The sequence below is a fragment of the Euprymna scolopes genome, chromosome 18, assembly GCF_053919585.1.
Source record: "Euprymna scolopes isolate OS-2025 chromosome 18, ASM5391958v1, whole genome shotgun sequence".
Taxonomy (NCBI): Eukaryota; Metazoa; Mollusca; class Cephalopoda; order Sepiida; family Sepiolidae; genus Euprymna; species Euprymna scolopes.
Genome location: NC_136499.1, coordinates 71872994 through 71945082, shown reverse-complemented (window position 1 = coordinate 71945082; position 72089 = coordinate 71872994). Strand labels below are relative to the sequence as shown.

General features: G+C 37.0%; 3 protein-coding genes across 4 annotated transcripts in view; all 3 read left to right on the top strand.

The window, feature by feature from the left end:
• Nucleotides 1-23449: 23449 nt before the first annotated feature.
• Nucleotides 23450-35402, top strand: LOC145297658 (uncharacterized). Its single transcript, XM_080143826.1, has 4 exons — nt 23450-23729; nt 25165-25308; nt 31720-31992; nt 33225-35402. The coding sequence occupies exons 2-4, from the start codon at nt 25197-25199 to the stop codon at nt 33923-33925; spliced, it is 1086 nt and encodes a 361-aa protein (XP_079999952.1). The 5' UTR covers nt 23450-23729; nt 25165-25196; the 3' UTR covers nt 33926-35402.
• An 11239-nt stretch (nt 35403-46641) lies between these two features.
• LOC145297877 (uncharacterized) lies at nt 46642-50665 on the top strand. Its single transcript, XM_080144203.1, has 3 exons — nt 46642-47171; nt 49352-49621; nt 50316-50665. Exons 1-3 carry the CDS (start codon nt 47060-47062, stop codon nt 50663-50665), a joined length of 732 nt encoding a protein of 243 aa, XP_080000329.1. The 5' UTR covers nt 46642-47059.
• An 11122-nt stretch (nt 50666-61787) lies between these two features.
• LOC145297657 (uncharacterized) overlaps nt 61788-72089 on the top strand; it is a 13125-nt gene continuing 2823 nt past the window's right edge. Inside the window, exons 1-3 of one of the 2 annotated variants that reach the window (XM_080143824.1) lie at nt 61788-62630; nt 64717-64860; nt 71229-71501. In XM_080143824.1, the coding sequence (XP_079999950.1) occupies nt 64749-64860; nt 71229-71501 (385 nt within the window). In that variant the 5' untranslated portion in view covers nt 61788-62630; nt 64717-64748. Of the gene's footprint in view, nt 62631-64556; nt 64861-71228; nt 71502-72089 lie in introns of those variants that run through there. The other variant, XM_080143825.1, reaches the window with a different exon arrangement.

The following is a 72089-nucleotide window of genomic DNA, read 5'->3' as shown; positions in this document are numbered from 1 at the left end:
GTCGCCTTAAAGAAAACAACATTTCAGCTTCATTTTAAAACTTTTATTGAAAAAAATCAATTCAGGTAACTTGATTATGGAGTAACACTGACATCTATTCAATGTAGTCTCTTTCAGCCTCAATTACCACTTCAATACAGGTTCGAAACTGGGAGCGGAAGCTCTCAGAATACTTGACGGATAGCGCCGATCAGGCTGGCTTTGGTGTTGTGGAAGGTCATGTTGGTGATGTTCTCGACATATGATCAAACAAAGTAGTCCAGCAGGTTCAAGTTGGTGGAGAAAGGGAGCCAGTAAGAGAAGGGTACAAATTCGTAGCACTCTATTCTAAAGCCAAGCCTGAGTCTCTTTAGACTTATGGGTTGGCACTGAGTCCTGCTGTCACACTCAGAGTCTAACAGCGGCCATCTGATTACACCACACCACACTCTTCAGCACATCCATGTACATTTTGGTGTTTACTTTCAAGCCAACTTCGAAGATGTGAGGGAGCATGATGTGGCCCTCACTTGAAACCACATTAAAGACCATAACCGTGACTGGAAACTTTGTTGAGCTGTACCCTGAAACGTCAAACAGTCCAGATTTGCATATTGAGGGTGCTGGCAATAGTTCTGTTATCATAACTTGGATCGGTAGAAAGCATGAGTTGTACAGCAGTGTATCTCTGATCTCGCTCGTTGAATATTGTGTCACTTTCAGACATGATAGAAGGCTCCTATCGCTCTTGGGATTTGTACACAACTGGCCAAGTAGTAGATGTTCTGCAACAAAAAAAGAAAAACCGTTTTTATCAAACAGAAATTGAACCATGTCATCTGTTCAACAATTTTTTTTAGCGGCCTTCGGGAAAGTGTAGTATCTGTTCCGGCAGATACTGCAAGCTATGACTAGCTATGACTAGCAAAGACCAGATGTGGGGGCAACCCCACATGTCTGACCTTTAACCAGCTCCCATTTCCACCTCTCGGGAGCTGGTCCCTTTTCCCCTTTCCCCTCCCTTCACTCCTCACATTAAAAATCGGCCTTGTGCCTAATTTGCTCGGTGGGGGAGCAAATAAATACCATCTGTTCCGGCAGATACTGCAGCTATGACTAGCTATGACTAGCTATGACTAGCAAAGACCAGATGTGGGGGCAACCCCACATGCCTGACCATTAACCAGCTCCCATTTCCCACCTCTCGGGAGCTGGTCCCCTTTTTTCCTTCCCCCTCCCTTCACTCCTCACATTAAAAATCGGCCTTGTGCCTAATTTGCTCGGTGGGGGAGCAAATAAATACCATCTGTTCAACAATTTTTTTTAGCGGCCTTCGGGACAAGATCAATGTGTAGTATCTGTTCCGGCAGATACTGCACTTAAGATAATTTGTACCAGTCAATGGAGGGGAAACCCTCTATACTGGGACAATTATTATTTTTGGTAACCAGAGTGCCCCCTTTTTGCCTACTTTTAGGGGAGCTGGTTTTTACCTCACATTAAAAACGGCCTTGTGCCTAATTTGCTCAGTGGGGGAGCAAATAAATACCATCTGTTCCGGCAGATGCTGCAAGCTATGACTAGCTATGACTAGCAAAGACCAGATGTGGGGGCAACCCCACATGCCTGACCATTAACCAGCTCCCATTTCCCACCTCTCGGGAGCTGGTCTCCTTTTTCCCTTCCCCCTCCCTTCACTCCTCACATTAAAAATTGGCCTTGTGCCTAATTTGCTCGGTGGGGGAGCAAATAAATACCATCTGTTCAACAATTTTATTGTTTAACTCTGTACTGACCAGGCTCAACATTGCTTAACTTCAGTGCTCTAATGAGAACCAGCATGATAATATAGTGGCAATAGTCAGGTTTGTTGGGGATCTTTATTTACATAGACGGGACACAAAAACTGAATTATGAATTTAGGGAATAAACAAACAATTATTAAACAAATTAAAATCAAACGCTGAATAATTAAAAAAAACAACAAAAAAAACATTATGTAATCACCTTTACTCTGTTTAATTTGTATCTGGTATATTGGTCATTTGCATCTTCCAAGATATGGTTATTATGACATATGATTAAAACAGACTAATTATTAGTCAGGATTAATCAAAAACACAATGGAAGCAACACAAAAAAAAATGGCTTTGACATAGAAAGTTAAAGGTTAGCATTTTTTATTTATTTTTTTTTTTTTTGCAATCAATCTTTTGTTGGTAATGTTCTGAGTTTGGATTTTTTTTTTTTTTTTTAGATTTAAGAATAAGTTTGTTTTTTTTTATAAATCTTTTGATACAGAAGTTGGTAATGTTTGGATTTTTTTCAGATTAAGAATACCATAACCGTAGCTAGAAACTTCGTTTTCATTACCTTGGACATGTCTCTGCTATTTGTGGCACTCCAGTGATGCATTTTGAAGATGCTGGCAATGGTCCTGTTCTCATAACTTGCATCGGTAGAGAGCATGAGTTGTATAGCGGTGCATCTTCAATCTCGCTTGTTGAATATTGTGTCACTTTCAGACATGATAGAAGGCTCCTATCGCTCTTGGGATTTGTACACAATTAGCCAACTAGTAGATGTTCTGCAACAAAAAAAGAAAATCGGTTTTCATCAAATGGAAGTGAAATCATACCGTCTTTTCTATGGTGACAAGCTTATCGTTCAACTCTATAATAGGAAAGAGAAAAATATTCGTTTATGAATTAAGGATGATATCTTGTTTGTAAGAAAAAGAAAATGCGTACCGTACACTAGTATTGAAGTCAAGGTCATGTATGTATGTGCATATGTGTGTGTTATAGTAAGTACATGTATATGCTGCTATAGCAGCCATGTTGAATCCATAGAGCTCCAGGGCCGGATAGCCCATTCGGTTTTGTTTGCACCTCAAGAGAGAAGATTGGAGTTGGAAGAGGTGCTGTAGGAGTCAGTTTGCTTTGGGCTCCAGGCCGAAAAAAAAAAAAAGAGGCAATAAGATATCTGTTAATCACTTCTTAATTCGCTTGACAGATGGCCTTATATTGAGAAAACCAGAAAGAAAGTTAAATGCTTGTGTGTTCCCTTCCTCTCACCTCCCGCAAGTGTTAGGAAGTAAAAAAAATAAGGAAAAATATAACAGAATATATATATATATATATAGCAGAACAATGGAACATACCTCAGGTCCATTGATGATGGTTGAGATAGAGCACACGCTTCTGTTCAGGACCCTATTTGCTATTTGCCAAAACTGGTGGGAACCAAGCCGCTGCTCAGCTATTTTGGACTTAACGGACTGAGCATACAACTCTCTTACATTTTTTATTACTGTTTGACAGCAACACATTCTTGAGAGAGGCTGGCTGTTAGGTTTTTGTTGGAATATTTTGGAAGGTATAAAGCGGTCTATATCTACAATTAACGATTCCATCAGGTCTGATACTATAGAGGACACATTATTTTGAAACATGGAATGCAGAGGTAGATCTAATATAAATGTATGAAAACTATCCCAGACATTAATATTAATGTTTGCATCAATAAAAAAGAATATCGCAAATCCAACTACTTATCTGTTAAATACGTCCGTCTTTCCATGCAAAGTATTAAGGATTGTCTTAGCATGAAATTACAATCCTGCGTTTGCATATTCTTTTAAAAGCTAACTGTCGTTTCGTGCTATGATTCTCTAGTTGAAATTGTAGAGGACTAAAACTTAGAGGACACCAGGGAGGAGTAATCTGCCCCTGCTCTAAGGTTGGTTTTTCCCTTTGGTCACGGGCAGACGTGTTGCCTTTTTCCTCTCAAGAAGAGGAGAACCTTCATTCCACCATGAGGTGAGCTCTGAGAACTTTTTCCACCAGGCAGTGAGTCTTATCGAACTGTCGCTATTGTATTGTGTTTTGTTGTTGTTTAAATGTTTGTCAGTGTATAATAAATGTTTAAATGTAATTGGGCAATTGTGTTTATTCATATATTTTTTGTTTAGTTAAAACTAACAAATTGGTGACTCCGAGAAAATATATATGTACACACACATACATAATAATAAGTTCTGTTAAAAAAAAATAAAAGTAAAATAATATTTTTATGAACAATAAGAAAAAGTTAGGATGTAAATTTTATTTCTAGAATTCTAATTATTATTCCCTAAATAAAAATTCGTAGGGTAGCGTAATTAAGATAGCAACACGATTTTTCTTCTATTCTTTACATATTTTTTTCGCTAGAATAAGGATAGAACCAGGGTTTTTTTTTAATTGTGCACAACAAATGCAACAAGTTTTTTTTTTCGAAACTAAATTATCCCTTATAGGAAAATTTCGTTCCTGAAACAGCTGTCGGTATTCCTTTCAAATTCGGCGCCTGATACAGGATTGGCTGATATGGTCGAGTACGTTGCGCTCTGTCTCTGTGCCCCCTTACCCTCCGTGTTGTATTATTACTATTCCTTTCTTTCCATGCCCTGCTGCTAGACTGTTGTAGTTTCCAGTGTGGTAAAATAAATAAATAAATATATTTTTTTTTAAATGGCGACAACTTGTAACGTTAATGCCTCATTAGTTCGCGACAACCCTGCTTTGTTTTTTGCTCAAATCAATTTATTTTTCAAACAAAAATCAATTGACAACCAGTCAGAGAAATTCTGTTACGTCGCATCCATTTTACCTCAGGATACAATTACTGAGGTAAGAGAGTTAATAATCTCTCCACCTACAGAAAAGCCGTACGATGTACTTAAGGAGAGAGTCACGACTGCTGTGACTGTTTCCACACATAAGCGTATTTCACAGTTGTTGGAATAAGAGACCCTGGGAGATAGCAAGCCGTCCCAATTTCTAAAACGGTTACAAAAATTAGCTAAAGGTGCGATGGATAAAAGCATCGTTAAGCATATTTTCCTCCAACGGATCCCGACGGAGTATAAGGTAGCTATCGCTGCTCAGGACGAGTCCACGCCGGTGGAACAACTCGCCGTCATAGCAGATCACATTGCAGACATATTATGCACACAATCGTCTCCAGTATCTAGCGTGAAGACCTCTGGAAGAGACGAGCTTCTGGAAAAATTAATGGAGGGCCAAAAACGGTTGGATGCCCGTATGTACAGAATGGCGGAAGACATCGCCAGACTATCATTAAAACAGAAGCAGGGACATGGCAGCAGAGGAGGTCGCAGCCAGTCCGGGGAACGCAAGCAAGAAGCTATTTGCTGGAAGCACAAGAGATTTGGTGAAAATGCCAACTCTTGTATTCCACCTTGCAACTATAAGGGGCAGGAAAAAGCCTAAACCGACAGACGAGAGCGGCATCAACTGTTGGTGCATCCTGCTCTGGCTGCCTACTTTATGTTGTAGATAAAAATACAGGCATCTCGTTTTTGGTGGACAGTGGGGCACAAGTTTCCCTTATCCCAGCAACATCAGTGGACAAAAGGTCTCCTCCCTGTAAATTTACACTGCGAGCTGTAAACGGTTCGATCATACAGACTTATGGGGAAACGTGCATGGACCTTAACTTAGGTTTACGCAGATCGTTTATCCACGTTTTCATAGTGGCTGACGTAAGTAGTGCTATACTGGGTACTGACTTTCTGCAAGCATTTGGCCTGGTAGTAGATATGTCAGGCCAGTGTCTCTGAGATCCAAGCACACACAACTTGCAGCATGTGGGGTGGTGGGGACTGGCACACCATTAGGTCCACAGGTAGCACATGCAAACCAGGACAAAGCCTTCCTGAGTCTGTTGAAGGAATATCCTTCAATATCGGTCCCCTCCTTTCACAAGGAAGTGTTGCCACACACTGTAACTCATTACATTGAGACAAAAGGCCCACCCGTCCATTGTAAAGCCAGACGTTTAACACCTGAAAAAATAAAGGCTGCGAAAGCAGAATTTCAGCAGATGATTCAGCTTGGCATAGTTCGTCCTCCAAATAGCGAATGGGCCTCGCCTTTTCATCTTGTTAGTAAGGGTCCAAATGCATGGCGGGCATGTGGGGACTACCAAGCTTTAAATGCCGCTATGAAACCGGATAAGTATCCAGTACCACATATCCAAGATATAACAGCAGTGGCCTAGAATAATAGGGTCTTTACTAAATTAGACCTTATTCGGGCATACCACCAGATCCCTGTGGAGCCGAACATATTCCCAAAACGGCAATTACCACACCGTTTGGAATGTTTGAATTATTGCGTGTTCCATTTGGTTTGGCAACGCAGCTCAAACGTTCCGTTTTATAGACCAGGTTCTGTGAGACTTGCCATTTGTGTGTGCATACATAGATGACGTACTCATTGCTAGCAGGAATAGGCAGGAACACATAGATCATGTGCACCAAGTATTCGATCGCCTGAATCAATATGGTGTTGTTTTAAATCCATCAAAATGTACTTTTGGTCAATCCGAGGTTATATTTTTGGGGCACCATATTTCAGAGAAGGGAATTTCCCTATCCCCAGAGACAGTCAAGTCCATCCGAGATTTCTCTATCCCTGCTACAATGAGACAGTTGCGGCAATTTTTAGGATTAGTTAACTTCTATCGTAGATTTCTCCCTCATGTTGCCCAAGTACTTTTGCCATTGACAGGTATGCTGACAAATGTGAAGAACTGCAACATTACACTATCGGAGGAAGCAATAGCAGCATTCAACAAAGTAAAGGTCATGTTAGAAGACACCACAAAGCTGTCCCACATTCAACCCGATAGTGAACTTTGCCTGGCAGTAGATGCATCTGCAACTGGAATTGGAGCGGTCCTGCAGCAAAAATGTAATGGGAACTGGCGACCTATTTCTTTCTTCTCCAGGAAATTGACTAATGCAGAAACACGCTATAGCACATTTTCCAGAGAGTTGTTGGCTTCGTTTTCCGCAATAAGACATTATCGGCAGCTCCTAGAGGGACAGCCATTCTACTTGGTGACTGACCATAAGCCTCTATTAGGTGCTCTGCAGTCCTCCTCAGACAAATACTCTCCCCGAGAGGTTAGTCAGTTGGACTATATCCTACAGTTTACGTCGGATGTCAGACACGTGAAGGGAGCTGACAATATACCAGCAGATACACTATCACGAGGAATAAACTGCTTCACATTGGGACCTTCCGTCGAAGCCAACACCTTAGCTATGGAGCAAGAAAAAGATGAGCACCTGCAGAAGCTTCTGCAGAATAATGGAACATCACTGCAGCTGGTGAAAATGGCACACCCCAACAGCCCTAGAAAAATACTGTGTGATATCAGCACTAACAAACTGCGCCCATATGTTCCAGCATCCTTAAGGAAAGACATATTCAATGCGGTATACGGGTTATCACACCCAGGGGCCAATGCGTCGATACGTTTGATGACAGACAGATGGCCGAGGATGAAAGCAGATGTGCAAGAATGGACAAAAAAGTGCGTGCAGTGTCAAAAGGCCAAGGCCGGTCGACATACACGTGCGCCACTAGGCACATTTCCAGTACCTGATTAGAGGTTCAAGCACATACACCTCGACATCACCGGTCCATTTCCGACATGTGAAGGCCAATGCAATCTTTTGACAGATTTTCAAGGTGGTTTGAAGCCTTACTAATGCCGGATATGACAGCATACACAACAGCCAGAACTTTCCTTGCTGGATGGGTAGCAAGATTCAGTGTCCCGGAAAATGTGACAACTGACAGAGGTAGACAGTTTGAGTCCGAACTGTTTCATAAACTCTCAGGACTTTTGGGCACCAGAAGTATACACACGACAGCATACCATCCACAAGCAAACGGAGCAGTCGAACGTCTACATCGCATCCTAAAGGCCTCTTTACGTGCAGTGCTTACCAGCAATACAAAGTGGTTAGAACACCTTCCTCTAATTTTGCTGGGTTTGCGCACAGCAGTGAAGAAGGATATGAATTGATCAGTAGCGGAAGCGCTGTATGGTACCACACTACGCTTGCCAGCACAATACTTTTGTGACACACCAAATAAAGTTTGGGACCCTGCATCATTTGTTGATAGACTGACAAGAACCATGGCTAAAATGGCATATTCTCCATCAGGAATAAACAAGTGCGCTAACACATATGTGCCAAAGGCACTAGAGACATGCACACATGTGTTTGTTCGCGATACAGCTAGGTCGTATACCCTGCAACCAACCTAATATATGTATGTGTTTATGTTATGCCTGACACATCATGGAACTGTTATGTGGAGATAGGTAATCAACCCGGAACATTTTACATAAGAAACCGAGTCACTGGATTTCACCGGACCCTTGAAAAACAGAGACTTCCCCCTGAACATTAACGCACTTTATTTTTCTCTATGTAAATACGTAAATAAACTTCTCTTTCAGTATTCAAACCACAGTGTATATTTATTTATTCTTTTCACGGAATACTTTATCTTTGATTGTCCGTATAATAAGCCACCTTAGGACATATAAAATTGGTGAACTCAGTAAAAAAAAAAGTGAGCACGTGGTGAGCGTGAAAAAAGAAAAAAATTTCTCAAAGAGTTTATATCCGATTAAGGAAATGCTTCTTAGAAAGCGAAAGACGAGTATTCACGCAAATACAAAGAATTTTTATATTTTTATTGGCGTTTTTTTTAACTTTCCGAAAAGTTGACGGCATATCGTCTCGTTTTGTAAAGCGCTTCAGAGGTGTTTTGTTTTTGGTTAATACGATAAAACGAATTTTACTGTGGAAATTGTTTTTCTGTCATAAAGAAATTCTTAAAAGAAGGTTACGTGAAAAAGATGAAAAGGATCCCTGAAAATTTGTAAACTATTGATATTTTGTATGGTGAATTTTTTTTTTCTCTTCGACCATTTCTCAAATGCTGACAATTTTTTTTTGTGATGAGATTTTAAGGGGAACATCTTATTTTTTGGAACAAAATTTTGTATACGTTGACTTTGTATTTGTGCATTAAAAAAAAATGTCTTCAGAACAAATGGCAGAGTAAACGAAAATGTTAACTGAAAGCTAAAAAAGCTCAAATTGAATTTAAAAAACGTATGTTGATTCAGCAAGAACGTTTTGAATCACTTGTCATTCAGCAAACTACAGAGAATCGTTTATTATGTGAAACTGTGTTGTCACAAAAATCTCAAGATGGCACATCTAGATTTTTTTTCGGCAGAGGGTATAGCCAACTCTCTAGCAGAGTTTGAATACGACCCAGAACGAGGTGATACGTTCCGTGCCTATTATCATAGGTTCGAGACGATTTTTACAAAAAGATGTAAGAAATGGTCGGACGAGGAAAGAATCACATTCCTACTTCCGAAATTGGGTACTGAAGAAAACACAAAATTTACAAATTTGATTTTACGAAAGAAACCGGAAGATATTTCTTTTTTGGAAACTGTTCGAATTTTGTACTCGATATTTGGTGAAAGAGATAGCCTATTTCATACAAGGTATAAGTGCTACAACATGCAAAAAGAAGAAACTAATGATATTGTCACATATGCAGGTAAAGTCAACACTCAGTGTGAACTATTTAGATTAAAAGATTTGTCTGTTGACATGTTTAAGTGTTAAAAATATTTGTTCAGGAACTGAGAGCACCAAAGGACAAGGATTTAAGGTCAAGGATTTTATCGATTATGGAGCAAGATTCAGAAATTAAATTGCAAAAAGTGACAGGAGAATGTCAGAAATTGATGAATGTGAAAAGGGATACCACTAGGATAGAGGGAAAAACTACATCCCACGGTAATGTAAAAACAAAAACATTTCCCAAGAACAAAGGAAAACGTTTTGAATGTTGGAGTTGTGCGGGTTCGCACTTAAGAAAAAATTGCCCCTTTACAGACCAACCTTGTGCCAAATATGGTTTAGTCGGACACCGAGCTTCTCAGTGCTGAACTAAACAAAATAAACAAAGACAAAAATTTAAGTCTAAAGTAAATGTGGTGTTGTCAAAAGAAAAAGTGAGACAAGGAAGTAAAAGAAAATGTGTCAATACCAAAATAAATAGTCACATAGTGAAACTACTTTTGGATATAGGTAGCGATATTTCAATTATCGCCAAAGTGACCTGGAAGAGGATTGGGTGTCCAAAACTAGAAAAAACATTTAAAATTGCCAAAGGAGTATCCGGCAAAAAATTAAAATTCATGGGAGAATTTAATTGCAGTGGATCCCTTGGATCAAAAACTTTTTCTACAAAAGCGTCAGTTGTTCCAGATATAAATTCTTGCCTTTTCCGAATTGATTGGATCGTTTTGTTTGATTTATGGGAGCTACCCATAAATTCATTTTGTAACAGTGTGAGTGCAGCTGAAAAGAAAAATTCCAAAAAAATGAGGATTTTCTTACGGTCTTAAAAAGTGAATTCCTCAGGGGATTTTCTGAGGGGTTAGATATGTGTACTAAGACCGAATGAATTTGAACTAAAGCAAAATATGAAACCTGTTTTTAAGCCAAAAAGAAACATGCCTTTTTCTTCAAAAGAAGATATTGAAATTGAACTGCAGAGACTGCAGGAAAATGGTGTAGTCGAAAAAGTTGACTATTCTGAGTGGGCAAGCCCCATTGTATATGTTAAAAAGAAAAATAAGAAGATTCAGGTATGTGCCGATTTTTCTACAGGCCTCAATGACTGTCTTATGGATAATAGTTATCCACTCTCTTCCCCTGAAGATATTTTTACAAAGCTGAATGGAGGGAAAATTTTCTCCAAAATTGATTTATCTGAGGCTTACCTTCAGGTAAAAATCAGTGAAGAATGTTCGAAATATTTGTGTATTTATACACATTTAGGGCTCTTCAGACTCAAAAGGCTCACTTTTGGTTTGAAAGTAGCTTCAGCGTTATTTCAGCAAATAATGGACACAATACTTACCGATTTAGGTTTTGCAATCGCATATTTGGATGACATTCTTGTAAAGAGTAGAAATGTGCAGGAAGATAAGATTAGAACAGTTTTCCAAAGAATTTAGGAATTTGGTTTCAACTGAGTGCCGAAAAATGTTAATGTTTTAAAACAGATAAAATATCTGGGTCAAACCATTGACATCCAAGGCAGAAGACCAGATCCTCAGAGAACAGAGAGGATGCCAGCACCTATCAATGTTGCCTAGTTACAATCTTTTTGGGGGTTTAGCACAATATTTGGTCAAAGCAGTGCCAAAGCGCATTTGAAGAGATTAAGAAATGCCTGCTATATGATTTGGCACACTTCGATCCACAGAAGGAGTTGATTGTGGCGTCAGATGCAAGTGATTATGGTATAGGAGCAGTACTTCTCCATAGACTGAAAGACGGATCAACGAAATCAATAGTTCATGCTTCCAGATCACTTTTGCCTGCAGAGAGAAACTATTCTCAAATTGAAAAAGAAAGTTTAGCAATAATTCATGCAATTAGAAAATTCCATAAATTTATTCATGGCAGGATTTTTACGTTGCAGACTGACCACAAGCCCTTGTTGACTATTTTTGGATCTAAAAAAGACATACACTGCAAACAGACTTCAATGATGGAGCATAATTCTGTTGAAGTATAGTTTTAAAATGGAGTATATTTCATACAAAAATATCGGACATGCAGATGGACTATCCAGATTGATTCAAAAGTGTTCAGAACATTTAGAGGACACAGTGATAGCTGCATTAGGAGAGGAAAAAGAACTCTCCAGATTGCTGTGTAACACGATTTGAGAGTTACCAGTGACTCTAGATGACATCAATAAGGCAGTAGAAACAGATGAATTAATTGTAAGAACGAAAAACCAGGTGCAGCTAAATGACAAGTCAAAGAAAGACTAAAAAATTTCGCCATTTTCGATTTGTTCACAGACTTTATTGTATGCAGACAGAGTCGTCATACCGACCACACTGCAAAAGAGAATGCTAAAAGAATTCCATAGTGGTCATCCAGGCATGTCTAGAATGAAGGCCTTGATGCACAGATATACATATTGGCCTAATATGGACCGGGACATCGAAAAAAGGGTAAGAGAGTGTCGAGGGTGTCAGCAAGCAGCAAAGGCACCACCTGTGCAGATGCAACCGTGGCACAATGACGGATGCACCATGGGTGCGGTTACACATTGACTATGCAGGTCCATTACTTCTTAGTTGTGGCCGACAGCTTTACAAAATGGCCGGAAGTGTTTAAGTGTAAACATCCGACATCGACTAGTACTATAGATGCATTAAGGCATCTCTTCAGTCGTTTTGGAGTACCTAAAACTATTGTCAATTTACCAACAAAGCGTTTGAAGAATTTTGGAAGGCCCTATCCATTGAACATTTAACAATTGCAATATACCATCCAAGGTCAAACGACCTCGCAGAGAGATTTATTGACATGTTCAAAAGAGCTTTCAGAAAACACCAATTATAAGAAGAGTCTTGAAAAATTTTTGTCTGTATACAGAATCACTCTTAACCCAAACACAAATGCCAGTTTGTCACCAGCTGAACTAATGTTTGCACAGAAAATCAGATCCGTATTTGACAGGATTTTACCAAATGCAATCACGTCAACAGCAATGAGAGAAGATAGCTCGACAAGGTTAACAAACCTGGTGACAAAATATTCTTCTTGAATTATAGGACTGGGAAAAGCTTTTGAGAGGAGGGGATGATTATGAAAAGAATTGGGCACATGTTATATTCGGTAAGAAGTAGTAAATTTGACTATCACAGGCATATGAATCAGCTAAGACCTCGACATACTGATGATTACAAACAGGCAGAAGATAATGAACTTAGAGGTATTGTATGACTCTTTTAATATTCCTCTACCCATAGCACAACCTACTCCAAGAGTAGTATCTTCTACTCCAGATACCAGTTTCATCACCAACTCAACCCCCTCAAATGGTGTTGAGGAGAAAAAGTACAAGGGTGAAAAGAAAAGTTAACCAGCTGAGCTCCAGACCTAAAAACAAACAGTATTAAGCAAAATTCTCTAAGGAGAAATTGGCTTGGGGGGAGGTGTTATGTGGAGATAGGTAATCAACTTGGAACATTCTACATAAGGAACTGAGTCACCAGATTTCGCCAGACCTTGAAAAACAGAGATTTCCCCCTCAATGTTAACATGTAGCAGACGCAAATAGACCTCTTTCTTCTTGCGCATATTCCTCCCTGATTGAGTGATGTGGCCATACACTGGCCAATCAGAGGAGTAGCGTATGAATATTTTTAACCCCCAAGGACCTGACAGCTTCCGGTCCAGAGAAAAAAAACTCTCTCTTACTCCACCAGCTTTCGAAGGGACTAGACTTTTCACTCCTCTGCTCCTACTAGGTATTCGACGACAGCCACCGGCTGTAACTACCTAGTAAGCAGTGAAGTCCCGAACCTTCCTTCCTTCTTTTCCTCCTTCGAGTTTAATGCCTTTTTAAATAAACCTTTTCCTTGGTAAGTTTAAGAAGTGGTTTGTTGTTTGTTCGGAAAATTGTGTTAAATTATTTTATTAGGGAGTGCCTTAAAAGCACCAAATAATAAATCCCTAAAATGGTGACCCGACGCGATAACATAGCTAACTTATTTTGCGTTTGAACAAGGAAAGGCGGGCATTTTAAACCTCAGCACATGGTGTCTAAGACTTCAGCAAAGCCGACCACATCACGCCTCTGAAGGACATAAAAAAAAAATCACAGCAACTGTCAACGGACTTGTAAGAGCACATTTAAAACTTAAAATTAACATAAAAAAGACGTTATTTCCTGCTCGGCTTGTCCATTTAAAAAAAAAAATATATATATGTATACGTATATATTTTATAAATTAAGGAGTCAGCGCCACCCTTTGTAGACCGCGTGGTGTTTTTAAAAAAAAAAAGTCTGCACGCGGACCAAAAAAAAAAAAGAAAAAAGGGAAGAGAAAACAAAAGAAACTAAAAGGTTATTTTTTGTTTTTTTTTTTCGGAAACGACGAAGAAGAAAAAGAACTTTCACAAAGTTTTTTTGACATTTAGCATCCTTCGGCCAAAATGTAACTACTCAAAGAGTTCATTTATCTTCAGGTTTACACACATTTACACAAAAAACAAAAAAAAACACACTCACACACGCATATTGTCCACATTTTTTTCTCCACGGCTCTTCCTTATAGAGTATAGTTTTTTTAGCTTTATTTCATTGTAATTTTTTTTTTCCTTTTTCTCCTCTCCCGTTAGCCTGTTAAGTTTTTTTTTGTATTGTCTCTGTCTAAAAATTTTCTCTATATTTCTCCTTTCTCCACGTGGTCAATATTCGGTGTCCTTTCCATACTTCGGATAGGTTATTTTTTTTTATTTTTTATTTACTCTCAGTAGCGACAATAACAACATTGCCTGCCTTCGCCGGTGACGTGCGAGTTTGGTTTGCTCAACTCGAGTCATATTTTGCAGTGAACAACGTTTTGGAGCAAACGAAGCTGCACATATTATTCAGTGCCTTCCCCGCGTCATTGACTCCTGTGGTCAAAGATTTAATAACGGACACCCCGCTAAACTTCACATACGACAGCATAAAGCGGGAGGTGCTACTCCGGACATCAGTGTCGGCGGAAAAGCGTTTTCAAATGCTGGTCCATGACGAATATTTAGGCGACCGCAGGCCGACGGAACTACTCCGTAGAATGAGGGAACATGCAGACGATGTCGCTCCTGATAGTGCTTTAATTAAGCAGCTCTTTTTCTCAAGGCTGCCGGCACAGGTAAAGGCCATACTAGCGTCGATGTAGTAGCAGCATCGGCGGACAAGGTTATGGATATTGTGAGGGGGCCTACCACCGCGGCGATCCCGCAACAGTCTGCTGAGGTACATGAGGGCCCTGCAAGTTTAAGGCAGGAAGCTACATCGATGGCCATTCTAACGGCTATCGAACGCCTCACTAGAGAGGTTGGCAAATTCAATATGGGCAGGTCACACTTGCCCAGACGCCGCTAGAAAAGCCGCTCACCTTCCCCGCACCACCGAGACCGTTCAAGCACGTCGGGACTAAGTTTTTATCATAGTCGCTATGGCGCTGAGGCGCGGAACTGCAAAATGCCCTGTACCTTTAATAACCAGGGAAACTAAATTGTGGAAAGACGAGCACGACAAACTTTCCACAATGGAGCAATGCATACCGGTCGTCCTTCTTGGCTGTCGGGCATCAATCAATGAGGACCTGGGATATTCGGCAGCCGAACTGGTCTATGGAGCACCTCTATCGTTGCCAGGTCAGATGCTGACCCCGATAGAGGATATAACAACTGACACAGCTCTGTATGTCAACAGACTACGAGCTTATCTCAGTAAGTTACCGCTGATGCACCCTAGGAAACAGACCATTGAATCTTTGGTTCCGAAAGACATATCGACATGGACTCATGTGTTCCTTAGAAAGGACGCAGTAAAAGCCCCCCTAACTCTACCTTACACTGGCCCTTATCGCGTGCTTTCGCACACTGACAAAACGTTGATCTTATACATTAGTGGTAAAAAAGAGACAGTATCGGTAGATAGGGTAAAAAGAACCTTTCTGGACGCATTAACACCTGAGCCACACATTCCTCCAACATACACACAGCATCATCATACACCTGAGGTAAATGTTCCACGTGAGAACAATTATGTGACCACTACACGGGTACATTGGCCGAAGAGACTATGCTAAACTGTGTATTTCTGTTGAGAAAGAACATTTTTTCTCTCCTTTCCAAAAAAAAGAACATTTTTTTTTTCTTCTCTCCTTCACCAAAAAAAAAATTTTTCAAAAAATACTCAAATAAATTTACATTTCTATTGTATTCTTCTTCTTACTATTTGTAACTACCTAGTAAGCAGTGAAGTCCCGAACCTTCCTTCCTTCTTTTCCTCCTTCGAGTTTATTTGTTCGGAAAATTGTGTTAAATTATTTTATTAGGGAGTGCCTTAAAAGCACCAAATAATAATCCCTAAAAACACGCCGTATTTGTCTTTATGTAAATATGTAAATAAACTTCTCTTTCAGTATTCAAACCACAGTGTATATTTATTTATTCTTTTCACGGAATACTTTATCTTTGATTGTCCGAATAATAGGCCACCTTAGGACATATCAGGAACGTAAATAGACTGTAAGAGTAACAAATGGTTCAAATACTAGAGAACCCCCCCCCCATAGACATTTAGTAACATGACATTTATATATGAACACCACCCTACAATGTAACATACATCTTTTTGGGGCTCGTAACCAATTTTATTCTTCCAAGAATAAAGAAAGTATCAGGGTTACCACAATGAAAAAAAAAGAAACAAAGAACAAATAGACACAACGTTTAAAACAAAAATGAAAATGCAACAAAGTAATGAGAAATGAAGGGTCCTGTTGCAGAGCCGGTCGTCCGGAGACAATCGACTCAACAACCAACAAGGTAGACACAGGCAAAAAGTAAACAGCAAAAAGGCAAAAAAGACGAGGGTTCGCCTTTTATTTGCAAAGGAAGCAAAAAATCGTATGATCTGGATGCTGGTCGTCTGGAAGGTTGCACGTCACTGAAGGCTAATGTCTGGAAGTCTCGAACAAGTACTCAAGACATAGGATGGTTCAGGGTTGCTCGCTTGGTCTGGAATGATTGGCTAGACGTCAAGGCAATCCGGAAACGGACGGTGGACACTGAGAAGTCGGGGGTCAGTGTTAAGGAACAGACGACACTGAGAGCGAAGGATCAGTGTTAAGGAACGGTCGACACTGAGAATGGAGGATCAATATTAAGGAACAGACGGTTGGTAGGGAGCCAGGTGTGAGCGAGGTTGCAGACCGGAGAAACAAGGTGCAAGCAAGATAGCAGACCAGAGGTGCTAGGTGCAAGAGAGGTTGCAAGCCAAAAGAACGAGGTTGCAGGCCGGATGAGCGAGGTTGCAGGCCATAGGAGTGAGGTGCAGGCGAGGTTGCCGGAAGGCTGCAGAAGTGAGCTGGAGGCACCAAGGGTTGGAAGGTTGCAGGAGTGAGCTGGAGTCGCTGGAGTGAGCTGGAAGTGCTGGAGACTGGGAGTGAAGTTCGCTGCTGGTGGGTCTCGGAGGCAAGCAGTAGAGAATCGCATTAACAGAAAAACTTATTAGCCCTGATAAGGGCTGGTTGTTTAACCCTGATAAGGGCAGTTTGAACTGCTGCTGAGACGGCTGCTGTCATTGCTGCTGCTAGAATCCTTCGGTGCTGGTGGATTCAGTTGACATGACTGGTAGCGTCAGTCGTCGCTTCGGGAGCCTCCTCCTACTCCCCGGCTGAATTTGTATTTATTTGCTTCCTCACTGAGCAAATTAGGCACAAGGCCGTTTTTTAATGTGGAGATATTGGGGAAATGGGGACCAGTTCCCCGGGGAGTAGGGGAGCTGGATAGTGACAATTGGTATGAAGGGTTTCCCCTACATTGACCAATAACTGATTGCTACAAGAGCAATGGTTTTCCCCCACATATGGTCTATGCTTGAACTTCGTTGCCCAGACCCTATGGGGCCTGGGCAGGCGAGGTGCACTTGCCATTTATTTAGTGCTTGGCCCCGGCCCTGGCATTATCTACTGCCAGAGCCTCATTTGGGGTCCAAGTCACTTTGGCACCAAGGTCGGTAGGGGGAAATGGGGGTCGAGGGTCATTTCTAACTAAAGCTAGGTCTTTAAAGACTTTATTTGGTTTCCTACACTAAGACACTATCACCATAATACCTCATTCTTACCATGGAGTTTATAAACTTAAAATCTCCCCAGCGTATGAGTCGGCTTTTTTTTACAAAAATCTGGAAAAAATCAAATATTTACATGTAACAAAGCAAAAATATTATATATACACAAAATAAAGTTATTTTTTTTTTTTAAATAAATGAGGGATGAGATGATGGGGAGGGGGGCAACCTAAAATACATCCCAAAAAGAAAGAAAAAGAAAACAACTAAACAAAATGCCTACCAACCTAATTCTAAATATGGAGTTCCCACTGTCTTCCAATCCAAAAGGTCGAAAGCAAGCAGGTCGTTCTCTAGTGGGGAGTGGGGGACTTAGGGCCGACATTTCAAAAACAAAATAGAGGGAGATGGGTAAAATAGGGAATGGATGGCATCTTCCATGATAAATGTACGTATAGGAGCAACAGACCGGGGACAAAATAAAAGGTGGACTGGGCATCTTTGGAAACACTCCTAGTACCAATGAAAAATAAAGTCTGGGACAGGATCTACTTTCATACTTGCCCTAGTCTAGCACCCATCTCCTATCAAAGTCTAAACTATGTAATCTTTTCCAATCACATCTGATCTTTACTTTAAGCTGATGCTTAAAGAAAGCGACCAGATCTCGATCCGAAACAGATCCAACCCCATAGATAATGTCAAGACGTGTAACCCACGTCACTAATCTAGCTACTGCTAGGATCGCGAGAAACACCAACCATTTCTCCCCAGTAAATGGCGGATCCATGTTGTCGACAAAGTATGCTAAATCAAATGGCACCAACCACTCGGGGTCGATGCGAGCCATTACCTCTCTGCCATACTCCCAGAATCTCTTAACTCCGTTGCAAAGAAAAAAGGTGTGATCCCTTGTTTCATCTTCATCCTCCTCACAGCGGGGGCAAAAGGGAACATATTCATCCCTGCTTCAGTCCCTGGCAAGCACGCCAAAAAGTGACTGTGCATTCCGGACAAGCCTCCACGTCAATGAAAATTTGCTATTATTTAAGTAGCTTCTGGCTGGCGCCCAATTCCACTGAGAGAGAACCTCCTCCCTCGACAAGTGCAGCTACTCAATCAGTGGATCCTTTGCGGTCCCCACCACTAAATCCCTATATAGCTTCTTCCTAGGCCGTGCAAGGTCACTGGTCCCCGGCAATGCCTTAAGGGTGGCTCAGCATTCGGAGAGCAACTGCGATTCCCCTGCCGGTCTTCTGCGGCAGGGGCGGATATGAGCTGTGGGAAAGCTTGCTCCACAACTGATACCAGTGCAGTTCTTCAAGCAGGCTTTGTTAGAGACTCTTTTTAACCTAGCTCTAACTACTTGACCTTCATAATGTTCGCTAGCCAAGCGATTGAAGTCCCCCTTAACTAACGTTATCTCTAGGGGATCCCCACCAGATACCGCCCGAGTGAGCCTATGATCTAAGTGCGTTTTCGTCCATGCCCTAGTTAAAGCGAGGCTTTGGCTATATTGGATGCAAAAACGCCTAATAGTGGCCTTAAGTTTAACCCTACAGCTACTCCCAGTAACCGCTCCCACTAACTCCTGCTGAATTAGTGCTGTCAGCTGTTCCCGGAAGTCGACTGTCTCCAACAAGGAGGCGTTCAATTTCCAGTACCCAGCCAACCTAGGTCTATTACCTGCTCTCAAACGGGCCATTACTCGTTTATGGTCCGAATGACCTAGCCAGTGAAATGTGGGAGAAGATAAGAAATCTATGTCGCCTCTTCTAACTAACATCCTATCCAAGTAAGTACTTGGATGGGAGGTCGTATTAGGTTGCCACATCCACATCTCCCTCCCCGGGTGATCCAGACGGAAACTGTCAACAAGATCGCACGAAGCCATCACACCTCTCCGACTCACTAAGCCCACCGACCTATCTAACTTGGGGTCTAGGATGGCATTCCAGTCCCCCATTAAAACTACCCACTCAGGACCCACCGGCAGAAACACCCCCACCTGCTGAAAAAAGGAAACCCTTTCTGCAGCGATATTGGGCGCGTAAACAGCCAAAATCCAGAACTTACCACTTTTAACGGCAACATCGACCACGACCAGCCTTCCATGAGCGTCCGCGTGGACTACAGTAATCGTGGTAACTGGGGTGCGACTCACTAATACACAAACCCCACGGCTATTGGGGTTGCCATATGCTGAATAAATGTCAAAGTCGTTCACCATTGCAATCCCTGTGCCCAACAAAGTGGGTCTCCTGCAGAGCAGCTATATCTACCTCAAGGGCTAAAAGATCCCTCAGCATGTGAGCAGCCTTGCTTCGGGATCTCATGCCCCTCGTATTCAAACTAGCTAGGTTCAAGTTCATTGCGTGTCCCTAACTAGTAATATTCATCAATCACAGGTCTAAAGTCCTCAGGAGTAAGAATGTCGAAGGCCTGGCCGAGACTGCCCGAGAACAGGTCGAACGTAAACCGTCCGTCTCGCGATAGACCCCCAACGTCCAGGGAAAAGGTTATTTCCAAAGCTCTAAAAAAAGAGGGGTTGACATAAAGTGGGACCCTCTCTTCACATTTTGCTGCTATGTTTGCTAATGATGGGTGCTCCCCATCAATGAGCTTGATGTCTTGGAAGGCTTTCTTCCCTGCCTCTACCATTCGCCACAGAGCTTTAGCCCTCCCTCCACTATTAGTCCTTACAAAGGTAATTAAGCCAGGTGCATCGGGGAACTTGCGTGGGTTTGCAACCTGTTTTCCATCCATCTCCTTTAATTGCTCTAAGCTCTTTAAATATTTCTGCTGGCATCCACTGAGGTCCCCGATAACCTGGCTATTGTCCACAGCCAAAATGGGAATTTTCTGGTTTTTGCTACTCTTTGGGCTGGGGTGGAAGCCTTTTCTGTAGTGACAGGGACCTCGACTGGTCCCTCAGTAGGGGTGTTGAGTAGGGGAGGGGTGGGTGGAACTTCCTCTCTTCTCGATCTTGCCTTCCTTCTCTTTCAACTTTTTCTCAGTGGCTTTGCCTTAGATGGCTCACTTTCTCCCTCAGACTCAGACGAGCTGGCCATCATCTTTCTTCTGGCAGAGTGTGCTCCTGTCTTTGAAGTGTTTTGCGGGGCCACTTCTGATTTCTTGGGTTTCTTGGCCACCACTTTGCTCCATGTGTCTCCCATTAATGCTTTCCATGGTCCCTGGCAAGAGCTTGATCACACCTCCTTGAACATAATCAGCATATTTATTTGCTAGAAGGTTCTTATAAAATTGGAGTGACTTTTTCTCATGGAGGCCACAGGTTCCTGGTGCGTTGGGTTTTGTTGTTAGCGCCTCTTCTTTGGGCAGGCTGCTTTGCCTGGACCTTTCTGCATTTGGGATCGGTGAGTCTGAGGGTAAGGCTGGCCACTCTTCCACTACCCTCCTGTGGAGCACACATCAACTATGACAAGATGATCCATGGCTCGAACTTTATGCATAACGTCTGCATACTTGGTGGGACTGTTGCAGAGAGATTGAGTATGTTCCTTCCGCGTGTTTTTCCTGGGCATTGCTATGGTTTGGGCTATTTGCCATTGATTGTCAGTCGGTGTGAGGGCCATCCATCCCTAGAGCTCCTTCTTCTGCTGTTGCTGATCTACGACAACCATGGTGTCGTTGACTATCTGCCAGGGTGGTGAGGATGGTGCAGACAGGATTTCAGGGAATGGCGTTGAATTAACAGCGGGTGTGGCACTCCCCGAGACGGGCGATATGGACGCTGGGATACCACCGGGTGTGGTACCCCTCAATACGGACAACATGGACGTGGGCACAGATGACACGGAAGATGGGGTACCACCGGGTTACCCCCCCCCAACACGGACGCAGACACAGGCGTGGACGTGGACACAGACATGGTCAATGGGATGCCACCGGGTATGGCAACCCCCGCAGCAATAGTGACAATTGGTGTGAAGGGTTTCCCTTACATTGACCAATAACTGATTGCTACAAGAGCAATGATCTTATATGTGAGGGAAACCCCACATATGGTGTTTGCTTGAACTTTGTTGCCCAGGCCCCATAGGGCCCGGGCTGGCGAGTTTGCACTCACTGGGCGAGTTTGTATTTATTTGCTTCCCCACTGAGCAAATTAGGCACAAGGCCGTTTTTTAATGTGGAGAGATTGAGGAAATGGGGACCAGCTCCCCAGGGGTAGGGGAGCTGGATAGTGACATTTGGTATGAAGGGTTTCCCCCACTGATTGCTACAAGAGCAATGGTTTTATATCTGAGGGTTGGTATTTATGTGCTTCCCCACCAAGCAAATTAGGCACAAGGCCGATTTTTAATGTGAGGAATAGAAACCGACTTGGAAACAACAAATATATTCTATTAAAAAAATTTTTCTTCTGAATCTTTGGATTCAGCATTAAATAACCTGAAAAGGTTGATATGCCGTAAAACAAAAACAACCAACCAACATTGTGTCTACTTTATTAGTTGTATGACTAATTGATTCCTTCACAACTATAGCAGATGAAGATTGCAACAATCACAAGCAGGAGCGAATTCTTGTGGCTGCAGATTTTGAATCCACTTTCTTCCTGGCTTGAAAAATCCGAAGCCAACACACAGTTACGTGGCCAAGTGTGTAAGGCGTTTAGCCAGCAACAGACTCTCTCTTTTTTCCTGACTATTGCTGACACCACACCTCTCTGTTGGAGCGCAACCTCACATGGACCCTTTTGGCCTCGACTAGCATGAATACAAATAAGCCAACATGGCTATCTTCAAACATAGACTTCCACATGCGGTACACACATATATTCTTTTTTTTACCACAGGACTCTAATCTTTTGTCCCCGTCCATAGATAGATACACGCTTTTACTACCAACTTCAACATGTATCTACTGAACACTTTTCAAGCCTGTCTAATTTTTAATCCATGTTTCCACACAGGAACACTTCCAACAACTAACCTTTATTCTATACAACCCGTTTCTCTCCTATATTTCTACCAACGAAGATTACTAATAAAGTTGCTTTCAAATCTTAGAATGAGACTTCTTTTCTTGTCTTTATTTCATAACTAAACACCTTTCGATCCACCGTAGCAAGGCAACAGATCGATTTCGATACGAAAATAGAACTGAAATTACTGTTTCTGCTGTGACATTTATTTTGTCCTCACGTAACACTTGACACTACTTGTTTTTAGAACTGATAAACGCTTTAAAATAAGTTAAAACACTAAAACTTATCCAACTAAATAAAAAACGACTACTTAGAAAAATCGATTTTATCTTTTTTTAAAACAACAATAAATAAGTAAAAATATTTTAAAAATATATTACGGGGATTGGCCTCTTTTTTTTTTTTTTTTATTGAAAACGCTTTAAAACTAAAAGCTTATCAGCTACGTAGAAAATGATCACTTAGAAACATCGATTTTACTTTATTTTCAAACAACAGTAAATAAGTAAAAATATTTAAAAAATATTATGGGGGTGTAGTCTCTTTCAAAAACTATATTTCCTTCAAGAACAGCCATAAAATGTGTTTTCAATTGATATTTATTCAATAATGGCCTACTTTTCTCACCAAGCAAAAATGGATAAATTTTTCATGGACGAATCTTCCGACTACCGCAGCGACTGATGATGTCTTTCAAGAGTGAAAGTGAAAGTCAGAAAAGGCATCTTTGAGGAATTCTATTAAATATTTTAGAAAAGTGCGGACGAAACTGATATACCAAACACATTCCAATCTAAATCTAAATAGTCGTTGCTTTTCGGTTGTTCCCGTAAGTTTGTTTTTTTTAAGTAAAAAAAAAAAAAAAATGAAGATCGGAAAAAATGTGCTTTATGACGTAATTAAAAAAAAAAAAATTGTCGAGTCATACGAAGATTTCAACTTTTAATATTTTTCCAGATATCGTAATTGCTACACGCCATTAAATATTTTTCATCCTTTCAGATTTCATCACATCCTAAAATATCTTTTATTTTTCACAAAAAAAGATACCCCCAAGTCCATTTAATTTCATATTTTTCTTTAATTTTAAAAGTTATACCCGAAATTTTATTGTAAAGAAGAAAAAAAATTTTTTGAACAGTCTTGATTGCAAGACATTTTGGCGCTTGTGCAGTTTATCAAAAACACAAGGAGAAAGAAAACAATTGTCTAAAAAACAAAAGGTAAAACATTTTTTATGGTTTTAAATGTTTTTTTCTAAACTTATATTATTCGCCAAATTTCTTTATCGTTTGTTTAACTGAATCGTAAATAAATAAAATTAAAAAAAATATTGCCGGCAAAATTTTCCTGAAAATACAATTTAATCAGTAAAAAAATCAGAAAAAAAAACCCCGACTCCCCAAGAGACTTTAAAATGACTTTGAATAGGTTTTCGGGATTGCTGAAAACGAATATCACATTTAAATTTTGGTCAGAATCGTTCCTTTTCGTTTGTTTCCGAAAGTTTTTTAAAAAAAAAAAAAAAATGGAGATCAGAAAAAATGTGGTTTATGACGTAATTATAAAAAACAAAAATTGTCGAGTCATGCAAAGATTTCAATTTTTAATATTTTTCCAAATATCGTCAGTTCTACACGCCCTTAAATATTTGTCATCTTTTGTGTTAAATAAAACACACACAAAAGATACCCCCAAGTTTATTTAATTTCATTTTTTTTTTTAATTTTTAAAATTTATTTTATATTTAAAAAAAATAACGGTAAATTTATACAAATACCGTGACAGCGAATTAGTAGAAAAAAATGTACCCTAACCCTAACCCTAACCCTAACCCAGTTTTCAGATTCGTGTTCAGCACACCGAAGCGTAACAGAATACTACGTAAAAGATTTTACTAATTCGCTGTCACGGTGTTTGTATAATAATACCAAAATAACGAATTTAAATGAAAGTCCAAATTTATAAGCTATCCTTGAAATTTTCTTAAAATATTGTTTAAAAAAAAAACGTAAACAAGGGAAAACTTTTATTTATTTATTAATTTAAGTAACTTTTAAATGAATTAACTTTTATTGTTTTTATAACTTTTTAAGTGAATTAATTTTTTGTTGTTTTTATTAAAAGAAAATTTGGAATTAACGAATTAGAAACTATCGGGAAAATATTTTGTAATATGGGCAAAAATTAAAGAGAAATGAGGAAAAAGAAAATAATTGTTTAAAAAAACATAGGTAAAAAATTTAAAAATAAAGACAATAAAAAAAATATTGCTGACGAAATTTTCTTGAAAATACAATTTAATCAGTCAAAAATTAGAAAAAATAAATTTCAAATTGTAAATTTAAAAAAAAGAAAAGAAAATTCAAACCCTAAAAATGGTTCAAAAGAGATTGTCCAAAAGAAATGCTGTATGCTTTAGTATGTTCCTGTGAAAACCTACTTGTATAAAGACTTAGAACAATTTTATGCAAAGTAAAGGTCTGAAAGTGAATGTTGCTTATCAAATAATTAGCAGTTTAATATTTATTCTGTTTAAATATAGTTTTAAAATGTTATCATCTTTGATGTTATCAGTTTTGATTCAGAAAGTTTAAAATATTTTTCCATTTAAAACTTGAAGTGAAAAGTTGAAATTTAAAACTTTCTTTCTTTCAGATTGCACAGCAAGTTGTGAATTTGTAGTTGCCATGGAAAGTGCTCCATCACGGAATCTGATGGATGTTGCAAGTGTGAAAGTTATGGAAACCAAAACCCTCCATGGTATTTTGCAAAGAAAGTCACATGTTGATGATGGTTTAGGTAAGAAGAAAGAATTTCAACAATGAAAAGACATTTTGATAAAAATTATCGACATTAACCATGGTCATTTTCAGATTAGCATTCAATTTTTTTTTCTATCTTTTTAATTAATTATTCTTTTAAAAACCCATCATAAATTATCAGGTTGACAAGAAAGTTCTTGCGGTTTTTAACTTGTAATTTCAGATGTAGTGAAGTCAAGACTACTATTTCTCCATTACATGTCTCTTTCTCTCTACTCTTCCCTTTCCCCCACCTTCCTTCCTTCCTCCTTTCCTCAAAAATGTGACCAGAGGTTGTAACCAATTAGGACGGAGAACAGTTCTGGTGAGAAAGACAAAAAGATGGATACAAAAAATGTTGGAAGCAAAAAGATGGAGACGCGAGTGGTTCCAGAGTTAATTTTGACGACTCCCCAAAAGGGGGACCCGCCGAAATGGTGACCTACCCAACAAGAATTACATTATGGTAAACGCCATAATTTGGTGAACGTCCGACATCCATATGAACACGGACAAACGATGACGACGTAACAGCAAAGTCCGAGGACAAACACAAAAAACAGAAATAAAAAACAAGTAAATATATATAAATCCGCCTAAAGAAGTGCCGATAAATATATTTTTACTGTTTTATGACACAACTCACCCTATTAAAAAATAAAAATTATGTGATTCGTACCGAGTAATTTACGTGATTTAAATAAGACCTAGCCTGAAAAGTCCTAAGGCGGATACCTTGTGAAATATATATAGATACAACAAAAAAAAAAAAATTAATTGTAAGACGCAGTTCTACAAAATTAAAACATTTTTGCCTGGATACACAAAAAAAAAACACGCGCACACACACACACACACACACAAAAAAAAAAACATGAAAAGAAAACTTTCAAACACGCATACAAAAATAATTGTCGCCATCTTAAACACGTGAGGAAATTAGCATGTGTAGAAATTAGCCCAGACAATAACGCAGGTTTTGTCAAAGACATTAACCAGAACTACATATATATATTTCTTAAAAAAAAGAAGAAAAAAAAAGATATATATATATAATATATATATATATATATATATATATATATATATATATATATATATATATATATATATAAATAAAAAAAATTTTATCAATAAGTTTGAAACACAAATCTCTCGGTTAATTCAATCTCTGGTGAGTGAACGCTTTTCTCTCCTTTCTATTATACCTAGCCCCCCCCCACCACCACCACCATCTCCCGCCCCTAGCGATTCGGAAAACTAAAAAGGCGGATTGCGTTTGCTCCAGTAGTGCCGCTGTTACTAGAAATTACTGCAAAAATAGGAGCGTCTAAAGTAAATTTTATTGTAGATACAAGAGCCAGTATTTCCATTTTACCACGTTCTGTAGTAAATGGAATTACTTTGGAACCAACTCCTGTTCATATCTCGACTGCTAATGGCGAAAGCATACAATGCTATGGTCAAACTAGCTTAGAAGTCAAGATTCCACGTTTAACAAGATCTTTTCAATGGAGTTCCTTGATTGTGGATGTCTCTAACCCTTTGTTAGGATTTGACTTTTTAAACAAGTTTAATATAGTAGTGGATTGCAAGAATAGATCCATCCGTGATAATGTAACAGAGCGCGAAATTAAAGTCAACACAGTAACTGAAACCAATACTGTATTGATTAATAAAATAGACCTAGCAGAATATGTTAACGAAATAATAAATAACTATAGTAGCATAATATCACCTCATAGCGATACAGACAAAGAATATGGCGGAGTGTATCACAGGATTGATACAGGCAGCCATGTACCAGTCTTTGCTAAAGCCAGGCAACTTTCCGGTCCTAAATTAGATGTAGCACAGGCGGAATTTAAGAACTTACTAAATACTGGAGTTATCCAGCCTTCCAGTAGCGAGTGGGCAACACCCTTGCACTTAGTGAAGAAATCAGATGGTTCATATCGAGCTTGCGGTGACTTCCACGCGCTGAATAGTGTTACCAAGACAGACCGCTACCCGATACCGAACATAAATTCATTCTGCACACAACTTGCTGGTAGACAATATTTTTCCAAGATCGATTTGACTGCAGTATATCACCAGATTAAAGTAAACCCTGAAGACGTCCCTAAGATGGCAGTCGTGACACCTTTTGGATTATTTGAATTTAATTACATGCCATTTGGTTTAAAGAATGCTGCAGCCACATTTCAGCATTTTATGGACAAGGTGTTTCTAAAATTAAATTGTGTATTTGTATATTTAGACGGCATATTAGTTTTTAGTGAAAGTTAACAACAGCACAAGGAAGACTTAGATAAGGTATTCAGGATTCTTGGTGATAATAATTTAAAGATTTCCTTAGCTAAGTGTGTATTCGGAGTGCCAGAGTTGTACTTCTTAGGTTTTCATGTAAGCAAAGAAGGCTTGTTGCCTACTTCAAAAACAAAATTAAAGAATTAGAAACCTTTCCAGTACCCAAAGATTCGAAAAGCTTGCATAGATTTTTGGGAATGACAGGTTTTTATCGCAAGTTAGTCCCTAATTACGCAACCATAGTGCTACCACTATCCGAACGAATGACCCTAAAGCAACGTTTGAGCTAAACGAAAAAGAAACTCATGCTTTCAGAACAATAATAAGCAAATTGTCAGAAATTACGGCATTAGCTCATCCGCAGTCTTCAGCCACAGAGTACCACCTGGTTACGGATAGTAGTCAATACGCAGCTAGTGCTGCATTACACTAGCTAATAGATAAGAAACCAGTACCTATAGGTTTCTTTTACAAGAAATTTTCGCAAGCCCAGGCCAAGTATTCTACGTTTGACAGAGAGCTACTGGCGGCTTATTTTTCAGTAATACATATCCGTCACCTCATAGAGACTCGTCACGTGACATTATTCACTGACCATAAGCAAGTATGTGGAGCCTTTTATAGTCAGACACCCGCAAAGTCGGATCGATGACAACGACACTTGTCAGTACTTGCTGAATATATCGCTGACATGGTGTATATTAAAGGAGACGAGAACGTAGTTGCAGACTGTATGTCTAGAACTGCTTTAGCGGTGCAAATAGATGCATGTGATTTGGCTGAAATAGCCCAGGCACAAAAAGGAGATGACGAAATAAAGTCATATGCTAATTTAAAAGAATACTGCGTGTCACGTGAGATTCGCTCTGTCCTGTGTGATACTTCAACCAAGTACCCCAGGCCGTTTGTCCCAAAAGAGCTTCGTAGGGCTGTCTTTGACAGTTTACACGGACCTTTAGCGCACCCTGGGACTGGAGTATCTATTAAACTGATTAAGTCTAGATACTTCTGGCCTAACTTAGATAAGACAGTTAAGCAATTCTGTGTAGAATGTGTTGTATGTCAACAGTGAAAAGTTCACAGACACACAAAGTCTGCAGTCCAGGAGTTTATTTACCATCCGCACGTTTCCAAACGGTACATATTGATATTGTTGGCCCATTACCCCTAACGTGCAATGAGTCAGATCCTTACCTCAGTCCATAGAAATATTTGGTGACCTGTATCGATCGTGCAACTCGCTGGATCGAAGTACAGCCAATGATTGAAATAACTGCGCAGTCGGTAGCAGAGGCATTTATCAATGCCTGGGTATCTCGATTTGGAGTTCCATTGCATGTTGTAACTGACAGGTAGCCAATTGTAGAGCGAATTGTTTCAAGAGTTGGCCAAGTTAGTAGGTTTTTACCGATTGAGAACAACTTCATATCATCCTCAAAGTAATGGGATGATTGAAAGAGCACATCGTACCCTTAAGGCAGCGATAATAGCGCGAAAAGAGTCCTGGATGGAAGAGATACCAGTGATCCTACTAGGTCTACGCAGCACCCCTAATGAATCAGGTTTTTCACCTTTTACCACTGTTACTGGAGCACCAATATTGATTCCTCATCAGCTGATACACAAGCAGAGTAGAAAAAGAAACTCCAGTTAACAACAAGTATGTACATAATTTGTGTGAATGGATGTCCCAAATCAACGTACTCAACAATGAAAAAGGATTTATCCATGGAAATGCAAAATCTTTTATAGCGAAAACCTTACTTTCCTGTAAGAAAGTATGGTTAAGGGTTGATCGAGTTAGGAAACCATTAGAAGCACCGTACTCGGGTCCTTATAAAGTTTTGACTCAATCAGATAAACACTTCCAGATCGATATGAATAACGGTACTCATGCACACGTATCAATCGATAGGTTAAAACTGTTTACAGAGCCAACTAGCAGTAATAGAACTAGAGTGACCGAGAAAGCACAGATAGGTACTACTAATGATAAGGATGTCAGAACAGATTATACCGATAAAGTAAAATTGCTGGTGGCATGTATAAATCTTGATTGGGAAGAAAAGTGACATGGAAAAAGAAAAATGAATATTTTTATTTTTAAACAGAAGTAGACATAGTAGTAATTCAAAGGATATTAACTAACTCCATTACTGGAGGGGGACTCGTTTAGTGAAGCCAAGACTACTATTTCTCCATTACATGTCTCTCTCTCTACTCTTCCCTTTTCCCCTTCCTTCCTTCCTTCCTTCCTCCTTTCCTCAAAAATGTGACCAGAGGTTGTAACCAATCAGACGGAGACGCAAGTGGTTCCAGAGTCAGGGCACGAAAATGAAAATCACAAACTTTCTATAACCCGATACCACTTGTACGCTGAAATGAATATAAAAGCGTTTCGTTTGGAAGTTATTTTGTTTCTTTATTATTATTCCCAGGTTGGTTTCTACTCCCGTCTTATTAATTTCGACAACTCCCCAAAAGGGGGACCCGCCAAAATGGTGACCTACCCAACAAGAATTACATTATGGTAACCGCCATACAGATGACCATATCTTGGCTCGAACAAAGATTTATTGATCATAATACATACCATCAAAATCAACAAACTTTTGCAAACACATAACAAGTGTATTTATGCCAGTAACATAAACATCTTGCATTCTGGTGTTTTGATATCGCTTAGGTTTTTAAAGCATTTCTCATGCAGAAAATTGTTGAGATGCTTGAAAAAGTGGTAGTCGGTAGGTTCATGGATTTTAAAGATAAAATTCATTTATTTTAATTGTGAAAAACATGAAAATAATTTTCTTTACAAACGTTATTAAAATAAAAATATGTAAAGTCAAACGATGTTAATTGTAATTTATTAAATTGCAATATCAACCTATGTTTTGTGTAGAAACGTTGAATATGATGTTTGGAGATTATCACTGCTGAGGCAGAGTTTTTTGTCCAATTCATTCAACTCGTAGTGTTGGTTTAGCAACATTTGGTCGGGCATTGTCGTGAGGAAAATTGGGCCTTTTCTATTAACTAATGCTTTTCTGATGCATTTCATTCATTTTTTGACAGTGTTTCTCTGCGTAATGGTGTCGTCTGCATTCTAAAAACTATAATGGATGAGACTGGTCACAGACTACCAAACACTCACCATGACCTTTTAGTGCGACTCTAAGTTTGGGAAATGTTGTGTAGCTTTGTCGGCATCTAATCATTGAGCTGAGCATCGTAAAGAACCCACTTTTCATTGCAAGTCATAACCTGGTCGAGAAAAAGGTCCTTCTTGTTGCATAAAAGAAGGGAAGATGACACTTCATAACGGTATTTCTTTTGGTTGCTGTTCAATTCGTGTGTTATCGATTTATCAAGTCTTTTTGTCTTTCTAATCTCTCTCAAGTGGTTGGAAATTGTCATATATGTTACGTCTAATTCAGAAACAAGTTCTTAAACAGTTTTAAAATGGATTGGCTTCGACTTAGGCTCTTAATTGATTGTTGTCAACATCCGATGGTAAACCACCACTGTGCTGTGCATTCAGTATTGCTTCCTGAGCCAAATGCTTTGTTGATATTGCAAGCTGTTTCAGCAGCTTTTCTGCCTTACTTGAATTGAAATAAGAAAATTGTGTGAATTTTCTTTTTTTCCATCTTGTTTGTATTCAACATTCTGAAATGAAAACAATTGTTTTAAAATGATTGTAATTTAAATGATTTGATAGAGCAAAAAATGCTAATTTAAATGATATATAAAGTAACGGTATTATAACGAAATCTTATTTGAAAATACATCATTTGAAATCAAAATTAAAAATTCTGCAAGAATCGTCTTGTGAACCCAATACTTAACAATAACAACTGCGCACATTTGTTTAATTTATTGAGAGTGTTCTTGATTTGTGGAAATTTCATTATTCTACAAGATAAAAATTCAATTTTATTTAAAAAAAAAATGAAAACTGTTTTAATAAAAATGTTGATTAGTGAAAGATTTTGTTCATTATTCCACAAAAAATTATATATCCATTTTATCATAAAAAAAACAAGCTGAAAAATATTTTGATATTTAATATTTTGAATTTATATTTTCTTTTCTGCAGAAAATCAATGTGAAAACATTGGCAAGAAACGAAGTTATTCAGAAATATGTACCAAAACTGAATCGTTGACACATGATACTCATGAGGATGAAGATGGAATGAAAATGATGAGGATGAAATTCAAGAGAAGAAAAAAAGAAAATGTTCTTGAAAGTCCAACTTCACCCTCATTTAATCCAATTGTACTTGTAAAGATACAATTGGTTTGGTCCACATGCAAGATGAAGTTTACTTCTAAAAAGAATTTCAACAGACATCAGGCCATCCACTCTGGTAAGTTCTCTCATCCCACTTGTCTCTTTAGCTAAATTATATTTGTACATCTTATTTTTACGTCTTTCTTAGCAGAGTAGCTGACTGTTGAGTGGTGCATTTTAGTGGAATAGAGATAAAAATGAACAGGAATTCAAAGGAGGAAAATAGACACACGTGTTGACTGATGAGAGGAATTCTTTATTAAGGTAAAGAACAAAAAAGGGATTATGGGATATGTAGAGGGGAAGGGAGGTAATAGAGATACAAGAGTTATCGGACTTTCAACACTAGCCAAGTGAAAGAGCTTATTTACATAGATGTTCTTTGGCATACAGATGCTCTTTATTTTGTTTGGGATTAGAGGATAATGTCTGTTGTAAAATGTTATGCACACATATTTGTTATGAAATAATTGTTAATAGCCCCTTTTCGGATGGGCTCATTAAAATGAGAAAATTGTCCACTTCATGATATAACTAGGATTTATTTCTTACCTTGCCACACAGCGATTGAAGTTGGAAATTTGGTTATAGCATCAAAAACCTATATAAAATATTAAAACACACACACACACACACACACACACACACACACACGTACACATATATTGCTAGAATAGAGAAATTTTCATTAATACCTTAGTCATAGAAAAAATAAAATAAAAGATGATTTTTCATTACTATATTATATTAGTTTTTAATGCATAGTTAAGTATTTATTTATTAAAATTACTTGTATATCTTAATAGTAGGTAAAATATTTTATTTCTAACAACAAATTGAAATGTTGCCTTAATGAAATGATGTAAGCAGCCTTAGATGTCAATCATTGAATACTAATCATGCCAAAACGTTTTTTGTACTTCTTGTTGTTATGTTTGGTTTAACTAAGAATAAGTTGTATTTTTCATTAAAAAATTTTGTTTGCTAAACAGTTCCATTGACATTTCATGTCCTGCCAGGTAACTCTTCTAGCATTTAAACCTTTGTGTATAAAATTTACTAAAATTTAATCTTCATTATTCTCCTGTTTGTAGAATTTACCTGAATAAAAATCATATCAACATAAGCTCATTTATTCTTGGTATTTTTACTTGCACATTTAATGGTAGCTATTTGTTTAAAATCCTTTGATTAATGTGAATTAAAATATATATAAACTATTCAGAATGAAATGATTTACATTTTTAAAAATAATTTGAACACCTAAAATATTTGTGAGTGGTGACTTTAAATTTTGCTATTTTTCAGATCCATTTAAGCCTATTATTTATATGCACGATGGACCCATGAAAGGAAAGTCGAACAAAAACAGGACTGCTAATCACCATGAAGAATTGTCTCCTCCATTCAAAACGGCACTTGCTATTAAAAAAACTGAAGAATCCCCAAAACCTCCAATTAATTCGTTTATTATATGGGAAGATGACACAGGAGAGATTACTGCCAATTTATCGAAAAATGGCCTTCTCCCTCATCAAAAGCAAAAAGATTTTAAAAAATCTATTTCAAATTTTAACACTGAGGACAAGGAAAATTTATATCCTCACTACAGTAACAATATAGATTATGTTTGTTCTGTTTGTCACAAACACTTTCTTAATTTAGATTTGTGTTTGTGCCACCAGCAACAAGAGCACCCAAATATAGAGTGCAATTTCCTAGAGGTAGAACAGGGTAGCAACATTGCAGACCTGCACTACCCTATTCCCAATCAAGTTGGTATTCTTGGGCGGTCCATTCTTGACATAAGTATTTGCAAAAATATAAAAGAATACAAAGTCTACAGAAAGTACAAATGCACCAAATGCAGTCGTATCTTCTATTCAGTCCCTCGATTGCATTCACACATCATTGAGTGTGGCTCTAGGCTTCCTGGTTTGACTGATAATAATTGCCAATGCAATGACCTGATGAATGACCTCAAAACTAATATGATACGGCAAGAATGAGAGTATATTTTAAATTTTAGTTCAAGTAGGAGAAATTTTTAATATTTAGTTTTATCTCATCCAGAGTAATGCTTTTTAGTAAGCTGAATATTCCTGGCATTAAACAGACCCTATGTCACAGTCAGCCCTTGTGAGAAGACAATGAATAGAGACAGTATTCATTACTAACAGTTTGACTTTTTCTCACATCCCAAACTGTATGATGTCGCATTTGATCATACAGGCCTTACTTTTTGAAGGCCCTATCTGTAATATTGCGGGATTATTAAGATTCAACACTCAACACACGTTTCTTGTATTTGTACCTGCCTATTGTATTGGTGGTTATGCCAGTCACAGCTGGAGGAAGGTACAATGGACAATTTGTGTGATTGTAATCAAGTGACTAATCGAAAGGAACAACTGGATTTTGTGCATTTGCTCACTTTTATATTATTGCAGATACTTCAATCAATAATGGATTTCTGTTTTTGATGCACTAGCCATACAACTTTATGGAACAGTATTAGAGAACTTTTAAAATTGCATTCTAAAAAAAACAAGAATACAATTCATACTGAAATAGACTTTTATTTAATATGAATTTAAATAAAAGCAAGAATTCCAAATAAATTTTTAGCATTCTTCTTGTGTGAATAAACGTTATAAATGTTTCATAGATTGTAAAAGACAAAATTCATTTATTTTAATTGTTAAAAACATGAAAATAATTTTCTTTACAAACGTTATTAAAATAAAAATATGTAAAGTCAAACAATGTTGGTTGTAATTTATTAAATTACAATATCAACCTATGTTTTGTGTAGAAAATATTGTTGAGTATGATGTTTTTAAAAAGAATACAATCAAATACTGCAATTCTAAATTTTGTCGACCAACAATTTAAATAAACAAATTAAAAGCTAATTCTAAATAAGAAAGATATTTGAATATCAGTGCATACAAAGATCTTTTTGACACAAAAATGAACTTTGAATATTCTATTCATACAAAAAGAAACAAGTTTTAATAGAATTTAAAATAAAAATTCAATTTCATATATGTTTGAAAATGAATTAGACATTTTTATGAGAACAAAGAAAACATTTTATGCAGCTTTGTTATTGTATAAAAAGTATTTCAAATTTTTACAATTCAAAATATTTGACTCCAGAATGTGTATTTTGCACATAATCTGATATGTATTTAAACGTTCTTTGCTTACATGTTATATATACTTTTTGAGTTCATACTTCATACATTGCAAACTATTTGACTCTACAATGTGGATTATCTTCTGAACTGCCCACAGATATACTATAAGTAAAACCTCCACTTTCTCTCATAAACTGATATGGTGTATTTATATATGACCTTTTACTCATCAGTTAAATATGCATTTTAAATTCCTTTTCACACGTCAGATTTTAAACTTTTATTTTTGAACTATATTTCACTCTTGTATTTATGTTAATAAATATTGTATTTAAACTTTTAAGTTAGTCATTTTGTGTTATTTTTCATTTGGCTATTTGCTGCTTTTTTCTCATTACTGGTGTCTTGAATTCGAGAACCTCTTCACCCCTGCTTTTTTTATTATTTAAAGGAGAAATCTGGGACCTCGACCTGTAAAATAGACTTAAAAAGTCTACTGAGTCTGAAACTAGCACTCAGTTTATAACACCGCATGACAACCGGTATTTCACTTTTTTCTGAACCGTCTCATCGGTCATCCCCATTCTCTACATGCTCACCCCCCCCCCCCAACTTATGACCACAACAGTGGTGTTTTGTGGTCACTTGTTAATCTCATACTGGACGTGGGATCAGACTCGTTGGTATTTGCATAATCGGGTCTTGGTTATACACCTCGATATCTGCATCAGATGTGTCGTCTGCCATCACTACGTCATCATCCATCTTTTCCACATCTGTCATCCTGTGTATGTCACATCGGAATATGCTGTCCTCCATTCCTGGCCTTTGGGGAAGTAGTTGTATAGGCAAATAATCTGGTGTATCCATGAGACTTTTTTCTTCCGGAAGAAACGATGATTGTAGTCTGATATTGCCACTTCCATCCAACTGTACGCGGTATTGTTTATTACTCATGATCTTGACAACTCTCCCTGTTTTTCTCCATAATCGCGGATATGGTCTTTCCTGATTTTGAACTTGAACGGATTTGCCGACCAGAAGCTGTTGAATCGGACGGCTGTGCATATTGTTTAGCACATGCCTTTTTGCCATCGCCCTTTCTCTTAATTCTTTGGTTTCTGTCCAACGATCGTACATGAGGTGCTTTTTGTGAAGTATAGGCAGGTGATCCTTATTGTTTGACCATATAATATTTCAGTTAGTGATAATCTGAAGTCCTGGTGGTGTGTGTTCCTATGTGTCATCATTGCTTGTGTTGCCGGATCCTGGTGTAGGTGGACGTAGCCATCAATGCAGTCCATAAGCATTCTTTTGGCTGTTTTTAAGTCTAGTTTGGCTCAGTCATTAATTTGGCATTAATGTACAGATGATATATGTCTCTTTTAGCCACAGTCTCCACAGAAAGATTTATACTTTAATGAGTCAAATGGTGGATCTCCATCGGATGATATCACCTCCAATGCACCATACGCGCAGAATCAACCCATCAATGCGTCACATGCTACTGTAGTCTTCCTTGATGGTAGCAGGACAACTTCAATCCAGCTGGTGTATCTGTCTGCATATACCATGTAACTCTTCCCATGCATATCCAGTCTTCTCCGTGACAGTCTTTTGGAATTGGAATTCTGTGTTTGAGGATAGCATAAGTGGTTCTCTCAGTTGGGGTAGAGCAATCGAATTGCATTTTCAACATTGTGATCTTGTTTGTCGGATACTAGCATCTAGACTAATCATTGTTTAGTGTTAGTCAACGTTCCATTCATTCATATATGGGCGGAGTGCAGTGCCTTTAGTACTTCAGCTGTAAGCTGCTTTGGTATCAGAATTTTATCCCCTTTTTTGGGAACCTCTTCCAAACAATATAACTGGTCTGCCATTGGCCAGAATTGCCGGACCTTTGTTGTCAGTTTGTGTCTTGACTTCAGGAACCCATCTCATATATATATCACTAATGTTTTGGCATTTCTCATCAGTGGCTACAGCTGCCATGATTCTATCCCAGGTTATAGCTTGAAATTAAGGGTCTTGCATATACACGGCTTTGATTGAAGTTTACATAGCCCCTCGATCTGCTGAGTAGTATCAGTGGTCTTTAATTTGCTGTATCTTGATTGTGCCGTGTATCAAGAGATGCAGTCCTGTGCAGCGTTAAGTTTTCCAGGAACCGGCTTAATCTATATCCTGTACATTAATGACCGTTCTTTGAAAGAAAACCAGTGTGGATTCTTTATGTTTTCCAGGACCTGATGTGAGAATATTTTTACAAGTGGCTGCTGGTCCACTGTAACTAATAAATCTGGGCACCCCAAAAACGAACAGTTTGTTTAGGGTAGCATCCTTCACCTTCTTTTTCCAATGATGGGGGATAGTGATGTGTGTCTGCACAGCTAATGGTTTCTCTCCAGGCGCGAATGCTATATCCAGTGGTCTCCCTTACATCACTTGTAATGGTTGATGGAGGTAAGTATTGAATGCACTTGATTTGAAGTGCTTCATAACCATTGGTTCAAATTTTCCCTACTATTTCCAATAGAGGTTAATGGAGTAGGTTTTCAGAACCATTTATCTTTGGGAACTTCCATATGGTGCTATCCCGTTATTCGAGGTTGACATGTCAGCTTTTGATATCTGGTGTGGGTAGTCATGAGGGGTTAACTCTAAGTCTTTCAGTGCTGACTCAGATAAGCAAAATCCCGACATGTTTTCTGATATGTAAATGACTTCTCTGGTTTCTTTAAGGCCAACGTAAAAATTATGCCGTTAATGTGTAGTGGGTCATCCATACTGCCACATATCCTATGGGTAGTTGGTATTAGCACGTCGCTAGTGCATCCCAATACTTCCAGTATTTCAGGGCCACTCAATTCTATGCACCTCTTGATATAAACCTTTCACCACAATGAGTTGTATATGACGGAGGAGCTGTTCTGTGGCTATCATGAGAGCTTTGTGCCCTAGTAGCTCGAACAAAAGTCTGTCACCTTATTCAAGCAAGCCATTGTTACCTCGTTGCATATTTTGACTGGTCGGTTAAACTACACATTTGTTTGTACTGGGTCCATATATTGATGAATAATGCCCAGTGTCTTTGGTGTAACCATCCTTGATCACAGATCATTCCAGTTTTATGGTATGGGGTTGGTTCGACACATTTTCTCTGCCAGTGCAACTGATGAACGAGTTGCAAGTAATGTTTGTCATCGCGTTGTCCTAACGCTATTACTATTTCAATTTTGGTAAGAAAATAATCCTGTAAAAATAATCCTGTAAAAATAAATCCTGTTCATTGCGTGATGTAAAGTGGACTTAAAAGTACACCTAATCCGAGACTAGCACTAAATTTGTAACACCGTCAACAGAAAAATATGTTTACCAATGGATTCTATTCGTCCACCATCAAATAATCTTCCCGAGAGAAATAGGACGATCGAAAACCAATTCAACCGCCATCTTGGAGCAAGTACAGCCAGCCGGTAAAGGATGAGCGGAAAGACGCTCTACCTTTGAAGGACAATCCCCTCCGAAGCCAAGTCCTCACAGACGCTCTGACCTTTGTCTATACCTCCAACCAGTTTTTGTCAAGCTGGAGGCCCGGTCCAAACCAAACTCCGAGTATGCGAACCAGGCCATCTGTCCAGTCAAAAGAGCCCGGCAGTGCTAACGACCCCTGCCAGGCAACCAACATTAGGCTGACGGACTTGCTGAGATTGACAACTGCCCCTGTGACTTGTCTATACCGCTTGAGTGCCTTAATCAACACGAAACTATCATAATGGCTCGAGTCTCAAGTGCAAATTGTTTTGAATCGATATTCGCTTCACAGCATAATTCTGATGGTTCGACCAAGTCGATGATAACGACCTACAAACGATTCGCAAGAACTCTGGCCAAAATGTTCACATCCACATTTAAGAGCATGATGGGCCTATAATCATCTGGTCCCCCCCATACACACCCATCCTTCTTCTGAAGAAGCGTGACCACTCCCTTGGTAACCTGACTCGGGATGGATCTCGTGTCAAACCAGTGGTTAAACACGCTTGTCAGAATGGGAACGAATATGTGCGACAGCCTCAAGTACAATTCATAGAGTAGACCATCGAGTCTGGGTGATTTGTTGTAACCAACCTGCTTCAACACAGCAACTGCTTCACACTCTAACCCGACCATCACAACTAGCCGTTCCAGCTGCCTCCCAGGGGCGAGCCAGCCAAATAGTTGTCAAACTCCTGGACGCAGAGCCTGGACAGTCGTGTGAAGCGATCCTCAAAGTGAACTCAAAACCGCTCGCAAATCTCCCGAGACGATACTAATGAGTGCCCTTCCGGGCTTTGGATCTCTCAAATGTAATTCACCGATTAGCGACCGAGTGAAGCTCTACGCTCCAAAGCATATTGGGGCGTTGGATTATTTATTTAAAAAGAAAAATTACAGATTTCACAAATTTTGAAGTTAAAATTATATAAAATATGTAAGCAGTTCTTTTTAAATGTGGCATGAGGCCAGAAAGGGGGGGGGGTAATGGGGGTCGAGGGTCATCGTCCACTTGTCTATTCCCTATAACTAGTTGCATTCACCACAATACCGCATTCACTCTAGGGGTTGGATATACTTAAAGCCCCAGATGACAATATGTACAAGGTTTTTTTGTTTTTTTTTTAAAACGAGCTGTATTCATTTGACCAGCGTGATGTTAGTGATGTCGCTCCCAATAAGACAAACAAACGACTCTAGTTAATTCTAGAACAAAATTTATGCAATCAAAAGTAGATTGTGAGTTTGTTTATTCTATTTAAATTAATTTAATAGAAAAAGAAAATAAATAAGAAAATTTTAGTGGTGTACCAAAGTAGGAAATAGAAAAGAAAAAAAAAAAGACAGACTATGGGATTATAAGATATAGAGGTCAGCAATAAGTTAAGAGTTGAATAGAAGGGTTTTGTAACAGCGGCAAATTTTTTTTTATGTGGTCGGAGCGAGTTGCGATTTGTGTGTGGGGAGGTATATTTGAGCTTCCATCAATTATGTGCCGTATTGATGGAGAGTGAAGACACATTAGGAAGCTGTGTTCTGCACATGCTGTGAGCCAAAAAAAAAGGGCTGGCTGCGGTTACCAGTTACCGGTTAGAGTAGGAATTGCTCCACACAGCAAATAAGGCAGACGTATTCCCGTACACATGCAGTATGGCGAATTGAGAAGGATCAGTTTTGGGGAGTAAGGATACCTTAATTTGATGATATATTAAAGTGATATGTAATTTTTATTCCTCATCTTTTATTTAACATATTAATTGCTCCCCTTAATTGTGTAGAATTTTTACTATCTTGATAGGTTTACGTTGTTAAAGATAAATTCTTTATTAGGTTAATTCATTTCACACACACACAAACACACACACACACCTACATGCATACATATATATATATATATATATATATATATATATATATATATATATATATATATAAAACTCAGATCAGCCTGCTTGGTTGATGAAACCATTCATCCGGTTTAAAAAATTATGCGCCTGAGTAGATATTTTAAGCTTTTCTTAGTTTATTTCTATCATGTTGAAATGACCATTCTACTTATATCATGACAGACTGATAACCCTATGATTTTTGCTTCACTGCTGACTTTTGTTTTTGTTGATATTTAAAACACATTCATTATTGTTTGGTTTTAATCAAATAAAACCGTAAATGCCATTTCCTTTTTGTTTTTACATTGGCATAACTTATGCAAAAATATGCAATAAATTTCTTGCAAAAAAAAAAGAAACGTCCAGGTAACGACATAGACATGATTTGCAAATCTCAATACATACTAAAACATTGCATTAATCTATTAATAAGACCCTTCTGAATTCTTTTTGAAGAATAATCTATTTTGAAAAGACCTCTCAATGTTTTCTTATTTTTTTGAGCTGAAAATATACGAGTCAATCTCTAAATGGGAGTGTGAGAAAAGAAATGAGATGAGCGAAATTTGGAAGTAAATGTTCTAGCTCGTTTGGCTCGTTGGTCTAATGGTCTCCATTAATTTGCTGTTTTGAATTTTGTATGTAAATAATGTAGTTCCAAGTTCCATAGACAACTGGGGAGACCAGCATCAAAGTAAAAGTGGGGAGTTGGCATCTTGGAGAAATTCTATTAACAAAAATTTTAAAATGAGAATGAAACAGATTCCACACATTCATCCCAATCTAAATAAATGTGATCCTTCATTTTCAGGGTTTCCAAAAGTTTTTTTTTTTTAGAATACCAAATAGTTTATGATGTATTTTATTTTTGTTGAGTCATGCAGTAATTTCAATTTTTAATATTTAGCAAGACCTTGTCAGTGTGACACATCTTTGCTTAAATATTATTTTATCTTCTGAGTGCTTGTTAAGAGAGAGGCTGTTATGCTTTGCTTACTAACCACTCCCATGTTTGTAAACAAAAACATGCCGTCAACGGAAGCCTGACATGCCTAGAAGTATGTCACGGACCACGTGGGTTCAAAGAATAGCAACAACTTTTTCTTCAACAACAAAGAAAAAACAAAAAGCTCAATTTTCCACAATGAAAACAAAATAACAGACTTTTTATTTGGGGGCAGAGAATAAAATATAAGTGGAAGATATTTTTGCATGTAAGAAATCCTGTCTAAAATTAATTACAGCACTTTGTTTATCGGTGCCAGTCAACTGTAGCATGAACAGCTCTCCATGAAACAAGATGCTTTCACAAAAATTTCTGTTCAGCTCGGGAGTTAGGAGCACTCCCATCCTAACTTGACTTTCATCAACATTCCCAATGGCTGTGGGAACCAGAAACAGCAGAATGTGATGAACACTCCACTCTCTACAGCTGCCTACCTCCTGGGATTCCCCCTCACTGCCTGCAACTACAGTTCTTGCAACTTCCAGCGATTCCAGCTTACCTCTGCAGCCTTTAACAGCCCCAGCTAACTCCTCCAGTACTCCAGCCCACTCCTGCAGCTTCCATTGACCCCAGCTTGTGACTTCAGCGCTTCCAGCCCACTCCAATAGCTCTCCAGCTTACTTGTGCAGCCCTTAGCACTTTCAGCTTACTCCTACAGTTTCCAGTGACTCCAGATTACTCCTGCAGCCTCTAGCACTTCCAGCTCACTCCTTGCAATCCCTAGCTTCTGTGGCCCACTGATGTCCAGCTACCCATATCGGCACTCAGTGACATCCAACTACTTGTCTCAGTACACACTATGTCCGGCTACCTGTACCAGTGCCCACTGACGTCCAGCTATCTGCTCTAGTACCTACTGACATTTGGCACCTGCTCCAGTGCCCACTGACACCCAGCTACGCATACCAATATCCACTGACGTCCATGGGTTGCGGGAAATTTATTCACTGAGTCCCGTGAAGGTTATCCCACGTGGTTCATGTTAATAAGCCTAGAAAAATCAGGACATGATAAAATAAAGACAAGGAAATACTTTTAAGAATAAAAAAATATTGACATTTTATTGAGGGAAAAAGAAAGCATAAGGGTTGGGGAAAGAAGGCAGCAAAGCTGCAAAGTTCAATTATTGAGAAAAAAGTTTATATGTTCAATTTACAAGAGAAAATACAGTTTATATGTTCACCAATTCCAATGCCATAAAAAGTCCTTGTGGCAAGCACTAAAGGCTTAATTAACACTAGAGAGAGAGTACAGAAATAAGAGAAAATTAGAATAAGAGAACTTACTGCGTAAAACAATGATTTCGTTTTTTTAACCTTTCTTTTTTTATCTTTATATATATGTGTGTGAGTCCTTTTTTTTTTTACATATATATTTTCTTCACGCCACTCCAAATCGATCTGTCCTCACTTCAGTGACAGAATCCTTGAAAGTTCTTTTGAAAATAATCCTTGAATTTGAAAACTCAATGTTGTTTTGTAAAACCTTCGTTCGTCCTTCTTGTCAGATGAAATTCTCACTGGTTACAACATGGAAAGACATTTCGGTTTCCACACGCCTACATTTAATCGCATCTTGTGCGTCAAGTTTATAGATAAACTCTTCTTAGAATTGATTCTTTCTTTTCTTTTCGAGTCAACCAACTTGATTCGACTCTTACTGAAACTCATTATTCATTCCTATGAACAATGAAATAACTTTTACTATTTTTAAGACTTGAATGTCTGAGTAGGACCAGAGCTCGTAACTTGCGTGTTACCCTCGTGGAATCTCTGTCCAAAACTGACTTTCGCTCCGCTCTCTAGTGCACTTGTTGAATTTTCGAGGGAAAAATATCTCTTAGTAGAACCAATTGTGGCGTGATTCTTTCAGCAGCAGCAGCAGCTCGTTAAAAAGACGTAAAGTTAAAGAAGGAAAGAAGGGGGGAAAGATAAAAGACAACGACGAAAAGAAGGAAGAAATTAAATTTCTGACAGGGTAGCTGGATATCAATAGGCACTGGAGTAGGACTCCAGTGCCTATTGACATCCAGCTACCCATACCAGTGCTCATTAACATTCAGCTACTTGTTCCAGTGCCCACTAAAGTGCGGCTACCAGACCAAATTAACCTGGAGCACATCATTCTATTTCAGAGATGCATTAATTTCAACACAGCTAGACACCCGTTCTCGCTGCAGCTGATCATGATATCAACTGGCATACATTTGACTTTTTTCACGGAAAAAAATAAAACATAATACGCATTGTCTTTAACCAATCATCTGTGTTAGACTTTCTTCTTTGCTATTGCGATTACCTTGTGTCTACTTTGGTCCTGGATATGACCTTAAACTATATCCAGTGGTGAGGCCCCAGCTTGCAGGCTTTGGAGAGTGTGGAACCACCCTTTAATTGCCATTGCTCCCAGGTCCACTCTGACCCGGAGTGGTAGTACCTGTTAGGGTCCCAACTATAGGTTAAATAGAAACCGACTTGGAAACAACAAATATATTCTATTAAAAAATTTTTCTTCTGAATCTTTGGATTCAGCATTAAATAACCTGAAAATGTTGATATGCCGTAAAACAAAAACAACCAACCAACATTGTGTCTACTTTATTAGTTGTATGACTAATTGATTCCTTCACAACTATAGCAGATGAAGATTGCAACAATCACAAGCAGGAGTGAATTCTTGTGGCTGCAGATTTTGAATCCACTTTCTTCCTGGCTTGAAAAATCCGAAGTTTTACCGAAGTGTGTAAGGCGTTTAGCCAGCAACAGACTCTCTCTTTTTTCCTGGCTATTGCTGACACCACACCTCTCTGTTGGAGCGCAACCTCACACGGACCCTTTTGGCCTCGACTAGCATGAATACAAATAAGCCAACATGGCTATCTTCAAACATAGACTTCCACATGCAGTACACACATATATTCTTTTTTTTACCACAGGACTCTAATCTTTTGTCCCCGTCCATAGATAGATACACGCTTTTACTACCAACTTCAACATGTATCTACTGAACACTTTTCAAGCCTGTCTAATTTTTAATCCATGTTTCCACACAGGAACACTTCCAACAACTAACCTTTATTCTATACAACCCGTTTCTCTCCTATATTTCTACCAACGAAGATTACTAATAAAGTTGCTTTCAAATCTTAGAATGAGACTTCTTTTCTTGTCTTTATTTCATAACTAAACACCTTTCGATCCACCGTAACAAGGCAACAGATCGATTTCAATACGAAAATAGAACTGAAATTACTGTTTCTGCTGTGACATTTATTTTGTCCTCACGTAACACTTGACACTACTTGTTTTTAGAACTGATAAACGCTTTAAAATAAGTTAAAACACTAAAACTTATCCAACTAAAAACGACTACTTAGAAAAATTGATTTTATCTTTTTTTAAAACAACAATAAATAAGTAAAAATATTTTTAAAATATATTACGGGGATTGGCCTCTTTTTTTTTTTTTTATTGAAAACGCTTTAAAACTAAAAGCTTATCAGCTACGTAGAAAATGATCACTTAGAAACATCGATTTTACTTTATTTTCAAACAACAGTAAATAAGTAAAAATATTTAAAAAATATTATGAGGGTGTAGTCTCTTTCAAAAACAATATTTCCTTCAAGAACAGCCATAAAATGTGTTTTCAATTGATATTTATTCAATAATGGCCTACTTTTCTCACCAAGCAAAAATGGATAAATTTTTCATGGACGAATCTTCCGACTACCGCAGCGACTGATGATGTCTTTCAAGAGTGAAAGTGAAAGTCAGAAAAGGCATCTTTGAGGAATTCTATTAAATATTTCAGAAAAGTGCGGACGAAACTGATATACCAAACACATTCCAATCTAAATCTAAATAATCGTTGCTTTTCGGTTGTTCCCGTAAGTTTGTTTTTTTTTTTAAGTAAAAAAAAAAAAAATGAAGATCGGAAAAAATGTGTTTTATGACGTAATTAAAAAAAAAATTGTCGAGTCATACGAAGATTTCAACTTTTAATATTTTTCCAGATATCGTAATTGCTACACGCCATTAAATATTTTTCATCCTTTTAGATTTCATCACATCCTAAAATATCTTTTATTTTTCACAAAAAAAGATACCCCCAAGTCCATTTAATTTCATATTTTTCTTTAATTTTAAAACTTATACCCGAAATTTTATTGTAAAGAAAAAAAAAGTTTTTTTAAACAGTCTGAGACAAATGTCTTGATTGCAAGACATTTTGGCGCTTGTGCAGTTTATCAAAGACACGAGGAGAAAGAAAACAATTGTCTAAAAAACAAAAGGTAAAACATTTTTTATGGTTTAAAATGTTTTTTTCTAAACTTATATTATTCGCCAAATTTCTTTATCGTTTGTTTAACTGAATCGTAAATAAATAAAATTTAAAAAAATATTGCCGGCAAAATTTTCCTGAAAATACAATTTAATCAGTAAAAAAATCAGAAAAAAAACCCGACTCCCCAAGAGACTTTAAAATGACTTTGAAAACGAATATCACATTTAAATTTTGGTCAGAATCGTTCCTTTTCGTTTGTTTCCGAAAGTTAAAAAAAAAAAAAAAAAAAAAAATGGAGATCAGAACAATATGTGGTTTATGACGTAATTATTAAAAAACAAAAATTGTCGAGTCATGCAAAGATTTCCATTTTTAATATTTTTCCAAATATCGTCAGTTCTACACGCCCTTAAATATTTTTCATCTTTTGTGTTAAATAAAACACACACAAAAGATACCCCCAAGTTTATTTAATTTCATTTTTTTTTTAATTTTTAAAATTTATTTTATATTTAAAAAAAAATAACGAATTTAAATGAAAGTCCAAATTTAAAAGCTATCCTTGAAATTTTCTTAAAATATTGTTTAAAAAAAAAACGTAAACAAGGGAAAACTTTTATTTATTTATTAATTTAAGTAACTTTTAAATAAATTAACTTTTATTGTTTTTATAACTTTTTAAGTGAATTAATTTTTTGTTGTTTTTATTAAAAGAAAATTTGGAATTAACGAATTAGAAACTATCGGAAAAATATTTTGTAATATGGGCAAAAATTAAAGAGAAATGAGGAAAAAGAAAATAATTGCTTAAAAAACATAGGTAAAAAATTTAAAAATAAATACAATAAAAAAAATATTGCTGACGAAATTTTCTTGAAAATACAATTTAATCAGTCAAAAATTAGAAAAAATAAATTTTAAATTGTAAATTTAAAAAAAAAGAAAAGAAAATTCAAACCCCTAAAAAAGGTTCAAAAGAGATTGTCCAAAAGAAATGCTGTATGCTTTAGTATGTTCCTGTGAAAACCTACTTGTATAAAGACTTAGAAAAATTTTATGCAAAGTAAAGGTCTGAAAGTGAATGTTGCTTATCAAAGAATTAGCAGTTTAATATTTATTCTGTTTAAATATAGTTTTAAAATGTTATCATCTTTGATGTTATCAGTTTTGATTCAGAAAGTTTAAAATATTTTTCCATTTAAAACTTGAAGTGAAAAGTTGAAATTTAAAAGTTTCTTTCTTTCAGATTGCACAGCAAGTTGTGAATTTGTAGTTGCCATGGACAGTGCTCCATCACGGAATCTGATGGATGTTGCAAGTGTGAAAGTTATGGAAACCAAAACCCTCCATGGTATTTTGCAAAGAAAGTCACATGTTGATGATGGTTTAGGTAAGAAGAAATAATTTCAACAATGAAAAGACATTTTTATAAAAATTATCGACATTAACCATGGCCATTTTCAGATTAGCATTCAATTTTTTTTTCTATCTTTTTAATTAATTATTCTTTTAAAAACCCATCATAAATTATTAGGTTGACAAGAAAGTTCTTGCGGTTTTTAACTTGTAATTTCAGATGTAGTGAAGTCAAGACTACTATTTCTCCATTATATGTCTCTTTCTCTCTACTCTTCCCTTTCCCCCTTCCTTCCTTCCTTCCTCTTTTCCTCAAAAATGTGACCAGAGATTGTAACCAATCAGGACGGAAAACAGTTCTAGTGGGAAAGACAAAAAGAGAGATACAAAAAGTGTTGGAAGCAAAAAGACGGAGACGCGAGTGGTTCCAGAGTCAGGGGACAAAAATGAAAATCACAAACTTTCTATAACCCGATACCACTTGTACGCTGAAATGAATATAAAAGCGTTTCGTTTGGAAGTTATTTTGTTTCTTTATTATTATTCCCAGGTTGGATTCTACTCTCGTCTTATTAATTTCGACAACTCCCCAAAAGGGGGGCCCGCCAAAATGGTGACCTACCCAACAAGAATTACATTATGGTAACCGCCACACCGATGACCATATCTTGGCTCGAACAAAGATTTATTGATCAAAATACGTACCATCAAAATCAACACACTTTTGCAAACACATAACAAGTGTATTTATGTCAGTAACATAAACATCTTGCATTCTGGTTTTTTGATATCGCTTAGGTTTTTAAAGCATTTCTCATGCAGAAAATTGTTGAGATGCTTGAAAAAGTGGTAGTCGGTAGGTTCATGGATTTTAAAGATAAAATTCATTTATTTTAATTGTGAAAAACATGAAAATAATTTTCTTTACAAACGTTATTAAAATAAAAATATGTAAAGTCAAACGATGTTAATTGTAATTTATTAAATTGCAATATCAACCTATGTTTTGTGTAGAAACGTTGAATATGATGTTTGGAGATTATCACTGCTGAGGCAGAGTTTTTCGTCCAATTCATTCAACTCGTAGTGTTGGTTTAGCAACATTTGGTCGGGCATTGTCGTGAGAAAAATTGGGCCTTTTCTATTAACTAATGCTTTTCTGATGCATTTCATTCATTTTTTGACAGTATTTCTCTGCGTAATGGTGTCGTTTGCATTCTAAAAACTATAATGGATGAGACTGGTCACAGACTACCAAACACTCAGCATGACTTTCTTTTAGTGCAACTCTAAGTTTGGGAAATGTTGTGTAGCTTTGTCGGCATCTAATCATTGAGCTGAGCATCGTAAAGAACCCACTTTTCATTGCAAGTCATAACCTGGTCGAGAAAAAGGTCCTTCTTGTTGCATAAAAGAAGGGGAGATGACACTTCATAACGGTATTTCTTTTGGTTGCTGTTCAATTCGTGTGTTATCGATTTATCATGTCCTTTTGTCTTTCTAATCTCTCTCAAGTGGTTGGAAATTGTCATATATGTTACGTCTAATTCAGAAACAAGTTCTTAAACAGTTTTGAAATGGATTGGCTTCGACTTAGGCTCTTAATTGATTGTTGTCAACATCCGATGGTAAACCACCACTGTGCTGTGCGTTCAGTATTGCTTCCTGAGCCAAATGCTTTGTTGATATTGCAAGCTGTTTCAGCAGCTTTTCTGCCTTACTTGAATTGAAATAAGAAAATTGTGTGAATTTTCTTTTTTTCCATCTTGTTTGTATTCAACATTCTGAAATAAAAACAATTGTTTTAAAATGATTGTAATTTAAATGATTTGATAGAGCAAAAAATCCTCATTTAAATGATATATAAAGTAAAGGTATTATAACGAAAACTTATTTGAAAATACATCATTTGAAATCAAAATTAAAAATTCTGCAAGAATCGTCTTGTGAACCCAATACTTAACAATAACAACTGCGCACATTTGTTTAATTTATTGAGAGTGTTCTTGATTTGTGGAAATTTCATTATTCTACAAGATAAAAATTCAATTTTATTTCAAAAAAAAAATGAAAACTGTTTTAATAAAAATGTTGATTAGTGAAAGATTTTGTTCATTATTCCACAAAAAATTATATATCCATTTTATCATAAAAAAACAAGCTGAAAAATATTTTGATATTTAATATTTTGAATTTATATTTTCTTTTCTGTAGAAAATCAATGTGAAAACATTGGCAAGAAACGAAGTTATTCAGAAATATGTACCAAAACTGAATCGTTGACACATGATACTCATGAGGATGAAGATGGAATGAAAATGATGATGAAATTCAAGAGAAGAAAAAAAGAAAATGTTCTTGAAAGTCCAACTTCACCCTCATTTAATCCAATTGTACTTGTAAAGATACAATTGGTTTGGTCCACATGCAAGATGAAGTTTACTTCTAAAAAGAATTTCAACAGACATCAGGCCATCCACTCTGGTAAGTTCTCTCATCCCACTTGTCTCTTTAGCTAAATTATATTTGTACATCTTATTTTTACGTCTTTCTTAGCAGAGTAGCTGACTGTTGAGTGGTGCATTTTAGTGGAATAGAGATAAAAATGAACAGGAATTCAAAGGAGGAAAATAGACACACGTGTTGACTGATGAGAGGAATTCTTTATTAAGGGAAAGAACAAAAAAGGGATTATGGGATATGTAGAGGGGAAGGGAGGTAATAGAGATACAAGAGTTATCGGACTTTCAACACTAGCCAAGTGAAAGAGCTTATTTACATAGATGTTCTTTGGCATACAGATGCTCTTTATTTTGTTTGGGATTAGAGGATAATGTCTGTTGTAAAATGTTTGCTAAACAGTTCCATTGACATTTCATGTCCCGCCAGGTAACTCTTCTAGCATTTAAACCTTTGTGTATAAAATTTACTAAAATTTAATCTCCATTATTCTCCTGTTTGTAGAATTTACCTGAATAAAAATCATATCAACATAAGCTCATTTATTCTTGGTATTTTTACTTGCATATTTAATGGTAGCTATTTGTTTAAAATCCTTTGATTAATGTGAATTAAAATATATATAAACTATTCAGAATGAAATGATTTACATTTTTAAAAATTATTTGAACGCCTAAAATATTTGTGAGTGGTGACTTTAAATTTTGCTATTTTTCAGATCCATTCAAGCCTATTATTTATATGCACGATGGACCCATGAAAGGAAAGGCGAACAAAAACAGGACTGCTAATCACCATGAAGAATTGTCTCCTCCATTCAAAACGGCACTTGCTATTAAAAAAACTGAAGAATCCCCAAAACCTCCAATTAATTCGTTTATTATATGGGAAGATGACACAGGAGAGATTACTGCCAATTTATCGAAAAATGGCCTTCTCCCTCATCAAAAGCAAAAATATTTTAAAAAATCTATTTCAAATTTTAACACTGAGGACAAGGAAAATTTATATCCTCACTACAGTAACAATATAGATTGTTTGTTCTGTTTGTCACAAACACTTTCTTAATTTAGATTTGTGTTTGTGCCACCAGCAACAAGAGCACCCAAATATAGAGTGCAATTTCCTAGAGGTAGAACAGGGTAGCAACATTGCAGACCTGCACTACCCTATTCCCAATCAGGTTGGTATTCTTGGGCGGTCCATTCTTGACATAAGTATTTGCAAAAATATAAAAGAATACAAAGTCTACAGAAAGTACAAATGCACCAAATGCAGTCGTATCTTCTATTCAGTCCCTCGATTGCATTCACACATCATTGAGTGTGGCTCCACGCTTCCTGGTTTGACTGATAATAATTGCCAATGCAATGACCTGATGAATGACCTCAAAACTAATATGATACGGCAAGAATGAGAGTATATTTTAAATTTTAGTTCAAGTAGGAGAAATTTTTAATATTTAGTTGCATCTCATCCGGAGTAATGCTTTTTAGTAAGCTGAATATTCCTGGCATTAAACAGACCCTATGTCACAGTCAGCCCTTGTGGGAAGACGATGAATAGAGACAGTATTCATTACTAACAGTTTGACTTTTTCTCACATCCCAAACTGTATGATATCACATTTGATCAAACAGGCCTTACTTTTTGAAGGCTCTATCTGTAATATTACGGGATTATTAAGATTCAACACTCAACACACGTTTCTTGTATTTGTACCTGCCTGTTGTATTGGTGGTTATGCCAGTCACAGCTGGAGGAAGGTACAATGGACAATTTTTGTGATTGTAATCAAGTGACTAATCGAAAGGAACAACTGGATTTTGTGCATTTGCTCACTTTTATATTATTGCAGATACTTCAATCAATAATGGATTTCTGTTGTTGATGCACTAGACATACAACTTTATGGAACAGTATTAGAGAACTTTTAAAATTGCATTCTAAAAAAAACAAGAATACAATTCATACTGAAATAGACTTTTATTTAATATGAATTTAAATAAAAGCAAGAATTCCAAATAAATTTTTAGCATTCTTCTTGTGTGAATAAACGTTATAAATGTTTCATAGATTGTAAAAGACAAAATTCATTTATTTTAATTGTTAAAAACATGAAAATAATTTTCTTTACAAACGTTATTAAAATAAAAATATGTAAAGTCAAACAATGTTGGTTGTAATTTATTAAATTACAATATCAACCTATGTTTTGTGTAGAAAATATTGTTGAGTATGATGTTTTTAAAAAGAATACAATCAAATACTGCAATTCTGAATTTTGTCGACCAACAATTTAAATAAACAAATTAAAAGCTAACTCTAAATAAGAAAGATATTTGAATATCAGTGCATACAAAGATCTTTTTGACACAAAAATGAACTTTGAATATTCTATTCATACAAAAAGAAACAAGTTTTAATAGAATTTAAAATAAAAATTCAATTTCATATATGTTTGAAAATGAATTAGACATTTTTATGAGAACAAAGAAAACATTTTATGCAGCTTTGTTATTGTATAAAAAGTATTTCAAATTTTTACAATTCAAAATATTTGACTCCAGAATGTGTATTTTGCACATAATCTGATATGTATTTAAACGTTCTTTGCTTACATGTTAAATATACTTTTTGAATTAATACTTCATACATTGCAAACTATTTGACTGTACAATATGGATTATCTTCTGAACTGCCCACAGGTATACTATAAGTAAAACCTCCACTTTCTCTCATAAACTGATATGGTGTATTTATATATGACCTTTTACTCATCAGTTAAATATGCATTTTAAATTCCTTTTCACACGTCAGATTTTAAAACTTTTATTTTTTAACTATATTTCACTCTTGTATTTATGTTAATAAATATTGTATTTAAACTTTTAAGTTAGTCATTTTGTGTTATTTTTCATTTGGCTATTTGCTGCTTTTTTCTCATTACTGGTGTCTTGAATTCGAGAACCTCTTCACCCCTGCTTTTTTCATTATTTAAAGGAGAAATCTGGGACCTCGACCTGTAAAATAGACTTAAAAAGTCTACTGAGTCTGAAACTAGCACTCAGTTTATAACACCGCATGACAACCGGTATTTCACTTTTTTCTGAACCGTCTCATCGGTCATCCCCATTCTCTACATGCTCACCCCCCCCCCAACTTATGACCACAACAGTGGTGTTTTGTGGTCACTTGTTAATCTCATACTGGACGTGGGATCAGACTCGTTGGTATTTGCATAATCGGGTCTTGGTTATACACCTCGATATCTGCATCAGATGTGTCGTCTGCCATCACTACGTCATCATCCATCTTTTCCACATCTGTCATCCTGTGTATGTCACATCGGAATATGCTGTCCTCCATTCCTGGCCTTTGGGGAAGTAGTTGTATAGGCAAATAATCTGGTGTATCCATGAGACTTTTTTCTTCCGGAAGAAACGATGATTGTAGTGTGATATTGCCACTTCCATCCAACTGTACGCGGTATTGTTTATTACTCATGATCTTGACAACTCTCCCTGTTTTTCTCCATAATCGCGGATATGGTCTCCCCTGATTTTTCACTTGAACGGATTTGCTGACCAGAAACTGTTGAATCGGACGGCTGTGCGTATTGTACTGTTCTTTGTTTAGCACATGCCTTTTTGCCATCTCCCTTTCTCTTAATTCTTTGGTTTCTGTCCAACGATCGTAAATGAGGTGCTTTTTGTGAAGTATAGGGAGGTGATCCTTATTGTTTGACCATATAATATTTCAGTTAGTGATAATCTGAAGTCCTGGTGGTGTGTGTTCCTATGTGTCATCATTGCTTGTGTTGCCGGATCCTGGTGTAGGTGGACATAGCCATCAATGCAGTCCATAAGCATTCTTTTGGCTGTTTTTAAGTCTAGTTTGGCTCAGTCATTAATTTGGCATTAATGTACAGATGATATACGTCTCTTTTAGCCACAGTCTCCACAGAAAGATTTATACTTTAATGAGTCAAATGGTGGATCTCCATCGGATGATATCACCTCCAATGCACCATACGCGCAGAATCAACCCATCAATGCGTCACATGCTACTGTAGTCTTCCTTGATGGTAGCAGGACAACTTCAATCCAGCTGGTGTATCTGTCTGCATATACCATGTAACTCTTCCCATGCATATCCAGTCTTCTCCGTGACAGTCTTTTGGAATCGGAATTCTGTGTTTGAGGATAGCATAAGTGGTTCTCTCAGTTGGGGTAGAGCAATCGAATTGCATTTTCAACATTGTGATCTTGTTTGTCGGATACTAGCATCTAGACTAATCATTGTTTAGTGTTAGTCAACGTTCCATTCATTCATATATGGGCGGAGTGCAGTGCCTTTAGTACTTCAGCTGTAAGCTGCTTTGGTATCAGAATTTTATCCCCTTTTTTGGGAACCTCTTCCAAACAATATAACTGCTCTGCCATTGGCCAGAATTGCCGGACCTTCGTTGTCAGTTTGTGTCTTGACTTCGGGAACCCATCTCATATATATATCGCTAATGTTTGGCATTCCTCATCAGTGGCTACAGCTGCCATGATTCTATCCCAGGTTATAGCTTGAAATTAAGGGTCTTGCATATACACGGCTTTGATTAAAGTTTTCACAGCCCCTCGATCTGCTGAGTAGTATCAGTGGTCTTTAATTTGCTGTATCTTGATTGTGCCGTGTATCAAGAGATGCAGTCCTGTGCAGCGTTAAGTTTTCCAGGAACCGGCTTAATCTATATCCTGTACATTAATGACCGTTTTTTGAAAGAAAACCAGTGTGGATTCTTTATGTTTTCCAGGACCTGATCTGAGAATATTTTTACAAGTGGCTGCTGGTCCACTGTAACTAATAAATCTGGGCACCCCAAAAACGAACAGTTTGTTTAGGGTAGCATCCTTCACCTTCTTTTTCCAATGATGGGGAATAGTGATGTGTGTCTGCACAGCTAATGGTTTCTCTCCAGGCGTGAATGTTATATCCAGTGGTCTCCCTGACATCTTGTAATGGTTGATGGAGGTAGGTATTGAATGCACTTGATTTGAAGTGCTTCATAACCATTGTTTACAAACTTTCCCTATTATTTCCAATAGAGGTTAATGGAGTAGGTTTTCAGAACCATTTCTCTTTGGGAACTTCCACAGAGTGCTACCCCGTTATTCGAGGTTGACATATCAGCTTTTGATATCTGGTGTGGGTAGTCGTGAGGGGTTAACTCTAAGTCTTTCAGTACTGACTCAAATAAGCAAAATCCCGACATGTTTTCTGATATGTAAACGACTTCTCTGGTTTCTTTAAGGCCAACGTAAAAATTATGCCGTTAATGTGTAGTGGGTCATCCATAATGCCACATATCCTATGGGTAGTTGGTATTAGCACGTGGCTAGTGCATCCCAATACTTCCAGTATTTCAGGGCCACTCAATTCTATGCACCTCTTGATATAAACCTTTCACCACAATGAGTTGTATATGACGGAGGAGCTGTTCTTCTGTGGCTATCATGAGAGCCTTGTGCCCTAGTAGCTCGAACAAAAGTCTGTCACCTTATTCAAGCAAGCCGTTGTTACCTCGTTGCATATTTTGACTGGTCGGTTAAACTACACATTTGTTTGTACTGGGTCCATATATTGATGAATAATGCCCAGTGTCTTTGGTGTAATCATCCTTGATCACAGATCATTCCAGTTTTATGGTATGGGGTTGGTTCGACACATTTTTTCTGCCAGTGCAACTGATGAACGAGTTGCAAGTAATGTTTGTCATCGCGTTGTCCTAACGCTATTACTATTTCAATTTTGGTAAGAAAATAATCCTGTAAAAATAATCCTGTAAAAATAAATCCTGTTCATTGCGTGATGTAAAGTGGACTTAAAAGTACACCAAATCCGAGACTAGCACTAAATTTGTAACACCGTCAACAGAAAAATATGTTTACCAATGGATTCTATTCATCCACCATCAAATAATCTTCCCGAGAGAAATAGGACGATGGAAAACCAATTCAACCGCCATCTTGGAGCAAGTACAGCCAGCCGGTAAAGGATGAGCGGAAAGATGTTTGTAGCACACACGCTCTACTTTTGAAGGACAATCCCCTCCAAAGCCAAGTCCTCACAGACGCTCCGACCTTTGTCTATACCTCCAACCAGTTTTTGTCAAGCTGGAGGCCCGGTCCAAACCAAACTCTGAGTATGCGAACCAGGCCATCTGTCCAGTCAAAAGAGCCCGGCAGTGCTAACAACCCCTGTCAGGCGACCAACATTAGGCTGACGGACTTGCTGAGATTGACCACTGCTCCTGTGACTTGTCTATACCACTTGAGTGCCTTAATCAACACGAAACTATCATAATGGCTCGAGTCTCAAGTGCAAATTGGTTTGAATCGATATCCGCTTCACAGCATAATTCTGATGGTTCGACCAAGTTGATGATAACGACCTACAAACGATTCGCAAGAACTCTGGCCAAAATGTTCACATCCACATTTAAGAGCATGATGGGCCTATAATCATCTAGTCCTCCTCCATACACACCCATCCTTCTTCTAAAGAAGCGTGACCGCTCCCTTGGTAACCTGACTCGGGATGGATCCCGTGTCAAACAAGTGGTTAAACACGCTTGTCAGAATGGGAACGAATATGTGCGACAGCCTCAAGTACAATTCATAGAGTAGACCATCGAGTCTGGGTGATTTGTTGTAACCAACCTGCTTCAACACAGCAACCGCTTCACACTCTGTAACCCGACCATCACAACTAGCCGTTCAAGCTGCCTCCCAGGGGTGAGCCAGCCAAATAGTTATCAAACTCTTGGACACAAAGCCTGGACAGTCGTGTGAAGCGATCCTCAAAGTGAACTCAAAACCGCTCGCAAATCTCCGGAGACGATACTAATGAGTGCCCTTCCGGGCTTTGGATCTCTCAAATGTAATTCACTGATTTGTGACGGAGTGAAGCTCTACGTTCGGAAGCATATGGGGGAGTTGGTTTGACTTGGCCAAAACGAGCTGTATTCATTTGGCCAGCGTGATGTTAGTGGTCACTCCCAATAAGACAAACAAACGACTCTAGTTAATTCTAGAACAAAATTTATGCAATCAAAAGTAGATTGTGAGTTTGTTTATTCTATTTAAATTAATTTAATAGAAAAAGAAAATAAATAAGAAAATTTTAGTGGTGTACCAAAGTAAGAAATAGAAAAGAAAAAAAAGACAGACTATGGGATTATAAGATATAGAAGTCAGCAATAAGTTAAGATTTGAATAGAAGGGTTTTGTAACAGCGGCAAAATTTTTTTTTATGTGGTCGGAGCGAGTTGCGATTTGTGTGTGGGGAGGTATTTTTGAGCTTCCATCAATTATGTGCCGTATTGATGGAGAGTGAAGACACATTAGGAAGCTGTGTTCTGTATATGCTCTGAGCCAAAAAAAAAAAGGGCTGGCTGCGGTTACCAGTTACCGGTTAGAGTAGGAATTGCTCCACACAGCAAATAAGGCAGACGTATTCCCGTACACATGCAGTATAGCGAATTGAGAAGGATCAGTTTTGGGGAGTAAGGATACCTTAATTTGATGATATAATAAAGTGATATGTAATTTTTATTCCTCATCTTTTATTTAACATATTAATTGCTCCCCTTAATTGTGTAGAATTTTTACTATCTTGATAGGTTTACGTTGTTAAAGATAAATTCTTTATTAGGTTAATTCATTTCACACACACACAAACACACACACACACACCTACATGCATACATATATATATATATATATATATATATATATATATATAAAACTCAGATCAGCCTGCTTGGTTGATGAAACCATTCATCCGGTTTAAAAAATTATGCGCCTGAGTAGATATTTTTAGCTTTTCTTAGTTTATTTCTATCATGTTGAAATGACCATTCTACTTATATCATGACAGACTGATAACCCTGTGATTTTTGCTTCACTGCTGACTTTTGTTTTTGTTGATATTTAAAACACATTCATTATTGTTTGGTTTTAATCAAATAAAACCGTAAATGCCATTTCCTTTTTGTTTTTACATTGGCATAACTTATGCAAAAATATGCAATAAATTTCTTGCAAAAAAAAAAGAAACGTCCAGGTAACGACATAGTCACGATTTGCAAATCTCCATACATACTAAAACATTGCATTAAACTATTAATAAGACCCTTCTGAATCCTTTTTGAAGAATAATCTATTTTGAAAAGACCTCTCAATGTTTTCTTATTTTTTTTGAGCTGAAAATATACGAGTCAATCTCTAAATGGGAGTGTGAGAAAAGAAATGAGATGAGCGAAATTTGGAAGTAAATGTTCTAGCTCGTTTGGCTCGTTGGTCTAATGGTCTCCATTAATTTGCTGTTTTGAATTTTGTATGTAAATAATGTAGTTCCAAGTTCCATAGACAACTGGGGAGACCAGCATCAAAGTAAAAGTGGGGAGTTGGCATCTTGGAGAAATTCTAGTAACAAAAATTTTAAAATGAGAATGAAACAGATTCCACACATTCATCCCAATCTAAATAAATGTGATCCTTCATTTTCAAGGTTTCCAAAAGTTTTTTTTTTAGAATACCAAATACTTTATGATGTATTTTATTTTTGCTGAGTCATGCAGTAATTTCAATTTTTAATATTTAGCAAGACCTTGTCAGTGTGACACATCTTTGCTTAAATATTATTTTATCTTCTGAGTGCTTGTTAAGAGAGAGGCTGTTGTGCTTTGCTTACTAACCACTCCCATGTTTGTAAACAAAAACATGCCGTCAACGGAAGCCTGACATGCCTAGAAGTATGTCACGGACCACGTGAGTTCAAAGAATAGCAACAATTTTTTCTTCAACAACAAAGAAAAAACAAAAAGCTCAATTTTCCACAATGAATACAAAATAACAGACTTTATTTGGGGGCAGAGAATAAAATATAAGTGGAAGACATTTTTGCATGTAAGAAATCCTGTCTAAAATTAATTACAGCACTTTGTTTATCGGTGCCAGTCAACTGTAGCATGAACAGCTCTCCATGAAACAAGATGCTTTCACAAAAATTTCTGTTCAGCTCGGGAGTTAGGAGCACTCCCATCCTGACTTGACTTTCATCAACATTCCCAATGGCTGTGGGAACCAGAAACAGCAGAATGTGATGAACACTCCACTCTCTACAGCTGCCTACCTCCTGGGGTTCCCCCTCACTGCCTGCAACTACAGTTCTTGCAACTTCCAGCGATTCCAGCTTACCTCTGCAGCCTTTAACAGCCCCAGCTTACTCCTCCAGTACTCCAGCCCACTCCTGCAGCTTCCATTGAGCCCAGCTTGTGACTTCAGCGCTTCCAGCCCACTCCAATAGCTCTCCAGCTTACTTGTGCAGCCCTTAGCACTTTCAGCTTACTCCTACAGTTTCCAGTGACTCCAGATTACTCCTGCAGCCTCTAGTACTTCCAGCTCACTCCTTGCAATCCCTAGCTTCTGTGGCCCACTGATGTCCAGCTACCCATATCGGCACTCAGTGACATCCAACTACTTGTCTCAGTACACACTATGTCCGGCTACCTGTACCAGTGCCCACTGACGTCCAGCTATCTGCTCTAGTACCTACTGACATTTGGCACCTGCTCCAGTGCCCACTGACACCCAGCTACGCATACCAATATCCACTGACGTCCATGGGTTGCGGGAAATTTTTTCACTGAGTCCCGTGAAGGTTATCCCACGTGGTTCATGTTAATAAGCCTAGAAAAATCAGGACATGATAAAATAAAGACAAGGAAATACTTTTAAGAATAAAAAAATATTGACATTTTATTGAGGGAAAAAGAAAGCATAAGGGTTGGGGAAAGAAGGCAGCAAAGCTGCAAAGTTCAATTATTGAGAAAAAAGTTTATATGTTCAATTTACAAGAGAAAATACAGTTTATATGTTCACCAATTCCAATGCCAAAAAATGTCCTTATGGCAAGCACTAAAGGCTTAATTAACACTAGAGAGAGAGTACAGAAATAAGAGAAAATTAGAATAAGAGAACTTACTGCGTAAAACAATGATTTCGCTTTTTTAACCTTTTTTTATTTTTATATATATGTGTGTGAGTCCTTTTTTTTTTTACATATATATTTTCTTCACGCCACTCCAAATCGATCTGTCCTCACTTCAGTGACAGAATCCTTGAAAGTTCTTTTGAAAATAATCCTTGAATTTGAAAACTCAATGTTGTTTGGTAAAACCTTCGTTCGTCCTTCTTGTCAGATGAAATTCTCACTGGTTACAACATGGAAAGACATTTCTGTTTCCACACGCCTACATTTAATCGCATCTCGTGCGTCAAGTTTATAGATCAATTCTTCTTAGAATTGATTCTTTCTTTTCTTTTCGAGTCAACCAACTTGATTCGACTCTTACTGAAACTCATTATTCATTCCTATGAACAATGAAATAACTTTTACTATTTTTAAGACTTGAATGTCTGAGTAGGACCAGAGCTCGTAACTTGCGTGTTACCCTCGTGGAATCTCTGTCCAAAACTGACTTTCGCTCCGCTCTCTAGTGCACTTGTTGAATTTTCGAGGGAAAAATATCTCTTAGTAGAACCAATTGTGGCGTGATTCTTTCAGCAGCAGCAGCAGCTCGTTAAAAAGACGTAAAGTTAAAGAAGGAAAGAAGGGAGGAAAGATAAAAGACAACGACGAAAAGAAGGAAGAAATTAAATTTCTGACAGGGTAGCTGGATATCAATAGGCACTGGAGTAGGACTCCAGTGCCTATTGACATCCAGCTACCCATACCAGTGCTCATTAACATTCAGCTACTTGTTCCAGTGCCCACTAAAGTGCGGCTACCAGACCAAATTAACCTGGAGCACATCATTCTATTTCAGAGATGCATTAATTTCAACACAGCTAGACACCCGTTCTCGCTGCAGCTGATCATGATATCAACTGGCATACATTTGACTTTTTTCACGGAAAAAAATAAAACATAATACGCATTGTCTTTAACCAATCATCTGTGTTAGACTTTCTTCTTTGCTATTGCGATTACCTTGTGTCTACTTTGGTCCTGGATATGACCTTAAACTATATCCAGTGGTGAGGCCCCAGCTTGCAGGCTTTGGAGAGTGTGGAACCACCCTTTAATTGCCATTGCTCCCAGGTCCACTCTGACCCGGAGTGGTAGTACCTGTTAGGGTCCCAACTATAGGTTAAATAGAAACCGACTTGGAAACAACAAATATATTCTATTAAAAATGTTTTCTTCTGAATCTTTGGATTCAGCATTAAATAACCTGAAAAGGTTGATATGCCGTAAAACAAAAACAACCAACCAACATTGTGTCTACTTTATTAGTTGTATGACTAATTGATTCCTTCACAACTATAGCAGATGAAGATTGCAACAATCACAAGCAGGAGCGAATTCTTGTGGCTGCAGATTTTGAATCCACTTTCTTCCTGGCTTGAAAAATCCGAAGTTTTACCGAAGTGTGTAAGGCGTTTAGCCAGCAACAGACTCTCTCTTTTTTCCTGACTATTGCTGACACCACACCTCTCTGTTGGAGCGCAACCTCACACGGACCCTTTTGGCCTCGACTAGCATGAATACAAATAAGCCAACATGGCTATCTTCAAACATAGACTTCCACATGCGGTACACACACATATTCTTTTTTTTACCACAGGACTCTAATCTTTTGTCCCCGTCCATAGATAGATACACGCTTTTACTACCAACTTCAACATGTATCTACTGAACACTTTTCAAGCTTGTCTAATTTTTAATCCATGTTTCCACACAGGAACACTTCCAACAACTAACCTTTATTCTATACAACCCGTTTCTCTCCTATATTTCTACCAACGAAGATTACTAATAAAGTTGCTTTCAAATGTTAGAATGAGACTTCTTTTCTTGTCTTTATTTCATAACTAAACACCTTTCGATCCACCGTAACAAGGCAACAGATCGATTTCAATACGAAAATAGAACTGAAATTACTGTTTCTGCTGTGACATTTATTTTGTCCTCACGTAACACTTGACACTACTTGTTTTTAGAACTGATAAACGCTTTAAAATAAGTTAAAACACTAAAACTTATCCAACTAAAAACGACTACTTAGAAAAATTGATTTTATCTTTTTTTAAAACAACAATAAATAAGTAAAAATATTTTTAAAATATATTACGGGGATTGGCCTCTTTTTTTTTATTGAAAACGCTTTAAAACTAAAAGCTTATCAGCTACGTAGAAAATGATCACTTAGAAACATCGATTTTACTTTATTTTCAAACAACAGTAAATAAGTAAAAATATTTAAAAAATATTATGGGGGTGTAGTCTCTTTCAAAAACAATATTTCCTTCAAGAACAGCCATAAAATGTGTTTTCAATTGATATTTATTCAATAATGGCCTACTTTTCTCACCAAGCAAAAATGGATAAATTTTTCATGGACGAATCTTCCGACTACCGCAGCGACTGATGTCTTTCAAGAGTGAAAGTGAAAGTCAGAAAAGGCATCTTTGAGGAATTCTATTAAATATTTTAGAAAAGTGCGGACGAAACTGATATACCAAACACATTCCAATCTAAATCTAAATAATCGTTGCTTTTCGGTTGTTCCCGTAAGTTTGTTTTTTAAAAAAAAAAAAAAAAAATGAAGATCGGAAAAAATGTGCTTTATGACGTAATTAAAAAAAAAATTGTCGAGTCATACGAAGATTTCAACTTTTAATATTTTTCCAGATATCGTAATTGCTACACGCCATTAAATATTTTTCATCTTTTAAGATTTCATCACATCCTAAAATATCTTTTATTTTTCACAAAAAAAGATACCCCCAAGTCCATTTAATTTCATATTTTTCTTTAATTTTAAAAGTTATACCTGAAATTTTATTGTAAAGAAAAAAAATTTTTTTTTTAAACAGTCTGAGACAAATGTCTTGATTGCAAGACATTTTGGCGCTTGTGCAGTTTATCAAAAACACGAGGAGAAAGAAAACAATTGTCTAAAAAACAAAAGGTAAAACATTTTTTATGGTTTTAAATGTTTTTTTCTAAACTTATATTATTCGCCAAATTTCTTTATCGTTTGTTTAACTGAATCGTAAATAAATAAAATTTAAAAAAATATTGCCGGCAAAATTTTCCTGAAAATACAATTTAATCAGTAAAAAAATCAGAAAAAAAACCCCGACTCCCCAAGAGACTTTAAAATGACTTTGAATAGGTTTTCGGGATTGCTGAAAACGAATATCACATTTAAATTTGGGTCAGAATCGTTCCTTTTCGTTTGTTTCCGAAAGTTAAAAAAAAAAAAAAAAAAAAAAATGGAGATCAGAACAATATGTGGTTTATGACGTAATTATAAAAAACAAAAATTGTCGAGTCATGCAAAGATTTCCATTTTTAATATTTTTCCAAATATCGTCAGTTCTACACGCCCTTAAATATTTTTCATCTTTTGTGTTAAATAAAACACACACAAAAGATACCCCCAAGTTTATTTAATTTCATTTTTTTTTTAATTTTTAAAATTTGTTTTATATTTAAAAAAAAATAACGAATTTAAATGAAAGTCCAAATTTAAAAGCTATCCTTGAAATTTTCTTAAAATATTGTTTAAAAAAAAACGTAAACAAGGGAAAACTTTTATTTATTTATTAATTTAAGTAACTTTTAAATGAATTAACTTTTATTGTTTTTATAACTTTTTAAGTGAATTAATTTTTTGTTGTTTTTATTAAAAGAAAATTTGGAATTAACGAATTAGAAACTATCGGAAAAATATTTTGTAATATGGGCAAAAATTAAAGAGAAATGAGGAAAAAGAAAATAATTGTTTAAAAAACATAGGTAAAAAATTTAAAAATGAATACAATAAAAAAAATATTGCTGACGAAATTTTCTTGAAAATACAATTTAATCAGTCAAAAATTAGAAAAAATAAATTTCAAATTGTAAATTTAAAAAAAAGAAAAGAAAATTCAAACCCTTAAAAAAGGTTCAAAAGAGATTGTCCAAAAGAAATGCTGTATGCTTTAGTATGTTCCTGTGAAAACCTATGTAGGGGACTAGGATATATAAATACCCCAATCCCGTTACAAAAGAATAATGAAACGAATGGGAATTGAAGGAAACAAAGACTCAATTAATGGATAAGATAAATGTCGTTTATTTGCTGTTGAAAGAAATGAACGTTTTAGTTATAACATGTCCGCGCGTATGTAACCCATGTTCGTTACAGGGCTGGTGTTGTAGCAAGAATAGGAAATGTGTTTTCATCTCAAGTTCGGGTCACTATTGTTTGTTCGCGCGTGGGAAGAGAAATAAATGTTGTAGGAAAATTGAGAATGGTAGTCCAGCATGTAGACAAAGAAGAGGATATTAGAGTTGTCATCAGTTAGTAGTCAGCTACGCGAAGGTGTTCTTAATGGCCAGTAGTAGATGGAGAGAGAAAGAGTGAAAATGTATACATACAGTCTTTAGCTCGTGCCCCATACATAGTAGGAAGTGGGCGTGAGGTACGCGTGCGCGCGCGCCGAAACGGCGGCGGCTTGTTAGCCCAACCTCTCTCGTTGAGAGTTGGTTCTAAAGAGGATTAGAAACAGCTTATCGCCTTGTTTTATACTCGTTTCCAGAGTGTATTTTGCGCATGTGTATTTCCTTAGAAAGCGGAAGTGATGTCGTCCATGTTCGTGTTCGCGTGTGTGAGTACATGTGTATACGTAAGTGTGTGTGTATATATACGTGAATGTGAGTGTATGTACGCGAACGTGAATAAGTGTACATGTGTGGACGTGGGCGCGTATGTTTGTGTGCGCGTATGTATATGACAGCTTGAAATATGAATGTGTGTTTTGTGTGAGACTTGAAAAAGTCTTGTACACCTACTTGTATAAAGACTTAGAACAATTTTATGCAAAGTAAAGGTATGAAAGTGAATGTTGCTTATCAAAGAATTAGCAGTTTAATATTTATTCTGTTTAAATATAGTTTTAAAATGTTATCATCTTTGATGTTATCAGTTTTGATTCAGAAAGTTTAAAATATTTTTCCATTTAAAACTTGAAGTGAAAAGTTGAAATTTAAAACTTTCTTTCTTTCAGATTGCACAGCAAGTTGTGAATTTGTAGTTGCCATGGAAAGTGCTCCATCACGGAATCTGATGGATGTTGCAAGTGTGAAAGTTATGGAAACCAAAACCCTCCATGGTATTTTGCAAAGAAAGTCACATGTTGATGATGGTTTAGGTAAGAAGAAAGAATTTCAACAATGAAAAGACATTTTGATAAAAATTATCGACATTAACCATGGCCATTTTCAGATTAGCATTCAATTTTTTTTTCTATCTTTTTAATTAATTATTCTTTTAAAAACCCATCATAAATTATCAGGTTGACAAGAAAGTTCTTGCGGTTTTTAACTTGTAATTTCAGATGTAGTGAAGTCAAGACTACTATTTCTCCATTACATGTCTCTTTCTCTCTACTCTTCCCTTTCCCCCACCTTCCTTCCTTCCTTCCTCCTTTCCTCAAAAATGTGACCAGAGGTTGTAACCAATCAGGACGGAGAACAGTTCTGGTGGGAAAGACAAAAAGATGGATACAAAAAATGTTGGAAGCAAAAAGACGGAGACGCGAGTGGTTCCAGAGTTAATTTTGACGACTCCCCAAAAGGGGGACCCACCGAAATGGTGACCTACCCAACAAGAATTACATTATGGTAACCGCCATAATTTGGTGAATGTCCGACATCCATATGAACACGGACAAACGATGATGATGTAACAGCAAAGTCCGAGGACAAACACAAAAAAAAGAAATAAAAAACAAGTAAATATATATAAATCTGCCTAAAGAAGTGCCGATAAATATATTTTTACTGTTTTATGACACAATTCACCCTATTAAAAAATAAACATTATGTGATTCGTACCGAGTAATTTACGCGATTTAAATAAGACCTGGCCTGAGAAGTCCTAAGGCGGATACCTTGTGAAATATATATAGATACAACAACAAAAAAAAATTAATTGTAAGACGCAGTTCTACAAAATTAAAACATTTTTGCCTGGATACACAAAAAAAAAAAACACACACACACACACACACACACAAAAAAAAAAAAACATGAAAAAAAAACTTTCAAACACGCATACAAAAATAATTGTCGCCATCTTAAACAGGTGAGGAAATTAGCATGTGTAGAAATTCGCCCAGACAATAACGCAGGTTTTGTCAAAGACATTAACCAGAACTACATATATATATTTCTTAAAAAAAAAAAAGAAGAAAAAAAAAGATATATATATATATATATATATATACATATAAATAAAAAAAATTTTATCAATAAGTTTGAAACACAAATCTCTCGGTTAATTCAATCTCTGGTGAGTGAACGCTTTTCTCTCGTTTCTATTATACCTAGCCCCCCCCACCACCACCACCATCTCCCGCCACTAGCGATTCGGAAAACTAAAAAGGCGGATTGTGTTTGCTCCAGTAGTGCTGCCGTTACTAGAAATTACTGCAAAAATAGGAGCGTCTAAAGTAAATTTTATTGTAGATACAAGAGCCAGTATTTCCATTTTACCACGTTCTGTAGTAAATGGAATTACTTTGGAACCAACCCCTGTTCATATCTCGACTGCTAACAGCGAAAACAAAAAATGCTATGGTCAAACTAGCTTAGAAGTCAAGATTCCACGTTTAACAAGATCTTTCCAATGGAGTTCCTTGATCGCAGATGTCTCTAACCCTTTGTTAGGATTTGACTTTTTAAACAAGTTTAATATAGTAGTGGATTGTAAGAATAGATCCATCCATGATAATGTAACAGAGCGCGAAATTAAAGTCAACACAGTAACTGAAACCAATACTGTATTGATTAATAAAATAGACCTAGCAGAATATGTTAACGAAATAATGAATAACTATACTAGCGTAATATCACCTCATAGCAATACAGACAAAGAATATGGCGGAGTGTATCACAGGATTGATACAGGCAGCCATGTACCAGTCTTTGCTAAAGCCAGGCAACTTTCCGGTCCTAAATTAGATGTAGCACAGGCGGAATTTAAGAACTTACTAAATACTGGAGTTATCCAGCCTTCCAGTAGCGAGTGGGCAACACCCTTGCACTTAGTGAAGAAATCAGATGGTTCATATCGAGCTTGCGGTGACTTCCACGCGCTGAATAGTGTTACCAAGACAGACCGCTATAAATTCATTCTGCACACAACTTGCTGGTAGACAATATTTTTCCAAGATCGATTTGACTACAGTATATCACCAGATTAAAGTACACCCTGAAGACGTCCCTAAGATGGCAGTCGTGACACCTTTTGGATTATTTGAATTTAATTACATGCCATTTGGTTTAAAGAATGCTGCAGCCACATTTCAGCATTTTATGGACAAGATGTTTCTAAAATTAAATTGTGTATTTGTATATTTAGATGACATATTAGTTTTTAGTGAAAGTTAACAACAGCACAAGGAAGACTTAGATAAGGTATTCAGGATTCTTGGTGATAATAATTTAAAGATTTCCTTAGCTAAGTGTGTATTCGGAGTGCCAGAGTTGTACTTTATAGGTTTTCATGTAAGCAAAGAAGGCTTGTTGCCTACTTCAAAAACAAAATTAAAGAATTAGAAACCTTTCCAGTACCCAAAGATTCGAAAAGCTTGCATAGATTTTTGGGAATGACAGGTTTTTATCGCAAGTTAGTCCCTAATTACGCAACCATAGTGCTACCACTATCCGAACGAATGAGGTTGGACCCTAAAGCAACGTTTGAGCTAAACGAAAAAGAAACTCATGCTTTCAGAACAATAATAAGCAAATTGTCAGAAATTACGGCATTCGCTCATCCGCAGTCTTCAGCCACCGAGTACCACCTGGTTACGGATAGTAGTCAATACGCAGCTGGTGCTGCATTACACCAGCTAATAGATAAGAAACCAGTACCTATAGGTTTCTTTTACAAGAAATTTTCGCAAGCCCAGGCCAATTATTCTACGTTCGACAGAGAGCTACAGGCGGCTTATTTTTCACTAATACATTTCCGTCACCTCATAGAGGGTCGTCACGTGACATTATTCACTGACCATAAGTAATTATGTGGAGCCTTTTATAGTCAGACACCCGCAAAGTCGGATCGACGACAACGACACTTGTCAGTACTTGCTGAATATATCGCTGACGTGGTGTATATTAAAGGAGACGAGAACGTAGTTGCAGACTGTATGTCTAGAACTGCTTTAGCAGTGCAAATAGATGCATGTGATTTGGCTGAAATAGCCCAGGCACAAAAACGAATGACGAAATAAAGTCATACGCTAATTTAAAAGAATACTGCGTGTCACGTGAGATTCGCTCTGTCCTGTGTGATACTTCAACCAAGTACCCCAGGCCGTTTGTCCCAAAAGAGCTTCGTAGGGCTGTCTTTGACAGTTTACACGGACGTTTAGCACACCCTGGAACTGGAGCATCTATTAAACTGATTAAGTTTAGATACTTCTGGCCTAACTTAGATAAGACAGTTAAGCAATTCTGTGTAGAATGTGTTGTATGTCAACAGTGAAAAGTTCACAGACACACAAAGTCTGCAGTCCAGGAGTTTGATTTACCATCCGCACGTTTCCAAATGGTACATATTGATATTGTTGGCCCATTACCCCTAATGCGCAATGAGTCAGATCCTTACCTCAGTCCATAGAAATATTTGGTGACCTGTATCGATCATGCAACTCGCTGGATCGAAGTACAGCCAATGATTGAAATAACTGCGCAGTCGGTAGCAGAGGCATTTATCAATGCCTGGATATCTCGATTTGGAGTTCCATTGCATGTTGTAACTGACAGGTAGCCAATTTGAGAGCGAATTGTTTCAAGAGTTGGCCAAGTTAGTAGGTTTTTACCGATTGAGAACAACTTCGTATCATCCTCAAAGTAATGGGATGATTGAAAGAGCACATCGTACCCTTAAGGCAGCGATAATAGCGCGAATAGAGTCCTGGATGGAAGAGATACCAGTGATCCTACTAGATCTACGCAGCACCCCTAATGAATCAGGTTTTTCACCTTTTACCACTGTTACTGGAGCACCAATATTGATTCCTCATCAGCTGATACACAAGCAGAGTAGAAAAAGAAACTCCAGTTAACAACAAGTATGTACATAATTTGTGTGAATGGATGTCCCAAATCAACGTACTCAACAATGAAAAAGGATTTATCCATGGAAATGCGAAATCTTTTATAGCGAAAACCTTACTTTCCTGTGAGAAAGTATGGTTAAGGGTTGATCGAGTTAGGAAACCATTAGAAGCACCGTAGTCAGGTCCTTATAAAGTTTTGACTCAATCAGATAAACACTTCCAGATCGATATGAATAACGGTACTCATGCACACGTATCAATCGATAGGTTAAAACTGTTTACAGAGCCAACTAGCAGTAATAGAACTAGAGTGACCGAGAAAGCACAGATAGGTACTACTAATGATAAGGATGTCAGAACAGATTATACCGATAAAGTAAAATTGCTGGTGGCATGTATAAATCTTGATTGGGAAGAAAAGTGACATGGAAAAAGAAAAATGAATATTTTTATTTTTAAACAGAAGTAGACATAGTAGTAATTCAAAGGATATTAACTAACTCCATTACTGGAGGGAGACTCGTGTAGTGAAGCCAAGACTACTATTTCTCCATTACATGTCTCTCTCTCTACTCTTCCCTTTTCCCCTTCCTTCCTTCCTTCCTCCTTTCCTCAAAAATTTGACCAGAGGTTGTAACCAATCAGACGGAGACGCAAGTGGTTCCAGAGTCAGGGCACGAAAATGAAAATCACAAACTTTCTATAACCCGATACCACTTGTACGCTGAAATGAATATAAAAGCGTTTCGTTTGGAAGTTATTTTGTTTCTTTATTATTATTCCCAGGTTGGTTTCTACTCCCGTCTTATTAATTTCGACAACTCCCCAAAATGGGGACCCGCCAAAATGGTGACCTACCCAACAAGAATTACATTATGGTAACCGCCATACAGATGACCATATCTTGGCTCGAACAAAGATTTATTGATCATAATACGTACCATCAAAATCAACACACTTTTGCAAACACATAACAAGTGTATTTATGCCAGTAACATAAACATCTTGCATTCTGGTGTTTTGATATCGCTTAGGTTTTTAAAGCATTTCTCATGCAGAAAATTGTTGAGATGCTTGAAAAAGTGGTAGTCGGTAGGTTCATGGATTTTAAAGACAAAATTCATTTATTTTAATTGTGAAAAACATGAAAATAATTATCTTTACAAACGTTATTAAAATAAAAATATGTAAAGTCAAACGATGTTAATTGTAATTTATTAAATTGCAATATCAACCTATGTTTTGTGTAGAAAACGTTGAATATGATGTTTGGAGATTATCACTGCTGAGGCAGAGTTTTTCGTCCAATTCATTCAACTTGTAGTGTTGGTTTAGCAACATTTGGTCGGGCATTGTCGTGAGGAAAATTGGGCCTTTTCTATTAACTAATGCTTTTCTGATGCATTTCATTCATTTTTTGACAGTGTTTCTCTGCGTAATGGTGTCGTTTGCATTCTAAAAACTATAATGGATGAGACTGGTCACAGACTACCAAACACTCAGCATGACTTTCTTTTAGTGCAACTCTAAGTTTGGGAAATGTTGTGTAGCTTTGTCGGCATCTAATCATTGAGCTGAGCATCGTAAAGAACCCACTTTTCATTGCAAGTCATAACCTGGTCGAGAAAAAGGTCCTTCTTGTTGCATAAAAGAAGGGAAGATGACACTTCATAACGGTATTTCTTTTGGTTGCTGTTCAATTCGTGTGTTATCCATTTATCATGTCCTTTTGTCTTTCTAATCTCTCTCAAGTGGTTGGAAATTGTCATATATGTTACGTCTAATTCAGAAACAAGTTCTTAAACAGTTTTGAAATGGATTGGCTTCGACTTAGGCTCTTAATTGATTGTTGTCAACATCCGATGGTAAACCACCACTGTGCTGTGCATTCAGTATTGCTTCCTGAGCCAAATGCTTTGTTGATATTGCAAGCTGTTTCAGCAGCTTTTCTGCCTTACTTGAATTGAAATAAGAAAATTGTGTGAATTTTCTTTTTTTCCATCTTGTTTGTATTCAACATTCTGAAATGAAAACAATTGTTTTAAAATGATTGTAATTTAAATGATTTGATAGAGCAAAAAATCCTCATTTAAATGATATATAAAGTAAAGGTATTATAACGAAATCTTATTTGAAAATACATCATTTGAAATCAAAATTAAAAATTCTGCAAGAATCGTCTTGTGAACCCAATACTTAACAATAACAACTGCGCACATTTGTTTAATTTATTGAGAGTGTTCTTGATTTGTGGAAATTTCATTATTCTACAAGATAAAAATTCAGTTTTATTTTAAAAAAAAATGAAAACTGTTTTAATAAAAATGTTGAATAGTGAAAGATTTTGTTCATTATTCCACAAAAAATTATATATCCATTTTATCATAAAAAAACAAGCTGAAAAATATTTTGATATTTAATATTTTGAATTTATATTTTCTTTTCTGCAGAAAATCAATGTGAAAACATTGGCAAGAAACGAAGTTATTCAGAAATATGTACCAAAACTGAATCGTTGACACATGATACTCATGAGGATGAAGATGGAATGAAAATGATGAGGATGAAATTCAAGAGAAGAAAAAAAGAAAATGTTCTTGAAAGTCCAACTTCACCCTCATTTAATCCAATTGTACTTGTAAAGATGCAATTGGTTTGGTCCACATGCAAGATGAAGTTTACTTCTAAAAAGAATTTCAACAGACATCAGGCCATCCACTCTGGTAAGTTCTCTCATCCCACTTGTCTCTTTAGCTAAATTATATTTGTACATCTTATTTTTACGTCTTTCTTAGCAGAGTAGCTGACTGTTGAGTGGTGCATTTTAGTGGAATAGAGATAAAAATGAACAGGAATTCAAAGGAGGAAAATAGACACACGTGTTGACTGATGAGAGGAATTCTTTATTAAGGGAAAGAACAAAAAAGGGATTATGGGATATGTAGAGGGGAAGGGAGGTAATAGAGATACAAGAGTTATCGGACTTTCAACACTAGCCAAGTGAAAGAGCTTATTTACATAGATGTTCTTTGGCATACAGATGCTCTTTATTTTGTTTGGGATTAGAGGATAATGTCTGTTGTAAAATGTTATGCACACATATTTGTTATGAAATAATTGTTAATAGCCCCTTTTCGGATGGGCTCATTAAAATGAGAAAATTGTCCACTTCATGATATAACTAGGATTTATTTCTTACCTTGACACACAGCGATTGAAGTTGGAAATTTGGTTATAGCATCAAAAACCTATATAAAATATTAAAACACACACACACACACACACACACACACACACACACACGTACACAT

Excerpts from the sequence above, each read along its gene's own strand:
- LOC145297658 (XM_080143826.1), top strand. The coding sequence starts at position 25,197 with ATGGAAAGTGCTCCATCACGGAATCTGATGGATGTTGCAAGTGTGAAA. Across the intron at positions 25,309-31,719 it reads ACATGTTGATGATGGTTTAG|AAAATCAATGTGAAAACATT; the intron begins GTAAGAAGAAAG and ends TCTTTTCTGCAG. Across the intron at positions 31,993-33,224 it reads ACATCAGGCCATCCACTCTG|ATCCATTTAAGCCTATTATT; the intron begins GTAAGTTCTCTC and ends GCTATTTTTCAG.
- LOC145297877 (XM_080144203.1), top strand. The coding sequence starts at position 47,060 with ATGGACAGTGCTCCATCACGGAATCTGATGGATGTTGCAAGTGTGAAA. Across the intron at positions 47,172-49,351 it reads ACATGTTGATGATGGTTTAG|AAAATCAATGTGAAAACATT; the intron begins GTAAGAAGAAAT and ends TCTTTTCTGTAG. Across the intron at positions 49,622-50,315 it reads ACATCAGGCCATCCACTCTG|ATCCATTCAAGCCTATTATT; the intron begins GTAAGTTCTCTC and ends GCTATTTTTCAG.